This window comes from Lactuca sativa, chromosome 8 (genome assembly GCF_002870075.4).
Source record: "Lactuca sativa cultivar Salinas chromosome 8, Lsat_Salinas_v11, whole genome shotgun sequence".
NCBI classification, from domain to species: Eukaryota; Viridiplantae; Streptophyta; class Magnoliopsida; order Asterales; family Asteraceae; genus Lactuca; species Lactuca sativa.
In genome coordinates, this window is record NC_056630.2 from 329,491,989 (window position 1) to 329,564,077 (window position 72,089).

A 72,089-nucleotide genomic window follows, 5' to 3' on the forward strand; every position below is an offset into this window, starting at 1 on the left:
AGAACACACTTGTAATTAAAATTCTATTATTAATGCAATGGATGATGTTGTTGCCCACTGCCACATACCATACAATAACATACAATACAATAACATATAAATCACATATTGGGCCTTGCCCACTGCATTGGACCGAAGTCCGGAAACTAACCAGGGCCTTGCCCTCTACATTGCACCGAAGTCCGGAAACTGCATCGGACCAAGTCCGGAAACTAACCAGGGCCTTGCCCTCTGTATCGGACTGAAGCCCGGAAACTGCATCGGACTGAAGTCTTGAACTGACTGCATCGGACCGAAGTCTGGATCTGACTGGGACCTTGTCCCCTGCATCAGACCGAAGTCCGGAACTGACTGAACATAACATAGCATAACATATCAACTAGCATGAACACATATATTGTGTACTGCATCGGACCAGGGTCCGGAACACATAACACAAAAGATGATTGAATCACAAAGACATCAAGCAATCTAACTACTGCTAACTACACGGGCCGACATTGTGGCCGTAGACCCGTTCCTACTGGAAGGAAACTCACCTCGTAATGCTGGCTGCTGAGATGCTAACTCTAAAATGTTGGATTAGTGTCTAAGTCCATAACTATTTTGGTATGTACTTGACCCGATGGTGCATGGTCCTTTTGGGTTGCCTTCACCAAAGCAACTTGATACAATGAATTATGGAGAGAAAGGATTAAATATGATTTATTAATATATTATGGGAATAATATATTAAAGGAGAAATCATATTGTTTAATTAATATTAGTCAATAATTAATTGGTAATTAGTTTTGTGACTAAAAGAGATTAATTAAACTTAAGGGACTGGAATTGTAATTATAGGATAATTGCAATTTGGGCTATGGATTGTCTTAAATTAAGGAGTTGACGAATTCTATGGGGAAACCCATAAGGAAATCATCAAAGGCACTAATTAAAGGAGTCCATGGGTTGCTTAGGGCTTAAGCATCCAAATTAGGGTTTCCTTGTTAGATAACCCTAATAGCCTCACTATATATATGACCCTTATGACCCAAAAACGTGGTGAAGCTTTCTTCTAGGGTTAGAACACGTTTTGGGCAGCCTCCATCCTCTATCCTCTTCATCCTCTTGCTTATGGTGTTTGTGAACCATTAGAGGAGTGACATTTGTGCTCTAAGCTTTCTAAAGTCAATACAAGGAGGAATTGGGATTGTTATTGCTACATAACAATCAAGGTAACATCTTAAACCTATTCTCATGTTAATATGATTACTTGTATGATAGAATTAGGGTTTATAGTCTTGGATAACTTGCATGTACAATAGAGAAACCTAGATCTAAGCATTAGGGTTTGTATGAGCACATAGGATGTTCTTAGGACCAAAACCCATTAGTGGTATCAGAGCCTAGACTGGTTTCTATTGTATTGATGCATTTATGTTTGAAAAATTCGATTTTTTTGGTTTCTGGAGGCTGGACTCGCCGAGTCCATAGCTGAACTCGCCGAGCCCATGCTGACTCGACGAGTCCATGCTTAACTCGACGAATCAACTCGTCAGAAGGAGGGAAAACCGGGATTTCTTGCTGTTTTTGCTTAAGGATAGTTGCCTTATCATATTAGATCAATATAAATCCGATTTTATGATATATTTGACTATATTCTTGATCTAATTGAAGATATTTATCAATTAATAAAATATTTTTTTCCTTATGTGATAATTGATTAATTGTTTTGATTAAATTGGTAAATTGTTTTGCAAGAAATTATTAAGTAAGTCAAATATGGATAATTATGTGATTAAATGTTAATTTAGATTATTTGTTATTTGATCCTTGTGTTATGAAAAGTTTCATATTTTCCCCTTTAAGTTTTATAGTTTAAATTTGAACCCAAAAGTTTTGTTGTTTTGAAATTTAAATAGTTAAAACCCTAATGTTTTGAAAAAGGTTTCAAAACTTGCCCTCAAGTTTTGGAATTTAAATTTTGATTAATTGTTTAATTTTGATGTATATTTAAATTCTAAACCCTAATGTTTTGAAATGTTTCAAAACTTTCCCTCAAGTTTTGGAATTTAAAAGTTGATTAAAAGTTTAATTAGGAATGTTAAATTCTAAAACCCTAGTATTGTTTTGAAAAGTTCAAATCATACCCTTATGGTTTTATTAATTAATTAAGGAGTATAATTAAAAGAGGTTTAAAAAATCCATAACAGTTTAGGTTTACAACTTAATTGAATTAAAAGTATAATTGTTAAATTTAACCACCTAGTATTTTAAAAGTTGTAAAATACACCCTATACTATATATAACATTAAAGGTCTAACATTATGTATATATATATATATATATATATATATATATATATATATATATATATATATATATATATATATATATATATATATATATATATATATATATATATGGATGAGTAAAAGTCAGTCTTACCGTTAGTAGGCCTCATTCACAAAGCTGGTCTATAAGGGGTGTTTAAGGAAATTGCCTATAAAATGGCGATTGAATGGGTATCCACTCTTACCCACCGCACTCTTGACTAGTGGAGGGTCGTTAGCCGAACGGGTAGGATAGGATGAAACATTCCATTATAAGTATAATGAACTATAAAAGTAACTAAATGTTTTCATAAAATTCCCAATCTTAGTTACTTAGGCAAAAGTGAATTGATGCAATTCCATGAAATTACACTTTGTGCCCTTGCAAAGACGTTAGTGGAGCGTGTGTGGTTTACCGGCACACTAAATGGTTCTAAGCAAAGGTAGCAAAGGGTGACTCAATGTTTGTCATAGTTCGGTGGAGCATGTGTGGTTTACCAGCACATCGAATAGGTGACTATAACATGTGAGGGCACCATGTAAGTTTGCATGGTTATTCACACCCGCTTTGTGATCCTCGGCATCCCAGTCACAAACAAGAGGGGAATATCGAGATTTAAACATGCCGTTGAAGTGTTCAATGAATCTCAAAGGATCTAGGAGTTTTCATAGATTTAAAACTTAAATTTCTTTTTCGTTTTTCATGGTGGAAATTAGTGAATCGTCATTCACTTACCTTCAAATGTTCTGCAATTTGGGTTACGGCATCCCTCTCCCGAGTTGTAGAATATTGTGTTGGGTCCTAGCCTTAGTATCTCGTTTGGGTGATTTACTAAGGACTTAATCAATCAACTAACTTGAATTCGTTTTCTCCCGTTTTGTAGATGTCAAAGTTCGACAACTATGGTCTTCCCAAATCCCGTGGAACAAGCTTTCCACATGAAGATGATATTCCATGATTCGATTGAGGAACAACAAATCATGCTTCACTTCCTCCACCTCCTCCAATTATTCTCCCTAACCCACAAGTTCGAAGGCTTGAAAAGTTCAAGGTCACTCAAGCCCTTTTGGCAAGTAAACATAAAGAAGGAAAGTCGGTGTGTGCACACATCCTAGGGATGAAGTCACACATTGATAGGTTAAGAATGTCGGGATCTGTTGTCTGTGAGGAAATGGCTGTTGATTGGGTTCTTCAGTCACTTCCTAACTCATATAGTGAGTTCGTAAGAGAGTACTATATGATGAACCGCGACGTGACCCTTATAGATCTCACCTATATGCTTATTGCTGCTGAATCATCAATGGTTTGGCGTAATAGAAAAGCAAAGTTGATTGGTGAATCTGCCTTCGAGACCTCTATGGATATAGACAATGGCAACGAAAGACGTGCTATGATAGAAAAGTTTGATCATAAGAGAAAGGAAATGTCTGAAGTAGTTCCATGTCATGTTCCAAAAGAGTCAATTTGCTTTTATTGCCAAGAGAAAAAGGCATTGGAGACGAAGCTGCCCCATTTACCTAAGAGATCTAAGAGATGGGAGAGTCGAAACGTATGGCTCCAATATAGGTAAAATCCATTAACTAACTCTTTTAAGCTTCTATTCTAGATTCTCAATACATAATGTGATAAGATTATAATTGATGTTTTGTAGGATCGAAGAAAAGAAAGGAAGCTTAAGGGAAGAAGTGAGCAGAATCTAACCGTGAAGGAATGGATTTCGATCGCATTTCTAGAAGATTAGATTCTTGAGCTACTACTTAGAGTTAGAATTAGATTGCTAAGAAAGATGTATTAGCATAGTTTTTCAATGAGTTGCATTGTAAGGAAAAATTTTTCCGCAATAAAATAAATTTTGATTGTATATTATTTGTTTATCCTTGCAATGGCGTATATGAAAAATTAATGTTTGAATATTAGCAATAATGGGTTTGGTTCTTATTATGTTATTTATGGAATGTCGAGAATTTATCAAATAGGGAGAGTTTCTCATCGCCCAAGTTTCAATTGGACAGAAACTTGGAATCATGCAACTTGGTTGCACGATGAATGAGAAATTTCATATTTGGAAATTAGACTAATTCATTGACAAAGTGTCAAATGAAGGACTAGGAGATCGAATACACAAAGTTGCGTGTTGATCAAGTTCACCATAAGAGTAACAAAGATATTTGTCATCATTTACTAAAGGTTTAGTAAATATGATTATACTTACAAGATTAAGTGTAATTCTGAATTGATTGAAAAAAGTTTAAATCAATAGTAGAACGAATAAGAAGAATCAAGTAGGCAGAAAGATAAAAGTTTCTCCATTCTAAGAAGAAGGGAGAGTAGCTTTAATGCTTTATGATAGGTCTTAATGATTAAGAACCATATCTCAATTGATCCTCTAAGTGAGTCTTAGTACAATTGTATGTCTAAGAAGAGGAATCAAGAATTGAAGAAATGGTTAAATCAAGAAGTCAGTCATACTTCGTTCCAAACAAGTCTTAAAGTTAAGATTGTGACATTGAGTGAAAAGTATTAAGAAGGTTTGTAACATTCATCAAATGTGGAAAGTTGTGATGTCTTGGATAAGATAAAGACCAACTAGCACCAATTTATGAAGAGTTTTGATAAAAGCTACACTAACTCTAGAATATTTGTTTGTCAAGAAATGTTTTGACAAGAGAATCTTATATGTCAAGGAGTCAGTGGGAGTCTTAATGGTCTTGAAAGGTTTCAAGAACAAATCAAATAATTGTTATCAATCATCACTAGCACACGAGTTAAGGTTTACAACCTATCGTGTTGACATTATTTTGTTTCTATGTCGTTCCAGTTGAGTTAATTATGCATATGAGTTCTATGAGTTCTCGTTCGAATGCATAAAAGGCAAGGACCTTGATCAATGAAGAGTACATTGATAGGAAAGGGTGAGCTGCTTAACTACTTGGAAGACGTGGTGGGCAGCTGTGCTACCATAAGGCAAGAAATCGAGATTAAGAAAGTTCGATCCATATGAGTTTGAATTTGTTGTAAACTTTGGTTTTAACAAATTCACATGGATAGGAACACATACACCGTTTAAATCTAAGTGTCATAAGATTTCCTCCTTCATGAAAATGATTGTGAGGAAATGCTTTCACTATGAAAGATTTTAAGAAGATAGTGATTGTAAAATTGCATTCTCGAATTCGATTATGGTTACGGTATCCCTTTCCATGATTTGAATTGTGAGGTTTGGCAATTAGTCTTAGTTGTTTAGACATACATATGAACTATCTAAGGCAAAGGTGTATAAGTTTAAGAGGCCTTGATAAAAGATTATCAAAGCATTAAGTATTAGCAACATCGACTTAAGAAATTCAATAGGTATTGTCTTTCTGGAAGTTAATATGTTTATGAATACATGTCGAATCTAGTGGGAGCATAAGTGTTATGTTTTATAATGATCATCATGATAGTGGGAGCATAAATGTTATGATTGTATGATTATTAAGGCACGTATTGCAAGTTGGCAATATTAATTATAGAAAACAAGAGTTATACCTTGCAAAGTCGTAAGGGTTGTAAAGTTGTTTTGCTATAATTAAGGGAGAGAATATTATTCTTCATTTCAAATCTAAAGGCTTAGGTTGAGAAATGTTAATAAATTTAGTCAAAGGTACATAGTGTGTTCTTAAAATTTCGATTATGATTACGACATTCCTCTTCACAATTCGATTTTTGAGAACATAGCAAATAAAACAGTATGCATCGTGTCTCATACGCTTCAGGTATAGGATCGATTGCAAATGCTTTAATATTTGACCATTCTAAAATTTTCCAAATGTCTAGCGCATTTAGAGGGAAAAGGGACTAGAATCGGTTTTGACTAAAATAATTAAACAACTATCAAAGAACAATCCAAAGTTCGACGAGGATTGGTTGCTTGTGAGTAGTTGGAAGCATGGTATTGAATGGACCATATCGACATTATTATGAATAGATAAGATTCTATTAAGAATGAGTTGTCATATGGAAAATATGGAAATGTGTCCATATTGGGAATTGAATATTGAAAAATCTATGTCTAGATTAGAAACTTTTATGCAAAAGGATGTTCAAAGGAATATACTTTGAGTGAGAGACATCATATCTAAGGAATTGTCGTGTAACAATCTCCGATAGAGAATTTTGTAATATCATTGGCAATAGTCTTTGTGACGTTGGTGCAGTGACATTTAAAAAGGATCATTGCATAAAGTGTTAGAATCTAGCATATTCTATAAGTGGCAAGTATTTGATATTCTTACACTTATGAAAAAGGATTTGGAGTTGTGAAATGATAATGGTTGGAAATGTGTTCAATTTGATCTATTTCACAAAAGTAAGAACCATAGGTAAACATTGTGTGCATGCTAAGAAGCATGGGACAAGTGATGTAATTCAAGTAAGAAGTTGATTACCCGAAACGACAAATAATGAGTAATCGATATGGTGATAAATGAAAGGAGTTTTATTTATGCTCAAAGGGTTGAGGCCATATGGGATTAATATTATTCTTGTGTTTCACTTTGCATGTTTTGACTTCCTGAATAATTTAATTGGTTAAGAACAGTCAAATTATTCGAACGGGCCACAATCGTTCATATGTTGGAAGTAGGTATGAATGAAGACTGTCGTGAATTGGTGTGTGGATTGTCTAAAAGAGTATTAGACATAAGCAAATGTTTGCTGCAATGTTCACGAGTGCTTATGAATATGAATTTGAGCATTGGATTAAACCCACGCTCACTTGGATCACTCCATGGATTGTGTCACGAGTGATTGGTGAGACGATAACATCTTATATTCTTGAAACCAAGATGTGTGAGTTGTATCTTGCAAATCGGTTGCACATTGATAATATGTAAACGCACTAGTAACTTGGTGTTATAAAACATATTGTTGTGTGTGATTCGGTGAGTGAGTGCAAGCAAGCATTGTATCAAAGTTTATCCGTTCCTTTTATCCAAAGTAGGATAAAACCGATATCTTTGGGCCCCTCGATGATTTAGTGATGACAAACATAAATGCTCGGTCAGGCTAGGGCTAATTTGATTTGTTCAATTAGTCAGTCGTCATAAATCGGGAATCGAGATATAGTACAAAGAGAATGATTTGAAATCATATCTCATATGATATCTAGAATGGAGGAATATATGATCCCTTATCTAAAGGACACCCGTATCTGATAGGATCAGAGTTGACAGCGGCTTTGGAAAGCTATGATTGCAGATCAGGATCTGAAGTCATACGCATAATAGTTATTAGACTTATCCAAGTGGGAGACTGTTGGATTAGTGTCTAAGTCCATAACTATTTTGGTATGTACTTGACCCGATGGTGCATGGTCCTTTTGGGTTGCCTTCACCAAAGCAACTTGATAGGATGAATTATGGAGAGAAAGGATTAAATATGATTTATTAATATATTATGGGAATAATATATTAAAGGAGAAATCATATTGTTTAATTAATATTAGTCAATAATTAATTGGTAATTAGTTTTGTGACTAAAAGAGATTAATTAAACTTAAGGGACTGGAATTGTAATTATAGGATAATTGCAATTTGGGCTATGGATTGTCTTAAATTAAGGAGTTGACGAATTCTATGGGGAAACCCATAAGGAAATCATCAAAGGCCCTAATTAAAGGAGTCCATGGGTTGCTTAGGGCTTAAGCATCCAAATTAGGGTTTCCTTGTTAGATAACCCTAATAGCCTCACTATATATATGACCCTTATGACCCAAAAACGTGGTGAAGCTTTCTTCTAGGGTTAGAACATGTTTTGGGCAGCCTCCATCCTCTCTCCTCTTCATCCTCTTGCTTATGGTGTTTGTGAACCATTAGAGGAGTGACATTTGTGACTCTAAGCTTTCTAAAGTCAATACAAGGAGGAATTGGGATTGTTATTGCTACATAACAATCAAGGTAACATCTTAAACCTATTCTCATGTTAATATGATTACTTGTATGCTAGAATTAGGGTTTATAGTCTTGGATAACTTGCATGTACAATAGAGAAACCTAGATCCAAGCATTAGGGTTTGTATGAGCACATAGGATGTTCTTAGGACCAAAACCGATCATAAAAGTGGCTAACTGCTGCTTCGGAACTGTCCGGCTACAAATCCCAAAAACACTAGATTAGTTACTTGCAAATACTCTCAGGGTAAGATGACTATTTTACCCCTAGTCAAAGTCAACTCCCTGGTTAAAGTCAACTTCCAATTGACCGGACTCGCCGAGTCAGGGCGCAGACTCACCGAGTCCCTTCTTTACTAACACTGAGTTTAACTCACCGAGTCCCTTTCCCACTCACTGACTCACCCTGAACTCACAAGCCGAAGAAAAACGGGGACTCGCGACTCGACTTGTCGAGTCCGAAGAACAACTCGTCGAGTCCTATCGTGCAGATTCCATACAGTCGAATTCTGAACCATTCCAGAGCATTTAACTTGTAGATCTGAGGCCCTGGAACCATCTGAACACGTAAAGTTGCTAACTTAACGTGTAACTAAGAAGGAAGGAAGCTATTTCACTCAAACACTATTTTTCTTGGGAAAACTCATCCGACTCGCCGAGTTGTATGAACAACTCGTTGAGTCTAAGGCAATCTTCATCGGACTCGCTGAGTTGCTCATCCAACTCATCGAGTTCACGACTATCTTCATATGACTCGCCGAGTCAAGCTAGCGACTCGTCGAGTCCATTCAGTCCATTTTCCATACAACCCTGATTTGATCCATGCAACGGCTCCAAACCACAGATCCAAGCTTCTAGGGCATGCTTATCACGTAAAGTTGCAAACTTTACCTGCATGCATGACTTTAAAGGCTTCAAATGACAAAACTAAGCTTTTAATGGGGTTCTAAGCTCAAGAGGGACCTCAATCATGATCATGATTGAAACTTTACACTTATAGAATGCAATGAGGGTCCAGATCTGAAGTTTCCATAAAAAGGGAAGTCCATATCTCAAGTTTGAATCATAAGAGGCTCCAACCAAGGCATAACATAAAAAAAGGAGGTTGTAATGGAGGACTACACAAGGTCATAACTTCATTACCTGAATGAAAAATAGATGCAAGCTAACTCCTGGATCTTCCTTCTCTTCTATGGACCTTCTTTCCTTCTCAAAGCTTCCAAGTTATCACAAGCACACTCAAACTGAACAATGGGGCTAGGGTTTACAAGGGAAATGTTCTGAGAGTGATAGAGGCGAGGTTGGGGGCGTATAAGTGGGTTTAAATAGGGTGAAAACCCTTAAAATTAGGGCTTCATCTAGACAGGCGGACTCGCCGAGTCCCAGCGTATGGACTCATCGAGTAGACAGCTCAAAACGCGTGATCATCTCGTCTCTACTCGACAAGTCGGTGTACCAACGTAAATTTTCAAAACAATTTTTCATTTTTAAAACATTCATTCACTCATAAAATATTATCAAAACACACTGTATCAATTTTTATCATCACAAAACATCTCCCCAGAATCTCAAACAAAAATCTCCAACGCGTGTGTGTACGAATCATGTCGGTGCCTTCCCGCGCTCATCACTAGTACCTGAAACACATAACACAACATCTGTAAGCATAAATGTTTAGTGAGTTCCCTAAAATACCGCATACAACATATACGCCACTCGAGGCTATAATACGACCTTCCGGTCGATGTGTCTCAGCGGGACCCTCCAGTCCCGTAGCTCGTTGGACCCTCTGGTCCGGTCATAGCTCGTTGGGCCCTCCGGCTCGGTCTGTATCGTTGGATCCTTCGGTCCGGTCTATAACATCATACAACATACATATAACACATAGCACATAATCTCATACATAACACATAAGACCCTCTGGTCCACACAATATACCACTCTAGGTAACGTATACTGAGAAGACTCACCTCGATATCTCGGTAAGTATCTGACTCGGAAGAAATGTGATCTAGCCTCCGCCTAATCACATAAAGTAAATACTCCTATAAATACAACTATACTCAACCCTAAAAGTCAACAAGGTCAAAGGTCAAACTTTGACCCGACTCGTCGAGTGCACTAGGGCGACTCGGCGAGTCTACAAGTGTCCACTGACTCTCTTAGTCCCCTTCTTGGCACGTCGAATTCTTCCCCTAACTCGACGAGTTCCACCTGGCATGAATCACGGGGCCACCCTGATTCAACTCGCCGAGTCTCAAGAACAACTCGGCGAGTTCCACTTGAACTCAGTCTCCCCTGACTCTCCCTGACTCACCGAGTTATTCCCCAACTCGGCAAGTCCACTCACTGGGTGATTAATGGGCAACCTTCATACTACTCGTCGAGTCTGTTCTTCGGACTCGGCGAGTTCATGGCATGCACAAACTCTATACAACTCCTAAGGTCAGATTTGTTCCATACAATCATAGATCTGGCCTCCCCAAGCCTGATAATCACGTAAAGTTCGGACCTTGGCACTCATATAACATCTAAATGGTCCAAAATGGTGATTTAGCCCCAAAAATGACATCCCAAGCTCATGACTCCCAAAATGACTCATAAAGCTCCAAAGGTTAAGGCCTCTGGAACTCTTTGGGTCTAGATCCAGAACAAAAACTCGAGAAGGGACCAAATCCTCTACTTAATCAAACTCTAAAAGGGTTAGAAAACCCTAACATAAAGGATCAACACCAAAATTGAAGAAGGTCCGAGAATAATACCTCAATACAATCTCTATGAGCTCAAAAACCACCAAAATCGCACCTCCTTCAGCCTCCTCTTGCCTTGGTCACTTCCTTCTTGCAAAAACACCCACAAAAGGATCAAGAATGGCCTCTCCTTCCTCACAAACGCTCTAGATCTCTTAGGGTTTCTCTCTGGGGGTTGGTGGCCGCAAATGACGGCCCTGAGGGCCTTTAAATAGGTCTCATACCCTAAAAATTAGGGTTTCATTAAACAGCGTGGACTCGCCGAGTCCACTCGTGAACTCGCCGAGTCCAGCTGTGAACTTGCATACGAATCCGCGACCATACTCGGCGAGTTTGGACGCCAACTCGCCGAGTCTCCCCACAAAACCCAAAGACAAAGGAACAAAATATAATACCTAGGAATCCGGATGTTACAATTCTCCCTCACTAGAATCAGACTTCACCCTCGAAGTCTCATTCTGCAAACAACTCAGGATGGTTCTCCCGCATCTCACACTCCGGTTCCCAAGTCAACTCTGACCCTTTCCGATGCTGCCACTGGACCTGCACCAGAGGCACCTCCTTGTTCCTCAAAACCTTGACCTTCCGATCCCTGATCGCCACCGGTCTCTCAGCATAATTCAGGCTCGCATTCACCTGAATATCTTCTAATGGCACCACTGCCGACTCGTCGGCTATACACTTTCGCAGCTGCGACACGTGGAAAGTGTCATGAATCTGACCCAATTCTGCCGGTAACTCCAAACGATAGGCTACCCTGCCTACCCTTGCGATCACCCTGAAAGGAACAATGTATCGAGGTCCCAACTTGCCCCTCTTCCTAAATCAGATCACTCCTTTCCAAGGAGAGACCTTCAGGAGCACGAAGTCACCGACTTGAAACTCGAGCTCGGACCGTCGTCTGTCCGCATAACTCTTTTGACGACTCTGAGCGGTCAACAACCTCTGTCTGACCTACTGGATCTGCTCTGTCATCTGAAGCACAATCTCGTTACTACCCATCACAAACTGCCCTACCTCTCCCCAGCAAATAGAGGTCTGACACCTCCTCCCATACAACAGCTCAAAGGGCGGCATGCCAATGCTTGAATGATGGCTGTTGTTGTAAGAGAATTCCGCCAAGGGAAAATACGTGTCCCAACTCTCGCCGAAATCCAACACACATGCTCGGAGCATGTCCTCGAGCGTCTAAATCGTCCGCTCACTCTGCCCGTCAGTCTGTGGGTGGTATGAGGTACTAAAATGCAGTTTCGTACCCAATTCCTCATGAAACTTCTTTCAGAATCTGGAAGTGAAATGTACATCTCGATCTGAGACAATCGAGATCGGCACTCCATGCCGCGATACCACCTCTCTCACGTACATCTCTGCCAACTTCTCCGCGGAAGAGCTCTCACTGATGGCCAGGAAATGAGAACTCTTCGTCAACCTGTCCACAATCACCCAAATTGCATCGACACCCCTCGCGGTCCTTGGCAATTTGGTGATGAAATCCATGGTAATCTGTTCCCCTTTCCACTCGGGAATCTCTAACGGCTGCAGCTTACCATGTGGACACTGGTGCTCGGCCTTCACCCTGCGACAGGTTAAGCACCTCTCTACAAACCATGCGACATCCCTCATCATACAGGGCCACCAATAATCCTTTTTCAAGTCTAAATACATCTTAGTGGCCCCGGGATGGATCGGGAATTTCGATCGATGAGCCTCCTCCATCAAAATGGTACGCGTGCCGCCCACGGACGGTACCCAAATCCGACCCTGAAATGTCATAAGCCCCCGGCTATCGGTAACAAATTCCGATACCAGCCCGACAACTCGCTCTCTCTTCTGGCTCTCTGGCTTCACAGCCTCAGCGTGGGCCCCACGAATAGCATCAAACACCGGGGTCATCACTGTCAATCTCAAACAAACATCTCGTATTGGGGCGCCCTCCGCCCTACGGCTCAATGCATCGGCTACCACATTAGCCTTGCCCGGGTGGTACAGGATCTCGCAATCATAATCCTTGACCACGTCCAACCACCTCCTCTGGCGTATATTCAGGTTGGGCTGATCCATCAAATACTTCAAGCTCTTGTGGTCTGTGTATATCGTACACCGAACCCCATACAGATAATGTCGCCAGATCTTGAGAGCGAACACTATCGCTCCCAGCTCCAAATCATGAGTGGGATATCTCGACTCATGAGGCTTAACCTACCTCGATGCATATGCAATCACATGCCCCCTCTGCATAAGCACCGCTCCCAATCCGGATATTGATGCATCACAATATACCATGAAATCTTCCATCCCTTCCGGAAGAGCTCACACTGGGACTTCACATAATTTCTGGAGAAGTTTCTCGAACGAGGTCTACTACTCCGGACCCCAAGAAACCGCAACACCCTTCCGGGTCAACTTGGTGAGTGGCACGACGATCTTGGAGAAATCCTTAATAAATCTCCGATAATAGCCGGCCAAACCCAGAAAACTCCTGATCTTGGTGGGCGATCTCGGCACATCCCATCTCATGACCGCCTCAATCTTGGCTGGATCGACCAATATCCCATTATGGTTAACGAGGTGCCCTTAGAAACTGAACCTCTCGTAGCCAGAACTCACATTTGGAGAAATTGGCATAAAGCCTCTCCGATCTCAGAACTCCGAGGATCTCTCTCAAATGCTCCTCATGTTGCTCTCTGGATCTCGAATACACCAATATGTCATCGATGAACACGATCACTGAGCGATCCAACATTGGTCTGCACACCCTGTTCATGAGATCCATGAACACCATTGGTGCATTGGTGAGTCCAAAAGGCATCACCACGAACTCGTAATGCCCATAACCAGTCTGGAATGTTGTCTTCTGGACGTCCTCCTCCCGCACCCTCACCTGATGATACCCAGACCTCAAATCGATCTTGGAGAACCAAGATGCTCCCTGCAACTGATCAAACAAATCATCGATCCTCAGCAATAGGTAACGGTTCTTGACCGTTAGCTTATTCAGCTCACGATAATCAATGCACATCCAGAGCGAACCATCCTTCTTCTCGGCAAAAAGAATAGGCGCCCCCCATGGCGAACTGCTCGGCCTGATAAACCCCTTCCCCAGCAGCTCCTGAAGATGCGAGGATAACTCCTGCATCTCCGGAGGCGCAAGGCGATAAGGCGCCTTAGCGATAGGCGCAGCTCCCGGAACCAACTCAATGCCGAACTCTACCTGCCTCTCCGAAGGCATACCCGGCAACTCCTTTGGAAACACATCCGGAAACTCGCGCACTATTGGAACCTCATCAACCGACTTCGGTCTCTCTGAAACAACCCTCGCATCCATCATATATGCCATGAATCCACTACAGCCCTGCTGTAGACTCTGTCTCGCTCTGGCGGCCGAACAAAATGCTGACCCCGCATGTGTACCCTCGCCGTACACTGTAAGAACTCCCCCACTAGGGTCTAGAATCGTCACCAATTGATGTTTGCAGTCTATCACAGCTCCATATTGGCTCAACCAATCCATACCCACCATAACACACACGTCCCCCATCGCGATCGGAACCAGATCTATCGGGAACTCCACACTGAAGATCTCAAGGACACATCCTCGAATCACATCCGAAGCATAAACTACTCGTTCATCAGCTATGGAAACTCGCAGAGGCTGATCCAACGCCTCTCGACGGATACTAATATGCTGACTAAATGCTACGAAAACAAACGACCGAATCGCACCCGAGTCAAATAATACCAACGCAGGCACAGAACTCACAAGAAAAGTACCTACGCATATCATCATATAAGCATAAAGACTCAACTCAAATAAAAGATGAAAAGAGAATACATACCAACCACAACATCGGGCGCCGCACGGACCTCCTCTGCGGTCAACTAAAATGCTCTCCCACGAGCCTTTGGGGCCTCGGCCTTCACTGGCCGAACCTCGGTAGCCCTATCAGCAGGCACAGATCCCTGCGCTGATCCCTGAAGAAGCTGCGGGCACTCGGCCTTCCGATGGCCGGTCTGGTTGCAATGAAAGCAAACCAAAAATCCCTTGGAGCAATCCCTCGCGATATGCCCCTCCTTTCCACACTTGTAGCACACCCCAGCCCTACACGACCCCTCGTTACTCTTACCGCACTTCCCACAAGTGCGGCCCTTCGCACCCCCAGATCTCGAATCAGAGGGTCTAGCCCGCTTGGCTACCGGCTGAGACTGAGCCAGCCGCCGATCCACCCTCTGTGACTCGGCCTCCTCCCTGGCCTGAGTCTCCAACTCAATCTCCCTCTTCCAGGAATTTTCCTGAAGCTCAACAAATGTCCGGTAAGTCGAGTTCGCCATGAACTACCGAATATCTCTCCTCGGTACGCTCAGATAACAGCTCATACGAGCCTGCTCAGATGACACCTTCTCAGGGAAAAACATTGCCCTCTCATGAAACTTCCTGGTGATCACTGCCACATAATCAGTACCCTGCTTGAGGGTCAAGAACTCCTGAATCAACCGTTCCCTCTCCACCGGGGGAACATACTCCTCTCTGAACATAGCGGTGAACCTCTCCGAGGTCGCCTCGGAAATCTCAGCCAAAGTGAAGTTCGCCATCACGAACTTCCACCAATCCTTCGCTCCTAAGCGGAGCTGGTTCAAGGCGAACCGAACCCTCAAGTGCTCTGGACAAGAACACGTATAGAAACATCCCTCGATGTCATAGATCCACCTCATAGCAGCAATCGGGTCCTGCGTCCCGTCGAACTCTAGTGGCTTCGTGTTGCTGAACTCCCGAAACAACAACGAGTCACCTCCCTGAGGTCTGGCAATAGCAACAACAGCAGTAGCTGCAGCTGCAACAACCTCAGTCAGAGATGCATACCGCTCATCAAAAGTCTCAATCAACGTGGTCTTGATGTCCCCAAACATCTTAGGAATCTCAGCCCGGATGGCAGCAGCCACCTCCTCATGAATCAATCGACGGATCTCATCGCTGACACCACTGCTCTCAGGTGTGTGTCGAGTCCCAACCATGATGCCTCTGAAATACAACAAAAATTATCAGAGACTCGATCAAGCAAACACATACTCGATAACGCAACCCTTCTTGTCCTCCGTTGTCCAAAAGATTCTTACTTGGAATGCCCACTGATCCGGTGTCTTCAGTAGTACGGGCTCAATAGTACTGACCACACCGCATCAGCATTCACTCCAAGTCCTCCTCCATGGATCTTGGATTACAAGTACTCTATCCTCATGAGCTCCTAACTGCTATCTACTTGCTCTCAAAGCATCTCAACAGCATAAATCTCCTAGGCTAAGGCATCACAAATCAGGCCACTCTAGTCCTAATATGTATACCTAGCCTACTCTAGCATGCATAATGTAACATAACAAATCTCGTAACACATAATGTAAGGGTACTTTGGGGATTCACCGTTCGGGCGCTAGCTGATCGTACACACGGCTCTGCTCTGTTTGTCTCAAAACTCTTTTTACTCTTTTCAAAAATTTTACTTCATTATCAAAATTTTCCTCAAATCCTCAGTCTGAGTTCAGATACACCCGAAGATGCATCCGAATCCCTCAAACCAAGGCTCTGATACCAACTTGTAACAACGTAAATTTTCAAAACAATTTTTCATTTTTAAAACATTCATTCACTAATAAAATATTATCAAAACACATTGTATCAATTTTTATCATCACAAAACATCTCCCCAGAATCTCAAACAAAAATCTCCAACACGTGTGTGTACGAATCATGTCGGCGCCTTCCCGCGCTCATCACTAGTACCTGAAATACATAACACAACAACTGTAAGCATAAATGCTTAGTGAGTTCCCTAAAATACCGCATACAACATATACGCCACTCGAGGCTATAATACGACCTTCCGGTCGATGTGTCTCAGCGGGACCCTCCAGTCCCGTAGCTCGTTGGACCCTCTGGTCCGGTCATAGCTCGTTGGGCCCTCCGGCCCAATCTGTATCGTTGGATCCTTCGGTCCGGTCTATAACATCATACAACATACATATAACACATAGCACATAATCTCATACATAACACATAAGACCCTCTGGTCCACACAATATACCACTCTAGGTAACGTATACTGAGAAGACTCACCTCGATATCTCGGTAAGTATCTGACTCGGAAGAAATGTGATCTAGCCTCCGCCTAATCACATAAAGTAAATACTCCCATAAATACAACTGTACTCAACCCTAAAAGTCAACAAGGTTAAAGGTCAAACTTTGACCCGACTCGTCGAGTGCACTAGGGCGACTCGGCGAGTCTACACGTGTCCACTGACTCTCTTAGTCCCCCTCTTGGCACGTCGAGTTCTTCCCCTGACTTGACGAGTTCCACCTGGCATGAATCATGGGGCCACCCCGACTCAACTCGCCGAGTCTCAAGAACAACTCGGCGAGTTCCACTTGAACTCAGTCTCCCCTGACTCTCCCTGACTCACCGAGTTATTCCCCAACTCGGCAAGTCCACTCACTGGGTGATTAACGGGAAACCTTCATACTACTCGTCGAGTCTGTTCTTCAGACTCGGCGAGTTCATGGCATGCACAAACTCTATACAACTCTTGAGGTCAGATTTGTTCCATACAATCATAGATCTGGCCTCCCCAAGCCTGATAATCACGTAAAGTTCGGACCTTGGCACTCATATAACATCTAAATGGTCCAAAATGGTGATTTAGCCCCAAAAATGACATCCCAAGCTCATGACTCCCAAAATGACTCATAAAGCTCCAAAGGTTAAGGCCTCTGGAACTCTTTGGGTCTAGATCCAGAACAAAAACTCGAGAAGGGACCAAATGCTCTACTTAATCAAACTCTAAAAGGGTTAGAAAACCCTAACATAAAGGATCAACACCAAAATTGAAGAAGGTCCGAGAATAATACCTCAATACAATCTCTATGAGCTCAAAAACCACCAAAATCGCACCTCCTTCAGCCTCCTCTTGCCTTGGTCACTTCCTTCTTGCAAAAACACCCACAAAAGGATCAAGAATGGCCTCTCCTTCCTCACAAACGCTCTAGATCTCTTAGGGTTTCTCTCTGGGGGTTGGTGGTCGCAAATGACGGCCCTAAGGGCCTTTAAATAGGTCTCATACCCTGGAAATTAGGGTTTCATTAAACAGCGTGGACTCGCCGAGTCCAGCTGTGAACTTGCATACGAATCTGGGACCATACTCGACGATTTTGGACGCCAAATCGCCGAGTCTCCCCACAAAACTCAAAAATAAAGGAAAAAAATAATACCTGGGAATCCGGATGTTACAATCGGGCTACAGACTCGCCGAGTATGCTTCAAGAAAAGAAAACACTTTATCTAAATCACATACCAGAAATGGGGCGTTACAAGCGGTTCAGAAAGTTGTCGGACAGTAGCCAGAGTGTTATCAGCAACATTCAGCAGTACAGGTGAGTTTCCCTTTGTATGAATGGATCTACGGCCATAATGTCGGCCCATGTAGTTATGAGTAGGAAGACCCAGGGGGTTATCCCTAGGCATAGTGTGCTAGTATGAGATTCGGGAATAAGGTCCAATGTTAGCGGGTGGGTGCCCAAGGAATGGTTTGTATGATAGTTATACTTGTTGTCTATGTGATACATGTATGTGCCTGGTAGGGAGGTGAGTGTGGGCGAGGTCCCGTACCTTACCAATAGCAGAGTATGGACAGTGTTCCATATCTCATTAGCAGCAGAGCAGAGGGCGAGGCCCAAGTTAGGAAAGGAGTGAGTGTGGGTTGGGCCCGTATCTCACTACCAGAAGGAGTGTTGATGGGGTTCCACGACTCATCAGTAGCAGGACAAGGGCGAGGCCCAAGATAGGCGAGGCCTTAGAACTGGATTCAGTAGTATATGTTCGGTTATGTGTTGTGGCATTTTTATGTGTTAGTATATGTTAGCGGGCAGGGCCCAGAGACAGGCGGGGCCTAAGAGAAACAGATTTGTATCCGAGCGGGGCTCGAAGCCAGGCGAGGCCTGGAGCTGCGGGGCCGTTGTAGCGGGTAAGGCCCGAGGTAGTGGGTGAGGCCCGAAGTAGCGGGCATGGCCCAATATTTGCAGAATGTGGTTATGTGCTCAGTATTATGTATGGCATGTATGGATCAGTAGATATGTATGGTATGCGGTAGGTTGGGGAACTCACTAAGCTTTGTGCTTACGGTTTTTAGTTTTGGTTTCAGGTATTCAGTTTTCAGAAGAGGAGCTCGGGAGGGTTGCAGTGCACACACCACAACAAGTTAGCCTGGGATGTTTACTCTGATAATTAAGCAAGTGTTTTGGAAATGAAACTATGATTTGTCATATAAACCCTTTTTGTATGTTTGAATGACTTAACGTTATGAATTAGTAATGTTTTTAAAAGAAATTTTTGGACTCGAAATTTGGGATGTTACACATTCGTTTTTTCATGCTCATATACATCCTAACAAAATGGCAAATTTGAACGCATTTCTCGAACCATTAATAACACAATGCATACCCTTTTATTTCATGCCCACTTACCTCCAACCTATTGGGTTGAAGCATTACACATGGATGTTCACTTACTTAACATATTTCTTTCCTTTACATTGGATAATGACACACCATACCGTAAAATATGCCAAAAACAACCTTACTACACTCATTTACATGTTTTTGGTTGTTTATTTTTTGTTTACATTCCCACTTCACACAAACTAGCCCCTTGAAGCAGACCCTGCATTTTTCTTGGCTACCCGTCTCATCATCAAGGGTATCATTGTCTTAACTTAGCCACCAAAAATATTATCATTTCCTGTCATAACATATTTGACAAGATCATCCTCACACTTGGTTCCATGACACCAACTAAATGCCCTTCGTATCACTTTCTTGACACCAAAAACACCCCTTCTAACTCGTACTCCTCCAACTACCTTCAGTTGACTCCGTCTATTTCTCCCGTGTTTTCTTCTACTCACTCTGATTCTCTTATTTCTGCGTCGCAACACTCGGTTGCTCTAGTAACACCGTTGACATATTCCTTAACAGCCATTCCCACCTTGTTGCTACTGCCCACCTCCATCATGGCATCCCCTGCCTCACCCTCTTCTGCAACATCCCCGCCTTCTCCCACTATCCATACAACTTAAAACCAGCCTTATGTTTTATTCACCCATGACGTCTAGATTTCATCATGTAACCTCGAAGCAAATACAAAAGTTAAATCTCCACATAGATTCCTTTTCTTTGGTCCCTTAATCTTACATTGAATCTTTTCATGACCTGCATTGGCTCAATGCTATGCAAGAAGAGTACACACTGCTTATTTCTAATGGTATGTGGGTTCTTGTTTCACGTCTAACTAATGCTAATGTGGTTAATTGTATTTGGTTCTTCAAAAAGAAACATAATCCATATGGTTCCCTAGCTCGGTATAAGGCTAAATTAGTAGCAAATAGGAAAAGTCAATTCCCCAACATCATCTATGATCAGAAGGTCAGTCCTGTGGTCAAACTGGCCACCATTCGAACGATACTTAGCATTGAAATATCTCAATATTGACCGATACGACAACTTGATGTCAAGAATACATTTCTTCACGTGCATCTTCAAGAGACTTTATACATGCAACAACAACCTCCAGGTTTATGCTATCTTAGTTATATTAATCATGTGTGTCTGTTTCAACGATCTCTCTACACTCTCAAATAGACCCCATGGATAGGTTAAGTGGTTTGCTCACTTTATCATGCAACTTAGTGTTGGATTAGTGTCTAAGTCCATAATTATTTTGGTATGTACTTGACCCGATGGTGCATGGTCCTTTTGGGTTGCCTTCACCAAAGCAACTTGATAGGATGAATTATGGAGAAAAAGGATTAAATATGATTTATTAATATATTATGAGAATAATATATTAAAAGAGAAATCATATTGTTTAATTAATATTAGTCAAGAATTAATGAGAATTAAGTTTGTGACTAAAAGAGATTAATTACACTTAAGGGACTAGAACTGTCAATTGTATGATAGTTGAATATTGAGCTAATGGACTCCATATTAAAGGGGTGGACGAATTCTATGGGGAAACCCATAAGAAATCGTCCAAGGCCTTTAAGGAAAGAGCCCATGGGTTGCTTAGGGCTTAAGCATCCAAATTAGGGTTTCCTTGTTAGATAACCCTAATGGCCTCACTATTTAAAGGACACCATAGCCCCAAAAACGTGGTGAACTAATTGATTAGGGTTTCCACATGTTTTGGGCAGCCTCCTTCTCTTCTCCTCTTCATCCTCTTGCTTTTGGTGTTTGTGAACCATTAGAGGAGTGATATTTGTGACTCTAAGCTTTCTAAAGTCATTACAAGGAGGATTTGGGATTGTTATTGCTACATAACAATCAAGGTATGATCTAAACCCTAATTTATATGTTATATTGATTATCATATGCTAGATCTAGGGTTTATAGTCTTGGATGAATTGCATGTACAATAGAGAAACCTAGATCCAAGCATTAGGGTTTGTATGAGCACATAGGATGTTCTTATGGCTAAAACCCATCAGTGGTATCGGAGCCTAGATTGGTTTCTATTGTATTGATGCATATTTGATTGAAATCAGCACTGAAAATAAAATTTCTTGGCTTCTGAGTGTTTGACTCGCCGAGTCACTTGGTGAACTCGCCGAGTCAGCTGTACTCGACGAGTCTAGGTCCAGACTCGACGAGTCAAAGAGTCTGCCAGCTCAGATTCGCGATTTTCTTCCTGTTTTGGCTTTGGATAATTACCATAAACATGTTTTTGTTATAAAATCCGAATTTTATCAATATTTGGTGATTATCCTTACCTAAATAGAAGATAATTGTCAAAATTTAGATAATCACTTGTTTTATTAGATATAATTTGATTATTTGTAATTTAGATTTGAATTATCTTGTGAAAAAGTTTTAATTTATCCCCTTTAGGTTTTATAGTTTAAATTTGAACTTAAAAGTTTTGTTTTGAAATTTAAATAGTTGAAACCCTAATGTTTTGAAAAGGTTTCCAAACTTGCCCTCAAGTTTTGGAATTTAAATTTTGATTAAAAGTTTAATTTTGATGTATATTTAAATTCTGAACCCTAATGTTTTGAAATGTTTCAAAACTTGCCCTCAAGTTTTGGAATTTAAAAGTTGATTAACGGTTTAATTTAGGAATGTTAAATTCTAAAACCCTAGTATTGTTTTGAAAAGTTCAAATCACACCCTTATGGTTTTATTAATTATTTAAGGTGTATAATTAAAAGAGATTTAATAAATCCATAAAGTTTTGGTTTACAATTTAATTGAATTAAAGGTATAATTATTAAATTTGACCACATAATATTTTAAAAGTGTAAAATACACCCTATACTATATATAACATTAAAAGTCTAACATTATATATATATATATATATATATATATATATATATATATATATATATATATATATATATATATATATATGTATGAGTAAAAGTCAGTCTTACCGTTAGTAGTCCTCATTCACGAAGCTGGTCTATAAGGGGTGTTTAAGGAAATTGCCTATAAAATGGCGATTTAATGGGTATCCACTCTTACCCACCGCGCTCTTGACTAGTGGAGGGTCGTTAGCCTAACGGGTAGGATAGGACATAACTTTCCATTATAAGTATAATGAAGTACAAAAGTAACTAAATGTTTTTCAAATTCCCAATCTTAGTTCCGTTAGGCAAAAGTGAATTGATGTAATTCCATGAAATTACACTTTGTGCCCTTGCGAAGACGTTAATGGAGCGTGTATGGTTTACCGGCACACTAAATGGTTCTAAGCAAAGGTAGCAAAGGGTGACTCAATGTTTGTCATAGTTCGGTGGAGTGTGTGTGGTTTACCGGCACATCGAATAGGTGACTGTAACATGTGGGGGTACCATGTAGATTTGCATGGTTATTCACACCCGCTTTGTGATCCTCGGCATCCTAGTCACAAACTAGAGGGGCATATCGAGATTTAAACATGCCATTGAAAAGTTCAATGAATCTCAAAGTATCTAGGAGTTTTCATAGATTTAAAACTCAAAAGTTCTTTTTCGTTTTTCATGGTGGAAATTAGTGAATCGTCATTCACTTACCTTCAAATATTCTGCAACTAGATTACGACATCCCTTTTCTAGGTTGTAGCGTATTGTGTTGGGTCCTAGCCTTAATATCTCATTTGGGTGATTTATTAAGGACTCAATCAATCAACTAACTTGAATTTGTTTTCTCCCGTTTTGTAGATGTCGATGTCAATGTAAGTCCATTATGGGCTAGGATTTCCTTATTAGGCCTAATGGGCCAATAAGCCTCCAATTTGACTATTCTGGGCTTAGAACTCTTAAATGGGATCTAATTGGACCCACTCCCATTTATTTTAACATTTTGGGCCATATTGGGTCTAGAATGAAATAAAATACCCTAATGGACCTTATTGGGCCATAACAAATCTAATTAGCCCTAATGGACCATAAAACTCATTCTTTGATTTATTTTGGGCCGTGAACCATCTCCAAAGACCAATTGGGCCGAAAAATCATCAATGGGCCATAATATGGATTTAAGCACAAAAAAGGCCCCAAATTCTTTCTTTCCTCTACCTCTCTCAGCCCAACTACAAAACTTAGGGAAAAGAGTTGACTTTTATTTGCCACCTCACAATTATACTTGGGATATCCATGCAACTATCTCATACTTCCAAGCATCTATCACTTCTCTCTCTCTCTCTCTTTCTCTCTCTTTCTCTCTCCTATCCCCTCTCTTTTCTTCTTCGTCCGAGAACACAAAGGAAAAACACACACACCTCACAAATTCTCTCCAAACACTCTCAAAGAACACTCTTCACTTATCCTTAAAAGTTTTCGAGATTAAGAGCTTTTCAAGGAGGTTATTCCACAAAAATCATCATTCTAGGTAAGTTAATGCTTGGATCTATGGTTTAGCTTCTTGAGATTGTTATAATCCCCTTCTAACTCATGAAAGTTCATGATCATGCTTCTTAGAACCCATCTAAGCCAAATTCTTCTCAAGAAGCTTTGTAAGGTCGAGACTAGCATCAAACTTCTTCCATTTCTTCTTCAAATCAAAAACAACAAGCAAAGGTGAGTTCATACCCCTCTATTTTCGGTTTTCATATGTTTTATGGGGGAGAATACAAGTAAAATGTGTAGATCTATGTGTATGTGTATGTTATGTGTGATTTCATGTGATTATGTGATAAAGAATGGAAATCTTGAGATCTATGGATTTAAGAGGAAGATAAATATGATCTAGAACATCTTACACTAAACAAGTTAAGAAAATTACCCTCTAAGATTAAAGTATACATATTGCAAGATAAAACCCACTTTTGGGTTAAAATTGTCAAACAAACGAAAGTTGGGTTGAAAAATGGCTATTCACTGCTTTCTTAAGGACTAAAAGAGTCAAATTAGTAGAGATAAATATTTTTATGGATATCATACTCTTTTAAGGGCTAGAAGTGTAAATTGTAGCTTAATGGGCCAAATTTTGGGCTTTTCGGCGCATTAAGCCATAACTTGCGAAAATTTCAACTTCCAAGGGAGTGAAATGATAAACTTCTCAAAACATGGGGCAAAAAGGGTAAACAAAATTATTTCAGGGGTTAAAATGATGTATTTTCCAAACAAGGATAAAAAATGTAAACTTTTTGGATTTTGGGCCAAAAATTGTAAAAGTTGCAAAAGTTTGGCTTTAACCGAAAAATACTTTTCTGGAAGGGCTGAAACTGCCAAAGAATAAGTTTTGAGCTAAAAATATCACTTGAACAAGTCTTGGGTCAAAAGTGTCAAGAAAATGGTTTAAGGGCTTAAAATGTCTTTTTATATATATAAAAGGACTAAAGTTGTCAATTTTACCAAAGTAGGGCTGAAAGGGGTTCAAACCAAGATTTTGAGTCAATTATTTTATTTTAAGATATTTGAGTTAAAATAAAATACCAAACTAGGATTCATGAAAATGGAAAGATGAAAATACGTATAATTCCAACATCGTTAAAAATAACCGACCGGCCTTGTTCCGGTGCGAAAATTAACAATTACTCAATCAAACTTTCCAACAATTAAACCATACCTAAAACAAGTAAACATTAAATTCTTTGGGCTTGAAGGTTCCAAACATTCTTATTGGGCCTTAGTGACCCATTAACATGATTTTTGGGCCCAAGGGATAATTATAAATGTTATTGGGCCTTCTATGACCCAATTTCATGTTTAAGGGACCCTCAATGACTTTTAAGTGCTATTGGGCCTTAATGGCCCATTAGCATTGCTAGTAAGGTCCAAGTGAATTAAATGCGAAATGGGCCAACGTATCCTTCACATATCCAATAGCCTTAAATAATACGTAGGATTAGTAGGATTTGTAATCCTCTTCTCCCCGTTTATTAGGCCTATCGTCAATCCAAGTAAACAAATACGGGTCAATAATCAAGAGTAATCAAAGTCAATTGGGATTTAATGAGTAATAACGGGTGGCACCAACGTGTGTCGGTCGTAGTCTGTAGTTATAATCAAAGTCTCTTGGAGGGAGAGCGAGAGTTTGTGTATAGATCTATACGGGGGTGACTCCCCCACACCTCAGCTGTTCGCTACAGTTAGACTTGGCCAGTCTAGGGTGACAAAATCTTAAGATCAATTATGGCGTTCACTAGAGTGCCAAGACAAACGAACTAGTCATTATCATGCATGGTTATAACGACTCACATAAATAAACCCAATAATAATCAAGTAATCAAGGTAAATCAAAAATCATTTAAGTGATGGAATAAAAATTCGAACAGTTATATGATATTTTTTTATGGTCGGAAAACATCGGGTTTCCGGGGAAGTTCAACATTTTTCACTGGTACTTTTAATACAAAGCTTTTCAATTATACACGTTTTGAAATCATCATGCATATATTTACGGATCTTCACACTTTTATATAAACAATGGTATTTTCAGAAAAAATCCGGATTTTTTGGGTTGTTTTCTTACAAACTACACAAAACATTTTCATATCAAACCTGCTTATGAACTCACCAACATTCCATATGTTGACCGTTTTCAAAATAACTTGTATTCTCAGGTAACAGGTAAGTTGAGGAGTAGTACCAAGTATGTTAGGGTGTTGTGCTTTTGAAAACTATCAAACAATTTATGTTATGGATTTGTAATGTTAAAACAATGTACTTGATGTGAACAAAATCAGTTGTAATATATTGATGCATGGTGATGTTTATGTTATGATTCATGTATATTCATTGTTATGATATTCAATAAGTCATGCGAGCCCTCAGACGTTTCCGCCGTCTGGTTTGGGGTGTGACACATACCACTTAAAACAAAAGTTAAATCTCCACATAGATTCCTTTTCTTTGGTCCCTTAATCTTACATTGAATCTTTTCATGACCTGCATTGGCTCAATGCTATGCAAGAAGAGTCCACACTTCTTTTTTCTAATGGTATGTGGGTTCTTGTTTCACGTCTAACTAATGCTAATGTGGTTAATTGTATTTGGTTGTTCACAAAGAAACATAATCCATATGGTTCCCTAGCTCGGTATAAGGCTAAATTAGTAGCAAATAGGAAAAGTCAACTCCCCAACATCGTCTATGATCAGAAGGTCAGTCCTGTGGTCAAACTAGCCACCATTCAAATAATACTTAGCATTGAAATATCTCAATATTGACCGATATGACAACTTGATGTCAAGAATACATTTCTTCACATGAATCTTCAAGAGACTTTATACATGCAACAACAACCTCCAAGTTTATGCTATCTTAGTTATATTAATCATGTGTGTCTGTTTCAATGATCTCTCTACACTCTCAAATAGACCCCATGGCTAGGTTAAGTGGTTTGCTCACTTTATCATGCAGCTTAGGTTCACATACATTAGATGACATGAGACTCGTCCTTATTTATATATCATCAGGGTGCTCACATGAACTCTTTGTTACTATATAGTGACGATATCATCCTCACCACCTTATCAAACTGAGTTACTCCACATAACGTCTTCGTTAGTCGAAAGTTCTTTATAACTGATCTTAGCAATCTATATTTTTCTTTTGGTATCCTATATCCATGGATCGTCAGAGGATGTTTTTATCTCAACCAAAATATGCTACAAATATTCTTCAACCTGCCAATATGCTTAATTGCAAAATCATCCCGCACCCTAGATGACACTTCAGCCAAGCTTGACAACTCGGCACCTGTCTTTGATAAGTTTTTCTAAACTATTTTTGAAGTAAACCTAATTACATTTTTTTGTAAATAACACACCCATACATAATCAATCCATTTATTTCTTAACAATATCTTTCATTACCCAATCTTTATTTGTAGATTTTGATCGTGATAATATTTTTTACTTGACCCATTTTCACTTTTTTGTAAATGATCTCAACTTGGGGAAAACTTTTATTAGATGCAATAGTTATGAAGTTCTTCATCCTTCTCATGCCTTCCTCAACCACCACTCTTAATCACACTTTGATTTCTACCTAGTTTGGTTTTTCTTTTCTTTTCTTTTTTTTTTTTTTATTTTTTTTTATTTTTTTTTATTTTTGCGATTCTTGTAATTTCTTAATGAAGCATGTTAGATCACCGTTTGCAGAATCTTGCACTATTAAGTATTCACCGGCTCGTACGATTTACCCACCACATTGGACACAATTTTATTGCTTCTTAAGTTATATGCATGAACATGTAGCATATGTTTTCAATACGGTGTTTTCTTCATGTAGAAAAAATTTCTTTATTTTCCACATCATGCCTTTTCATGTCATTCATCGTTTGATGCAAGTGTTAGTTATCCAAAATTCATTCCTTTTCGATTATGCTCAAGAATTGCAACGGCTTCGTTGTTGGGCGAGGCTTCCTCGACACCGGAAGATTGTGAAGATAGATTTTTAATCTAAAGATTGAAGAATGAAACATGAAATTAGATTAGCTTTTGAGTGATATGATGAAACCGACACCTATTTATAGCAACCCAAAAGTGGTTCGATGAAACCAACATCTATTTATAGCAAGCCTATAGGGATAAGTAATATAGCCGTTTGAATTTTAGAAAACGTCAAAAATCTCGATTTTTAATGGTAACGTATAAAAACTAGTTTTAATTTTTATTTGGTAAAACCAGTCCAATATGATCGAGCTGTTTGAATAAATCCGGCCCGAATAAAAAATGGGTTATTTCTGAAGCCGGTTTTATTTGCAATCGGTCTACCATTTTGTGGGCTACACTATAATATGATTAATATAACCCGGTTGGGTTGTTGCTTGTTTGAAATGAATTTTGATGGGGTTTGGACGAAAATAGTAGTATTTTGGGACACATGGAAATGGATGAGGGGGTATTATTGTCATTGACGTAAACTTTTGCCACATGAAACATTTCCGTGTCTCTCTCCGTCTTCTCTTAAATTCAAGAGAATAACAGCAATCATCACTACCTTCGCTTCTCAGTTCTCAGTTCTCAGTTCTCCCTTTGCTTTCCTTCCTCAAAAACCTCCCAAGAATCCTAACCATTTCTTAATCTTCGTTTCGATTATCCAACTCTCTGCTCTTTACATACACCTAGATTCACACAGACATTCACACTTCAAATTCAACAGGTCGCAACTACGATAATGGCTGATTCGGGGAGCTTCGCTGTTTCCCGAAACGATACCGGCGATCGCTTGTGTAACTATCTGAATATTCATCGCCATCAAAATCAATCGTGTCAGCAGCATCAGTTACGTAGACATAATCATCACCACCAGCTTCATGAAACAGCGGTGGCGGTGGCGGACGCCGACAATCGAACTGACTCCGACGATTCTAATGCTGCATTGTCGACGCGTTCATTGATTTCCGCATCTTCTTTGTCTTTCCCTTCAATACCGCCAACTAACGTCACTAACCTGGATAGTTTTCTGGACTCCGTCACTCCAATCGTTGCCACCCAAAAATCGTCGGAGGTAGTCTTTAATTTGAAATTTGCTGTAGCTAGAAACCCTACGCTTTTATTTGTATCGTTTTGAATAAAATCTGTTGTAATCCGTGTTATCTTGTTTTCAATATCTGTATTGAAGTAAATTGTCGTTCATTCCTTTATGCTTCACGAAATTGGAAAACACTTAACTTAGTATGTAGGGTACTCTTAGTTGGAAGAGGGTTTTTGCCCTAAATTGGACTCTTTTGTTTTAAATACATCTTTTTGCCAATTGGGTTCATCAATTGTTGAAATGAGGCAATCAGCTAAGTAGTAGCTAATAGCAGCTACAATCTGTTGCATTTACAGACGAATGTAACATATTATTGCCTTGGAGATCTGTGGGAAACTTTCAGAGAACCAAGTGCGTTTGGAGCTGGAGTTCCATTGTTGTTGTTTGGTAGACACCCAATCACACAGTATTATGTTCCATTTTTGTCTGGTATTCAGCTCTACATTGATCCTCAGAATCCCCATATCAATCTCAGGTGATCAGTAGTTCCTGTTTCCTTTTTCCTTTGTTATAGTTTATGTTTGCTATTATATATATATATCCAGTTTAAATGCTTATGTTCTTTTTGTTTTACTTTTATGTTATGTCATATAAGAATGCTATTAATTTGTTGCATTGAATTGGATAAGGGACAAAACTTTATGGTGTATAATAATGTCCAAATACAGAATTATCATCACATGCCCTGTTTGGACAATATTGATATATTATTGTTTACTACTTACTTCGCACACATTCGCATTATTAGGTCATAGGATTCACATGCATATATTTGCGATGTTAGTGTCACGTCAATGTCACAGTTTCCAAAATTAGAAGTGAAGCACCATAGATGAGTTTGTGTTGGAATTGAATTGTAAGTGTGTTATACTGTTACGTCTTAACTATAATGATTTGTAGTTTTGTAACAATGAACATTGTTCACTTATTTCCTAAATAAATTAAAGTTGGTAGAGGTTACTGTTTTAATACCTAAATGAATCACACAATCTTTTTTACTAGTTCTGCTGGCAGGTGTCCAGGTGAAGAAAATGATAATAATCTGATGAGGGCCAAAAGTATGTGGAGATCATCATCATCATTATCATCATCATCATCATCATCATCATCATCGCATGGAAGACTTGTTTTTGAATATATGGAACAAGAGCAGCCACATTCTCGGAGGCCTTTAGCAGATAAGGTATGTAACTTCACGAATCATTTTTTTTTAAATTTCATGATTGTGGATGCTGATGTCATGTATATCCGAAAAACAGATTTGGAATCTTGCATCTGGATTCCCAGGGCTGATCAACTACAGGAGCTGCGATCTATCACCTTCAAGCTGGATATGTGTGGCTTGGTATCCAATCTATCGGATACCTGTGGGCCCAACATTGAAGGATCTAGACGCATCTTTTTTAACCTTTCATTCCCTGTCAACACAAACACAGCCTCAAGGTACTTTTTTTTTCTTGCTTATTTTTGTTATATAGTTAAATATATAAAATAATAATATTATGATTATGGTTTGTGTAGAGGAGGCTGATGATCGGCTTCATCTGCCAGTAATTGGGCTGGCTTCCTACAAGCTAAAAGGCTCAGTTATAAGTCCGAATGCCCCAAAGGAATGTCAACAACATAATGCTCTTTTTCAGGCTGCTACAAACTGGCTTAACAATTTGCAAGCTCTTGCTCTTCTCCCCGATTATCTGTTTTTCCTCAATCGCTACCATTCACAATGACCACATTTCAAATCTCTACCTATAATATAAAATATAAATGTATACATAACCAATATCATTTCACCTAATAACTAATAATAACCTATCCACCTTTTGGTTTATGGATTTTTTTTTATTTAGGCAAAATGCTTGGAAGGGTGTTAGTGTTGTACGTTAAGATTTTGGACAATTCTTTTCCAGTAGTCGAAATACACACACATACATACATACATACATACATAAATACGAAAAGTGCTTAGCTAGGCTTATAATATTGTATTTGTGGATCATGGATGCACGTTTTTGTTTACATCACTAGGTAGTTAATTTGATGCTTTCTTATAACATGTCTGGATCTGACTCAAATTATTGGAAGGATATACTACTAGTTTATGTAAATAACACAACGTTGGAAGAAATGTGATGCGTGATTGCTGAAGTTGAGAGTTTCTGTTAAATTAATACAACTACTACTCTGCCAAAATATGAGCTAACTGCTTTTTTGGTTACATCGTGTGGAAGTGGAACAGAACATAAAATTAAATCCAGTCCCTACATCTTAAATCTGCTTCTGTTTCTGTGTTCAGAAGCACTTATGTCAACAGATAAGACAACATCTGGATTGTTTTGTTACAAATTGTCAGGGAAAATGGTGGATAATAATATCGTCTGTATGAAGTCAGATTTCTGAGCCTTTTCTTCATGGTCTTTGCATGCTGGGATGATGTCACTGCCAATCAGGATAACCAAAACTTTTTAAATAAACATGATATGGTAGTAATGCTTTTTGTTTGAATAAATGAAAAAGAAAACATATAATAATAATAATAATAATAATAAAAAAAGTAAAACTAGCAAAAGCGTAGTACCTATCTAATGTGTCATCCTTCGAGAGCATCTTTGATGAACTTGTTTCAGCAGAAGAATGAGTTTGAGGTGGATTATAGACAAATGAGAGAAGCAAAGGATCAGTTGCTGCATTGTTAGAAGAAGAAAAAGAAGAAGAAGATGTTACAGAGGTCGACTCTGACTCCTTTTGAAGAGATAATCGTGAATGTTCTTGGAGCTTCTTCCTTAACAGAGACATGATGGAAAAAGATTCATCATCATACACCTTCCTTTTACAAAGACCTTGAAAATTCAGTCAAGGAAACACATTTAACCATGATCAATATACAACATATTTTGTAAAAAGTATTGGAGCAAAATGATAGCTTATTAGCTTTTCAAGATAAAAAGGATATTTTCAAGATGCTTTCATGTTGAATGATCAAGTGAGAAATCATGTTCCTCCCCATATTAGTAACACAAAGCGGACATACCTGTAAGATAAACAATCTTATATCAAAAACAAATTAAACCCCAAATTCTTTGCATAACACAAGAGAATATATTTTGAGGAAAGACAGATTAATCCCCTTTTCCAGCAATATTGTGTGTATAGATAGTAGTACAAGCTATTACCAATCATCCAAAAGAAACCTTATTATGAAAAATGAAAGCTAATCAGCCTAAATACAGTAACTTTATTGGTGTTTGACTAGAAAGATTAGCCTCAACGATGTTGATAATGAAATCATGACATTATAAGATGTTAGAGAATAAAATACCTAATCATCCAAACACGGTAATCTATAGGTATCTAAATCAAAAGTTAACGATGATGCTGGTATAATGAAATTCAAGTGTATATTATGAAATAGAAGAATTGTGGAATCGTTTACCCCCGACTTTATTTCAATTGGATGTTGATCTTCGAGATGAACACACAAACCTAGGGCATCGAATCCCTCCGAACAATAGGGGCATCCAATTTCTAAATCCGATTCTTCTTCCTCCTCTTCACTATCCTCCAGATCGATGTAACTATCAACTAATCGATCACATATAACAGAAAAACAACGTAAGAACGACAAACTCATAATCAGTCCGCAACGACACAAAACAATCAATTGGTATAGGTACTGACCCGGAAGAGGGAGACGGGCGGTCTTCTTCAAAACACGACAGTCGAATGAATCATCGTCTCCGATTGAATTTCGCATGATGATTATTTGACCAGCTATTAGAGAGCTTACAGATGCAAATCAGTGCGTGTATATGAAAATATATAGATTAATTCGCAGAGAGAGTCGAAAAGGGTTCTTATAAATTGACTCAATTCACAGTTTCTCGTGTTGTTTATCAGGCGCTGTGAGACCAAGTCTCTGTAGGTTTGAGGTGGGATGGAACTCGAGCGAGAGAAATGGGAATATGAAGGAACTGAAAAGGGTGATTGTGATTGTGTTGTGTAAGTTTGTAGCCGTGTGACACACGGTTCACATTCGAGGGGCTCCCGCGTAATTTCTAGATTCTTTACCAACGACCATAAGGACTTTTTAGGAATCTATTCTTGTCTAAATCAGTCCCTATTATCTTGGTATAACACACTTTGCTCCCCTAAACTTGATAGATTTTGGTTGAGGGCGTCATTGGTGTTGGAAAAGATAAAAAGAGGGTTGAAACCAAAAAAAATGGTCTCAATCAACAAGTTTGTGATGGTTGTGGCTAAATGCAGTGAAGAGAAGAATATGTTGAAGTCGGGTTCGTGACCAAAACAATGTACAAATGTAAAATGATAAGAAATAATAGCCAAATAGATAAACTAAAATGGTAATTATTATTATTTTTTTAAAAACAAATCTAGTCTATTTTTAAAATACTTTTATTTTCACCTATATCTCTATGGAGATTTGAAACCTCAACCTCAATAAGAAAATACAATACCTGATAAGCTGATATAGTTAGATTAGAAGATTTTTTATCAATAGTTATTTATTGCCGTATATCTTTTCAGTTTGTATAAATCTGTTTGGTATGTAATGAGACTTAGGAAAAAATGGTGATTCAATCATTTGTCTAAAATAGATATGTTTGTTCAAGTTAGACGTGTTTGTGAAATGTACGAGTTTTGAATAATTATATAGGAATTTCCGTGTAGTTCACATGTTGGCTAAGGACAACTGTATCATATGGTTTCTTTTGAGATATTGGAAGGAAAAACCTTACGACTGTACCCTTATATGAAATCAATGATATCCTAACATGGTATAAGATGATTAAGAGTGTAGAGCTAACCCCTGTGAGGACTTGAAGCAAATAAAGTCACCATATGAATAAGACCAAAAGTCGACTCTAAACTATAGGTAAGGGTGAAACAATCTCATATAGTTTAAACTATAAAAATTTACATATTCAAAATATAGACTATGAGAGTGATCAACATAGTATCATAACATTATTTCCAAAAGTAACCACTATATATATTACTTATGGACTTCTAAAAATACAAACTCTCCTTTTATGGTCTTCATTCTCCATACTTGTCTACATATTAAAATAATTAGGTTAGGCTTAGGATATGGTGTAAAAAGTATGTATAGAAATCTCATATAGTTTAAACTATGAGAGTGATCAACATAATATCATAACATTAGTTCCAAAAGTAACCACTATATTACCTATGGACTTCTAAAAATACAAACTCTCCTTCTATGGTCTTCATTCTCCATACTTATCTACATATCAAAATAATTAGGTTAGACTTGGATACAGTGTAAAAAGTATGTATAGAATATTATCACCAAGTCTTTTATTGTAGTGGTGTTGATTATGATGGCATGTGCGGAATTAGAAAGATCTAGTGAATCATCATGTAAAATCAAGAACACATGGAGTAAATAAATCTTTGTAAGCTCTTATTAGATCTAGAAAGAATATACAAATGGGTTTGTACAAAGTTTCTCTCTCTAGTCTAACACTCCAAATGGATTCACTTCCATAATGGGAGTCACTCACTTCCTATTTATAGGAAAGACTCAACCCATTTACACATACAAAGAGGAAAGCCTAAAACACTACATCCAAGCATGACTTTGCACCCTAACATTCTCCCCCTCAAAGTTAGGATTGTATGTCTGACTTTAATCTCCAACGAGCTAGCGCGATTAAGACCAAACTCCCCCTCGAAGTAACACCGGTCTTCAGATCCGCAAATGAATATTCGACAAACCCGAGAAGCTTCGAATACCCATCATTCTCCCCCTTTTTATAATCAAAAAATGATTATAAAACCCACTAAGGATGAGAAGCGCCCGAGGAATAATCTTCACGATACCCCCCCTTGATGTGTACCAAAAATGAATCACCAAAAATCTTGCACGGAAAAACAATCACGAAAAAGCCACAAAAAATTTCCAATTTATGAAATTTTTTGACTTTTTGGGTGAAAGTTGCAAGATTTTCCAAAATCCGGGTAGAAATTGTCACTTTCTGAAACTTGCAGGGACCCATTGTGCCAAAAAAGTCAAATATGCGAAACTCTAGCCCATTTGCGAAACTGGGCATAAAGCGTAAATTCGCCCAAACTGCAAGGACCAGAACTGAAAATTCTGCAATTTCTCAGCTTTTATTGCCCATTTTGCGAAGTTGGGTCAAAACTATCATTTCGTGAAAAGATCAGGGACCAAATGCGAAACTATTTACTTTCTTCTTCCCCAACTCACGTTCTATTGTAAAAGACTTCGCATTTTCATTCAATTTCTTCTTCGTACGTCACTGATGCGAACTAAAATTTTTTTCGCATCTTTCATCCAATATAACCAAATATGCGAAATTGATTGAGACCCAAATGCGAAACCAATTTTTATACACTCAAATGCGAACACAAATTGATTTCACCCATATGCGAACTCAGTTGAGACCATTAACCCAATCGACCAATTTACAATGCGAACACCCAAATTACGATTGGAGATGTAAACGTACATGCGAAACCAAATCATCAACATCGACTTCCATATATCCTTCGCAATATCGACTCCCAGTAAACCCAAAATCACAAAGTCGAACCCAAAATTGATATCAAACCCAAAATCGAATTTGTTATCTACCATATATCCTTCGCAAACCAATTCTCAACATCACAAACAAATCGTTGATCCAAACAATCACCGACTCTAAAAATTGTTCCAAATCGAAATTATCGATCTATCACACCAAAGACTCCAATCTAGCGACTCCAAACATGCGAACATTACTCCCCAATTCCAAAATCACAAACTCGTATGATGAACAAAATCAATATGCGAACTAAAATCTGATATGCCCCGGGAAATTGATCTCGTGACAGGTCCTGTTGTGGTGCTTCCTGCAGCCGTGAATACTAATAAGGCCTAATCTCCCTGGAGAGGAGATTAGGTTAAACTATTCTAAGGGAATTAAAATAATTGATTTTAAGCGTGTCTTTATTTCATCCAGAATCACCCTTTAAATAGGGATAGAAAATACTTTAAACATGGAAACTAAAAAACTCAATCCTAACCTTAAATAACTCCCACACCAAAAACTAAATAATTATCTTAACTTATTTTAACTATTCTAAATTCTGGATGCCTCTTTATTCTTCCTGCGATACACCTTACCATATTTAGGGTCAATACCATCCTTATCCATAACAAAATCATTATGCGAACCCAATACAAATCTTCGATTCCAAAAAAAATGAGTTTTCTGAATCGATTCTTCACTCTTGATTATTCCAACTCACTCGATCAAATCTGTTCAAAACTTTATTCGACATCATGTGTTCTTCCCAACTCACAATCGATACCAATCACAGATTCAAGAATCGACAAAAGAGTTGAATTCGATTTCAAACAATGAATTCGAAAGTTTGTCAAAAATTGAAATCATCTACAACAACTTTGAATGAAATATGACTCGTATTCAATCAGCGATCTACCAACTCAAATCGATTACAACTCAGATCGAGTTTTAATTCAATCGATTTTGACTTTTTGACATTTCATGCCGATGAAGAACACAATTGTACAACCAGATAAAGCTGGTGTACAAGTCAGATGACGAACACAAAATACGTAAAGAAGATCGATTTTAAGTGTAACATCCCGAAATATCAAGAGTAGAGTTGAAGGGCTAAAAGAGTAAGTTGTGGAAGAGTGACTCGACGAGTCCATGGATGGACTCGGCGAGTAGAGTCGCGACTGGGTCGCGTGTTAAGTAGCCGACTCGGCGAGTCAGTAAGGAGGACTCGACGAGTAGGTGCTGAGTGGAGAAAACCCTAATTTCCGGGGTTGAGCCCTATATAAAGAACATAACAGCCCACTCTCAGCCTCTTTATTCATTCCCAAGTCCAGAAACCCTTAGCCTTCGTGTGTGAGTGATTCTATCTCAATTGGAAGCTTGAAGGAAATGATTATTGAAGGAATTTTGGGAGATTGAAGGCTTGGAGCAAGGGGCTTTGATTGGATTTGTATTTCATTGCAGTTGGGGTGTCCATTGGAGGTAATATCTCGTTCTTGGTCTGATTGTATGTTGTTTCTTCCTTTTGGGGTTTGTGGGAACTTGTCTATGAATGTAATTGGAAGTCTAGAGGTTAGATCTGAGGTTGCTACCTCAGATCTGGAATGGAGAAGAATCAGAGAGCATGACAGTCCCTGTGTTAGAGTGTGTAGTGAAGCTTTGATGTCCCAAACCCTAAACCTTTGTGGAAAAGGCCTAGATCTCTTTGGATTCACGTAAAGTTTGCCACTTTACGTGATGGATGAGTTGTAGGAGGCTAGATCTATGTTTTGGATCAATTGCATGGTCTGGAATGCTTCTGTATGGATTCAGATCGGTGGTACTCGGCGAGTCACATGGGTGAACTCGACGAGTTGTTTGAAGATGAGCTGGGACTCGGCGAGTTGGAAGAACAACTCGGCGAGTCGGATGAAGATGGCCTTGGACTCGGCGAGTTGTATGAACAACTCGACGAGTAGGTTGAAGATAGCCATAGACTCGGCGAGTCTGTTCTTGGACTCGGCGAGTCTTGTCGAAGAGTTCCGATATTCTCTGGTTGAGTCGAGGATCGGTGAGTCAAGGGATGACTCGGTGAGTTGTGTGCGAGAGGACTCAGAAGTTGTGGGACTCGGCGAGTTAGGTCGCGAATTGAGTGAGCTCTGAGTATGGGAACTCGGCGAGTCATCGGGTTGACTCGGTGAGTAGGGTCAGTCAGGGGTTGACTTTGACCTTGTCTTTGACCAAGGGTTGACCAGTGGTTTCCAGGGGTATTTTAGTAATTGTTGTTTATGGTTTTGAGTTCAGTGCATTAGTAGTTGTCCAGCGGTGGAGATCGTATCAGTGATCGGAGCAGCTTGAGTTATCTGTTCTGTCGGCAGTTTCGAGGTGATTTATCCTCACTATATTGATAGGGTTTATGGCACCAAGGCCAACTATTTTATTGGATGGAAATCCGGGTAGTTGTCTATTGCTATGATATTGCGAAATATGGGCCGGAAGGCGTTATATGTTGTGGGCCGGAAGGCATTACATGTTGTGGGCCGGAAGGCATTGCTATGTGGACCGGAAGGTCATGGCCTGGAAAGGCGTATGTGTGCATTTAGTATGTTGACTGATTCGTAGGGTGATGTTATGCTAGTGACCGGCTAGGCCGGTATCTTGATTAGAGTAATGCTATGTTATGTGATCTGTTGATCGATTGCTGACTGTGAACTGTTATATGATTATGTGTTATGTGCATGATTGCTAGGTCTGGGGTGTGACCCGGTATGCGGGGTCGTTCTATGTTCTGTTATGATATGTATGCGTTATATGTTATGGGCCGGAAGACATTGCGTTATGGGCCGGAAGGCGATATGTTTCGGACCGGAAGGTCGTGGCCTGGAAGGGCGTATATGTGGTTGGTATTTTGGGGGTATCTCACTAAGCTTTCGGGCTTATAGTTGTGGTTTTATGTTTTCAGGTTCTCAGGAGTCCGTGGCAAGGCAAAGGCGTGATCGTACCGTTCCTTGCGTTGGTGTTTTATGATATGAACCTGGGAAAATACTCTGTTAAATAATGTATTGAAAACCTTTTGTAAAGATTTTATGGAATCGAGATGTTTTTGAAAAATTTAAAATTAGTTGTATTTTTCGGTCGTTACAAGTTGGTATCAGAGCCTTGGTTTGAGTGAATTGGAGGAACATTCGTGTGACTCCAGTCTCAAATCGAGGAGGGTTTTCAAAAGAGTAATTAAAAATGGTTTTCAAAAAAAAATGAATAAGGGAGGACGCGGAGGTACGATCAGCCGGAGCCAGTAAGTAACCCCCCCAAATACCATGCATGTTATTTGTTTTGAGCTTTGATAGAGCAGCATGCTAGTGATAGGCTAGGGATCTTCAGGAATTCATGATAATGTTGCCTGATTTGTGATGCCTGTAGCCTAGGGTCCCTTATGGGAGATTCTCAGTGTTCCTCTAGGGGTGAGGGTTGATCGTTGCTATGCATGTTCTCTAGGGTATTGTGGTAGTACTTCATACAAATATGGTTAGGTGTGGAAGGTAGTATGGGCCCATACTACTGAAAGCACAGGACCCATACGCGTATCAGGGAAACCATGATCTCTAGGGTTGGGCTGCGAGAGTTAGATCCCAGGATTGTAGGAAGTGTTCGAGATTTGGTATGGTGTTTTTCAGTATGTAGATGCCGAGGCATGATGAGAGTGGATCCGGGTCAGGATCGGGAGCTGGAGAAAGAGTTCCGGGTGGATCGGTGCCGTCTGAGGTTATTGGTCAGATGAGCTCGTGCGAGTTGGATGCGAGGATTCGCGAGATCCTGCATGATGAGGTTGCTGCACTGTTCCGGGCTGAGTTGCCGGAACTGTTTGGGTCAATCACGACCGCCATGGTTGAGTGTTTTGATGAGCGCTATGCGGCTCTCGCGGAGACGGCTGCCGCGGCGGCTACAGTGGCTGTAGCAACGGCAGGGGGAGGAGCTGATAGGGATTTTCAGTATTAGGACTTTGATAATGCGGAGCCCCCGCCTTCGATGGAGTTCAGGACCCGATTGTTGCTATGAGATGGTTATCGGGCGGGAAGGGGTGTTTCTTCACGTGTTCATGCCCTGCTGATCTGAGGGTGAAGTATGCTCTGAGCCTGTTGAGACTCGGGGCGAAGGATTGGTGGAGATTGACCACGGGGTCATACTCGGATGCGCAGAGGGCTGCGGTTTCATGGGATCAGTTCAGAGAGATGTTCAGCACTCGATATGTTCCGCAAGTTGCGAGAGAGAGAGAGAGATTGGCTCAGGAGTTCCTTGAGCTGAAGCAGGATTCGGAGTCGGTGACTGAGATCGCCAGGATGTTCTTTGTGAGGGCGATGTTTTTCCCTGAGTTCGCTTCGGAGCAGGCTCAGATGTCCCGATATCTGAGTATGTTCAAGGGGGGGATATCAGACAGTTCATGTCTGCGCAGAGGTGTGAGACTTTGTTGGAGTTGCAGGAGGCCGCCAGGCGGCGTGAGTTAGAGGTTGAGTTGCAGTTGCGTGAGCTGAGGCAGGCTCCGATGCAGTCGCAGCCGGCGCCGAAACGGTCCAGGACCGTTGATGTTAGAGTGGGGAATCTGAGCGGCCACACTTGTGGGAAGTGTGGGAGGGGTCATATCGGAGTTTGTTGGTCCAGTGGTGCATGCCGCAAGTGCGGAAAGGAGGAGCACTATGCGCGGGATTGTCGGCAGTCAGTGCGGATCGGGATTTGAGGATTTGTTATCATTGTTGTCAGGTTGGACATTTGAGGGTCAACTGTCCACAGCTTTCTGCAGGACCGGTGCAGGCTCCAGCACCGGCCACTTTGAGGATTCCAGGAGGAGGTCAGGATGGAGCGGAGCCCCAAGGGCTCAGGGTCGTGCTTATCAGTTTGCGGCAGAGGAGGTCAGAGCAGTGTCGGAGGCAGCTGCGGGTATGTTTCTTTCTTGATGTTTTGTTGTCTTGCGATTATGGTGGTGTATTGTTTGTGCTGGTATCTTTGTGTGGATTTCGATGCGGTATTCGTCGTTTTGCGGGTTGGGGTTTGGCATGGTTATGGATTTGTGTTTCGGGTTGGTATCCGTTGTTCCTTAAGGGTTTGGTATGATTATAGTTTGGTGTTTTGTGCTATCGTTGGTTATCGTTCGTGAAGGTTATTAGTGGAGATGCGGCATTGGGTTGAATGTCGGGTAGCATCCACGTTCGTGGAAGGGATAATTGGGGATCAGATTCTTTTGGGCGGATTGATCAGTGAGGAGATGTGTTTTGCTGAGGGTTGCTTATGCTTATGGGAAGCAGGTAGTGTGTAAGTGTTCTCTTTGTGTGGGGTTGTTCTGGAAGGTCGTTAATGGCGACCGGTGGTTGTTAGTCAGTGTTAAAAGTGGGGGAGAATTGGAGAATTCTCCGGGAGATCGATGAGTATTTGAGGGTGCTTAGCTGTTGGGATTCAGCAGTGTTCTGTCAGCCCAAAGTATAGGCTGATAGGAGTGAGTGTCGGGCATGCGGGGTGAGATACAGACCTAGAGCATTTGATTGTGGAGGCCTGGGAGCAGGCCGGGATCAAGTTTGAGTAGGTAACCGGGGTTATGTGATCAGAGTATTTATATGCTTTATGTATGTTGTAACAACTCAAATTTTCAAACAAATTTTTCATTTTTAAAATATAATTATTTCCATTTAAGACAAGGCATAAATAGTTTAAGTATTCTGTCAAATACAAATATTCAAAATCCCAAGATCATAAAACATTCTTCAGTGTGTATCGATCACGCCGGCGCCTTCCCACGGTTCTCGCTAGTACCTGAAATACATGCACAACAACTGTAAGCATAAATGCTTAGTGAGTTCCCCAATATACACTTACGCACATACGCCTTTCCAGGCCCTGACCTTCCGGTCCTCATTACAACGCCTTCCGGCCCATAATATAATTGCCTTCCGGCCCATAACATATTGCCTTCCGGCCCACATATCATACATAGCACATATAACAATTAACTTACCACATATAGCATACATATCACATAACATATCCGACCTCCCGGTCACACAGTCAAACCCTTCCGGGTACAGTATAGTGAGAAGACTCACCTCGTAAAAGCTGAACGCTAGCAAATCCCGAAATGACTCGTGCACAACCGACGAGCTACAACCTCCCTATAACATTACATATCTCATTAATACTTATACTTCTAAGTGTGACTATCCCTAAGAAGTCAGACTTAGGTCAACTCTGGTCAACGGTCAACTGTCAACTCGACCGGACTCGGCGAGTACCATGGCGACTCGGCGAGTCTAAACGTCTTCCAACTTTCTGAGATTCCTTATCTACTCGTCGAGTACCCTCCTCGACCCGACGAGTTGCTCCTGGAAGAATCGCGGGGCCACCCCGACTCCACTCGCCGAGTCTGAAGAACAACTCGGCGAGTCCCAGTAAATCTTCAAGCTACTCGCCGAGTCTGTTCATCGGGCTCGGCGAGTCCACGCCATGCAGTCGATCAAACTGCTTCCTGAGATAGGCCTCGTCCCGAAATACACATGCATGGGACCTTCTGGACCTCTAAAGGTCCTACTACAAGATTATAGTCGTTGGGTAACAAGGCACTAATTCATCTAATCACTAAATGGGTTCTATAAACCCTAATTTCATAAATACATCAATATAGCAGAGCATACACGAATTCTTACCTGGATGATGTATTCTCTGTATTCCCAATCCTCAGAATGTGACCCCTTGCTGCTCCTTTAGCCAATCCTTTCTCTTCCTTGCACAACCACTCTTCTATAACCTACAATGGCCTAAGATCCTTGCTCCAGCTGCACCCAATCGATTTAGGGTTCTTCTCAGAAGGCTAAAACGAACAATGACGGCCTATGAGTCCCTTTTATACGTCCCAAACCTGAACGGTTAGGGTTTCCGCTAAACAGCGTCGACTCGCCGAGTCCATACCTGGACTCGTCGAGTCCAGTCGCGATCCTGCGACCAAGTCTGCGATCCTACTCGGCGAGTCTAGGCTCCAACTCGCCGAGTCCCCTCTTAAACCACCCAAAAACATAATTAAACAATACCTGAGATCTCGGGCTGTTACAACTCTCCCCCACTTGGATTAGACTTCGCCCTCGAAGTCTCACTCTACAAATAATTCCGGATGCTGCTCCCGCATCTCGCGTTCCGGTTCCCAAGTCATTTCCGATCCCTTACGGTGTTGCCATTGAATCAATACCAGAGGTACCTCCTTGTTCCTCAGAACCTTGATCTTCCGATCTCTGATAGCCACTGGTCTCTCCGCGTAATTCAGGCTCGCATCCACCTGAATATCCTCCAATGGAATAACTGCCGACTCATCGGCTATGCACTTCCTCAACTGCGACACATGAAAAGTGTCATGGATCTGACCCAACTCCGCTGGCAATTCCAACCGGTAGGCTACCCGACCTATACTTGCAATCACACGAAATGGCCCAATATACCGGGGCCCCAATTTGCCCCTCTTCCTGAATCGAATCACTCCTTTCCAAGGAGAGACCTTCAGGAGAACGAAGTCGCCGACCTGAAATTCAAGCTCGAATCGGCGCCTGTCTGCATAACTCTTCTGTCGGCTCTGGGCCGTCAATAACCTTTGTCTCACTTGATGGATTTGCTCTGTCGTCTGTAGCACGATCTCCGTGCTGCCCATCACTCTTTGTCCCACCTCTCCCCAACAAATGGGAGTCCGACACCTCCTACCATACAACAGCTCGAAAGGTGGCATACCAATGCTCGAATGGTGGCTGTTGTTGTAGGAAAACTCTGCCAATGGCAAATACGCATCCCAACTACCCCCGAAGTCTAACACACACGCCCGGAGCATGTCCTCCAGCGTCTGAATCGTCCGCTCGCTCTGACCATCTGTCTGGGGATGGTATGCGGTACTAAAATGCAATTTTGTACCCAACTCCTCATGGAATTTCTTCCAGAATCTGGAAGTAAGGCGCACATCACGGTCTGACACAATCGAGATCGGCACCCCGTGTCGAGATACCACCTCTCTCACATATATCTCCGCCAACTTCTCCGCTGAAGAACTCTCACTGATGGCAAGGAAGTGTGCACTCTTCGTCAACCTATCCGCGATCACCCAAATTGCGTCAACTCCCATAGCAGTCCTCGGCAATTTGGTGATAAAATCCATAGTGATCTGTTCCCACTTCCACTCGGGGATCTCCAATGGCTGTAACTTGCCATGCGGTCTCTGGTGCTCAGCCTTAACCCTACGGCAGGTCAAGCACCTCTCAACGAACCATGCCACGTCCCTCTTCATACAGGGCCACCAATATTCCTTCCTCAAATCCAAATACATCTTTGTAGCACCGGGATGAATCGAGAATTTCGATCTATGAGCCTCTTCCATCAAAGTAGTACGAGTACCGCCCGCGAACGGTACCCAGACCCGACCCTGAAACGTCATAAGCCCTCGACAATCCTTAACAAACTATGAGATTAACCCCACAACCCGCTCTTTCTTCTGCATTTCTGGTCGTACAGCCTCAGTCTGTGCCCTACGAATATCATCCAATACAGGAGTCATCACAGTCAGTCTCAAACATACGTCTCGCAATGGAGTGCTCTCCGCCCTGCGGCTCAATGCATCGGCTACCACATTAGCCTTGCCTGGGTGGTACAGGATTTCACAATCATAATCCTTGACCACATCCAACCACCTCCTCTGACGCATATTTAGGTTGGACTGATCCATCAAATACTTCAAACTCTTATGGTCCGTGTAAATCGTACATCGAACCCCATACAAGTAGTGACGCCAAATCTTGAGAGCGAACACTACTGCCCCCAACTCTAAATCATGCGTGGGATATCTCGCCTCATGAGGCTTCAGCTGCCTCGACGCATAAGCTATCACATTACCCCTCTGCATCAACACTGCACCCAATCCCGAAATCGATGCGTCGCAATATACCACGAAATCTTCCATCCCTTCTGGGAGAGCTAATACCGGGGCTTCGCACAATCTCTGGCGAAGTGTCTCAAAGGAGGTCTGCTGCTCGGGCCCCCATGAGAATGCAACACCCTTCCGGGTCAATCTGGTGAGTGGCACTGCGATCTTGGAGAAATCCTTGATAAATCTCCGATAATACCCTGCCAACCCAAGGAAACTTCTGATCTCAGAGGGTGACTTCGGCACCTCCCAACTCATCACCGCCTCAACCTTGGCCGGATCGACCAATATCCCTTTCTGATTAACCACATGTCCTAGAAACTGGACCTCCCGCAACCAGAAGTCACATTTGGAGAACTTTGCATAAAGCTTCTCCGACCTCAATACCTCCAGGACCTCCCTCAAATGCTCCTCATGCTGCTCTCTAGATCTCGAATACACCAGAATGTCGTCGATAAATACAATCACTGACCGATCCAACATCGGCCTGCATACCCTGTTCATGAGATCCATGAACACAGCCGGGGCATTGGTGAGTCCAAAAGGCATCACTACAAACTCATAATGCCCATATCGCGTCCTAAACGCTGTCTTCTGGACGTCCTCATTCCGTACCTTCACCTGATGGTATCCCGACCTCAGATCGATCTTGGAAAACCAAGATACTCCCTGCAACTGATCGAATAAATCATCGATCCTCGGCAACGGGTAACGGTTCTTGACCGTTAGCTTGTTCAACTCCCGGTAATCAATGCACATCCGGTGTGAACCATCCTTCTTCTTGACGAACAGAATAGGTGCTCCCCATGGCGAGCTGCTCGGCCGAATGAATCCCTTTCCCAGCAACTCCTGGAGTTGCGAGGACAACTCTTGCATCTCTGGAGGTGCAAGACGATAGGGCACTTTAGCAATAGGCGCGGCCCCCGGAACCAGATCGATACCAAACTCTACTTGCCTCTCAGGAGGTACTCCCGGCAGTTCCTCGGGAAAAACATCTGAAAACTCACGCACCACAGGGACCTCCTTAACTGACTTCGGTCTCTCGGAAACCTCCCGCGTATCCATCACATACGCCACAAAACCCTTACAGCCCTGCTGTAGACACTGCCTCGCCCTAGCGGCCGAACCAAAAGGCTGATCCTGGACGGGTACCCTCACCGTACATCGAAAGAACTCCCCCTCTATGGTCTCGTATGGTCACCAACTGACGCTCACAGTCGATGACAGCGCCAAATCGGCTCAACCAGTCCATGCCCACGATAACACAGACGTCACCCATCGCAATAGGAATCAGGTCAATCGGGAATTCAACCCCGAAAATCTCTAGCACACATCCTCGAAGAACTTCCGTGGCATAAATCGATTTCTCGTCAGCTATGGAAACTCTCAAAGGTCGACTCAACGACTCACGACTAACGCCGATATGCTGACTAAAGGCTAAGGACACAAAGGACCTACTAGCACCCGAGTCACATAACACTAAGGCAGGCACAGAGTTCACAAGGAAGGTACCTACGCATATAATAACATAAGCATAACATCTCGACATTAAAATAAATACATGAATTACGACATACCTGCCACAACATCGGGCGCAGCGCGGACCTCCTCCGCAGTCAGCTGAAAGGCTCTCCCACGAGCCCTCGGGGCCTCGACCTTCACCGGTCGAGTCTCAGTAGTCCTGGCAACAGGTGCAGATCCCTGACGAAGCTGCGGACACTCGGCCTTCCGATGGCCGGTCTGGTTGCAATGGAAGCAAACCATAAACCCCTTGGGGCACTCCCTAGCAATGTGCCCCTCCTTGCCGCACTTGTAGCAAGCACCGGCTCGACACGCCCCATCGTGACCCTTGCCGCACTTTACGCAAGTGCGGTTCTTCGAACCTCCCGACCTCAAATCGGCGGACTTGATCCGCTTGGCTGCCGGCTGAGACTGAGCCGGCCGCCGGTCTGCCTGCTGAGACTCGGCCTCCTCCCTGGCCCGAGTCTCTAACTCGATCTCACGCTTCCTGGCATTAGCCTGAAGCTCAGTAAAAGTATGGTAAGTGGAGTTTGACACAAACTCCCGGATCTCCCTCCTCAGAACACCCAAGTACCGGCTCATCCGAGCCTGCTCTGTGGCCACCAGCTCGGGGCAAAACATCGCCCTCTCATGGAACTTCCGCGTGATCGCCGCCACTGAGTCAGTACCCTGCTTGAGGGTTAAGAACTCCTGAACTAATCGTTCCCGCTCCACCGGGGGAACGTACTCCTCCCTGAACATAGTAGTGAACCCCTCCCATGTCACTGCCGCAGTCTCTGCCAAAGTGAAGTTCGCCGTCACGAACTTCCACCAGTCCTTTGCTCCCAGACGGAGCTGGTTCAAAGCGAACCGTACCCTCAGGTGCTCCGGGCATGAACAAGTGTAGAAGCACCCCTCTATATCTGCGATCCACCTCATCGCAGCAATCAGATCCTGCGTCCCATCGAACTCTGGTGGCTTCGTGTTGCTGAACTCTCGGAACAGCAATGAGTCACCCCCCTGTGGCCTAGCAGCGGCCACAGCTGCGGTAGCTGCAGCGGTTGCAGCCTCAGTCAATGCGGCGTACCGCTCGTCGAACGTCTCCATCAGGGTGGTCTTGATAGACCTAAACATCTCCGGGATCTCAGCCCGAATCGCCGCCGCCACCTCCTCGTGAATCATCTGACGAATATCCTCGTCACTCAAACCGCTTGTACTCGCTCCGTGGCGTGGTCTAACCATGATGTCTCTGAAATACAACATAAAACTATCAGAGACTCCATCAAGTGTAATAGCACTCGATAACGCTGTTGAGTTTTAGCCATAAGAACTTTCCTATGTGCGCATGCAAAACCCTAATGCTTGGATCTAGGCTTTCTAATAAACATGCTTTGAATCCAAGACTTCTAATTACTAATTAGGTTAAACAAGAACATTAAAACAGATCTAGAATCATACCTTTGAGTTCCTTGTTGATCTTGAGGTCTTGGAGCTTCTAGAGTCACAAGTGTCACTCCTCTAATGGCTTACAAACACCAAAGCAAGGAGTCGAATTCCATCAGCCATGGGGTCTATTTATACTTGTAGACTCCTTAAGGATTACAGATAAGTCCCTATCAGATAATCTTCTCTTAAGGCTATCCAAATCCATTCCTAGATAACTCTAATGGACGATTTTAGCTATCCTAATCCTCTTAGAATTCGTCCATAGCTTATCCAAATGGATTTACAGTCTAAAGCTTAACTATCAAACAATTGACAGTTTATACCCCTTTATTTAATTAATCTCTTTAAGCCACCAAATTAATTCTAATTAATTCTATGACTTATATTAATCAAATAACAAATATATTATTCATTATATTATTCCCATAATATATTAATAATATTTATTCTCTCTTAATAAATCATCCTATCAAGTTGCTATGGTGAAGGCAACCCAAAAGGACCATGCACAACCGGATATAGTTACAGCCTTAGACACTATTCCAACAGTCTCCCACTTGGATAAGTCTAGTAACTATACAAGTACAATTCGGTTTGCAATCGTAGCTCTCAAAGACGCTGTCAACTCTGATCTAATCAATCTTGTCCTTTAGATAAGGGAACGTACAGTCCTCTGTTAGATATCATGCTGACAATCCTATGGAATGGTTAGTCAATCATTTAGGTTTCTCGATCTCTGATTTATTTGACATAGAACTTAATCGAACACATCAATTCAGTTCTGACCGGGCCCGGCACATAAGTCAAATCAAATCATCGAGCGGCCGAGATATCGCTTTTACCTTATTAGATAAAAGTTACAGATAAACTTCGACTTATATGCATTTACTTATTCATTTACCAACTATACACAACAATACGTTTTATAACACCAAGTTACTGATGCGTTTTCGTATTATCAATGTACAATCAATTAACAAATAATAAACCATATATCTAGGTTTTAAGACTATATGATATTATCGTCTTGCGATCACCTTTTATATCTTATTCCATAAGGTGATTCCAGCAAGCGCGGGTTTATTCCAATGCTCAAAACTAGTTCATAAGCACTCATGAACGTTGCAGCAATCCTTTGCTATGTCTAATATCATTTAGACATTCTACACACCAATTCACGACAATCTTCTTTCATATCTACTTCCAACATATGAATGATTGTGGACCATTTGAATAATTCGATTATTCCTAATAACCTCAATTATTCTGGAAGTCAAAACATGCAAAGTGAAACAATAGCTTAAACAATTAACATAAGATAGTAACATTACTCATAAATAAAACTCCTTTATTTAATCATCAAATGTTAATTACATTTATCTATTACACGTTTCTAATACTATCTAATCTATGCTAATATCATCCTTCAGCCCAATACTCCTAGCATGCTGCAAGTGCTTAACCCTACTCAGTCCCTTCGTAAGCGGATCTGCTGGGTTATCTTCTGATGATATCCTCTTCACTACAAGTTGTCCTTCTTCTACACGATGTCTAATGAAGTGATACTTTCTGTCGATATGTCTTGATCTACCATGATCCCTCGGTTCCTTGGTTAAGGCAACCGCACCTTCGTTATCACAGAAAATCTCCATTGGCTCCTTTATGGCAGGTACAACTCCAAGATCACCAATGAAGTTCTTTAGCCATATTGCCTCCTTCGACGCTTCGCTTGCTGCAATGTACTCTGATTCGCACGTTGAATCAGCTACGGTTTCCTGCTTGGAACTTTTCCATGTCACTGCTCCTCCATTTAGGGTAAAGACCCAGCCCGACTGCGAACGGTAGTTGTCCCTGTCGGTCTGAAAACTGGCGTCACTATACCCTCGCACCTTCAAGTCATCACTCCCTCCGAGGACTAAGAACCATTCCTTTGTCCTCCGAAGGTACTTAAGGATATTCTTCACCGCAATCCAATGTGCTTTGCCAGGATTCCCTTGATATCTGCTAACCATGCTCAAAGCGAAGGCTACATCAGGGCGAGTACAAGTCATAGCGTACATGATTGAGCCAACTGCGGAAGCATATGGTATTTGGCTCATTTCTGCTATCTCAGCTTCGGTACTCGGACTTTGAGTCTTACTCAATTTGGCATTACTTTGTATCGGTAGTTCTCCCTTCTTTGAGTTTTCCATACTAAAACGTTTTAGTACCTTCTCTAAGTAAGTATTCTGACTAAGTCCAATTAGTCTCTTACTTCTTTCTCTTATTATCCTTATTCCCAAAATGTAAGAGGCTTCTCCGAGGTCCTTCATAGCGAAGCACTTCCCGAGCCAGGACTTAACTTCCTGCAGAGTCGGGATGTCGTTTCCTATGAGTAATATGTCATCGACATATAGAACGAGGAAGCTTACTATACTCCCACTGGCTTTGACATATACACAAGATTCGTCTTCGCTTCGTACAAATCCAAACTCTTTGACTTTCTCATCGAAACAAAGATTCCATCTGCGAGATGCTTGCTTAAGTCCATAAATGGACTTCTCAAGCTTACACACTCTATCCGGATGCTTCGGATCCACAAACCCCTCTGGCTGAGCCATGTAAACATCCTCAGCCAACTTTCCGTTAAGGAAAGCGGTCTTGACATCCATTTGCCAAATCTCATAATCATGAAATGCGGAAATTGCTAACATCACTCTAATAGATTTAATCTTCGCAACTGGTGAGAAGGTCTCATCATAGTCAACTCCGGGAGTTTGAGTAAAGCCCTTCGCGACCAATCGCACTTTATATGTGTGTACGTTCCCATCCACGTCGGTCTTCTTCTTGAAGATCCATTTGCACCCAACGGTCTTACGTCCGGGCACGTAATCAACCAAATTCCAAACTTGGTTATCATACATGGATTGGATCTCGCTATCCATTGCCTCTTTCCACTTTACAGACTCCGGGCCTGCCATGGCTTCCTTGTAGCTATTAGGTTCATCAAGATTTACTAGCGAACCATCACTAATATACGTGTCCCCTTCGGTAGTAATATGAAAGCCATAGAACTGGGGATGAACTCTAACTCTATCGGAACGTCTAAGAGGTAAGGATTCGTCAATCGGTTCAACCGGAGTTTCCTCCTCGGGTTGAGTGCCAGCGGTAGAGGTTCCTTCATCCATCGACTCTTGAATCTCTTCAAGTTCGATTTGCCTCCCACTGTCTCCTTGGCTTATGAGTTCTCGCTCTCGGAAAACTCCTCTCCTCGCAACGAAGACAACATTGTCCTTCGGTCTATAGAAGAGATATCCAAAGGATGTCTGCGGGTAGCCGATGAAAATACATCGCTCACTTCGAGGTTCAAGCTTGTCGAGAGTATCTCGTCTTACGAAAGCCTCGCAACCCCAAACCTTGATATGTGCCAACGAGGGAGCTTTCCCTGTCCACATCTCGTGAGGTGTTTTGGCAACCTTCTTAGTAGGGACTCGGTTAAGGATATGGGCGGCAGTCTCTAAGGCATACCCCCAAAAAGAGATTGGTAGTGAAGCACGACTCATCATAGAGCGAACCATATCCAATAAGGTTCGATTACGCCTTTCTGCCACACCATTCAACTGCGGTGTCCTAGGAGGCGTCAATTGCGAAACTATTCCACACTCCTTGAGATAATCGTGGAATTCAAGACTTAGGTACTCTCCTCCTCGATCGGATCGAAGCATCTTGATTTTCCTGCCCAGTTGATTCTCCACTTCATTCTTGAACTCTTTGAACTTTTCAAAGGTGTCTGACTTTTGCTTGATTAAGTAGATATACCCATATCTACTATAGTCATCGGTAAAAGTCACATAGAAGCGGTTTCCATCCTTCGTGGTTGATCTAAATGGTCCACATACATCGGTATGTATTAGGTCCAATAGACCCTCGTCCCTTTCACAAGTACTTGTGAAGGGCGACTTAGTCATCTTTCCAAGCAAACAAGACTCGCATGTGTCATCTTCCCTAAGGTCGAATGACTCCAACACTCCATCCTTTTGGAGTTTGGCTATGCGTTTCTTGTTGACATGTCCAAGACGACAATGCCACAAGGATGCTTTATCCATACTAGTGGAAGAATCAATATTCAAAACATCATTTCCAAAGTCATCAACAATCATAACAGTTTCATATATTCCATTACATGGTATAGCTTCAAAGTAAAAGACACCATTTAGATAAGCCAAAATAGAACCATTCTCATTATTAAAAGAAAATCTAAATCCTTGTCTAAATAAACCATGAAATGAAATGATGTTTCTTGCCATTTCTGGCGAATAGCAACAATTGTTCAAATCTAAAACTAAACTATTCCTAAGCACTAAGGAATACACTCCAATCTTGGTTACAGGCGACGATCTTCTGTTCCCCATGATTAGATTGATCCTTCCTTGCTCCACATCCCTACTTCTTCTTAGTCCCTGCACATTAGAACAAATGTGATAACCACAACCGGTATCAAGAACCCAAGAAGTAGCATGATTAGAATCGTTAGATTTGATTGTATATATACCTGCGAAAGATGGCTTGATCTTTCCTTCTTTGATTGCTTGCAGGTAATCCGGGCAGCTTCTCTTCCAATGTCCTATCTTGTGGCAGTGGTGACACTCTGCCTCCTTCGGGTTAGAGCCGGGCTTGGCGGGATCAACTTTGGTCCCACTAGAAGAGGCACCATCTCGGGTTTTCACCTTGCGATAGTTCTTCGATGAAGCTTTCCTCTTCTTTCCCTTCCCTTGTCCAATAGCCAAGACAGGAGCAGCGGGCGGATTGGGAGTAGGTGCAACAGACTTGTCTTTAAAGTTGCTCTCAGCAACCCTCAAGAGACCTTGGAGCTTACTTAGGGTGACCTCTTCTTTGTTCATGTGGTAGGTCATCCTAAATTGATTGTACATCGGAGGCAAAGAGTGAAGCACCATGTCGATCGCCAAATCCTCACCGAAGTCAACATTTAACTTGCGAAGGCGGTCGACATACCTTTGCATCTTTTGCAAGTGCACGGTAAGAGATTCTCCATGACCCATCTTCGCGGAAATCATGTTAGTGAAAATCTCGTACCTCTCTTGTCTCGCGTTTTGGTGATACTTCTCCAATAAGTCTTGATGCATCTCGTACGGGTACATGTCCTCGTAGGACTTTTGGAATTCGGAGTTCATGGTGGCGATCATGATGCAATGTACCTTCGTTGCATCTCGCTCATGAGTTTCAAAGGCGGTGATTTCGGCGGGAGTAGCAATTTCGGGGTTGATTTTCTCGAGCTTCTCATCAAGGACATACTCTTTGTCCTCATAGCGAGCAATGGTGCGAATGTATCTTATCCATTCGCTAAAGTTCGTTCCATCGAAGGTGACCTTTTGGCAAAGGCTCATCAATGTGAAAGAACTAGCAGCAGCGTTGTTTGCGTTTGACATCTATAATTAGAAAAGGACAAAGATAGATTAGAATAAGAATCCCTAATTATCACCCAATAAGAAAATTAGGGCTAGGATCCAACAATAACATTTACATACTAGAAAAGGGATGCCGTAATCTAACATGCAAATAAATTGAAGGTAAGTGAATGACGATTCACTAATTCTCCATCACGAAACTTAAACTATTAGTCCTAAGTGTTTTTTGAGAATTCCTAGGTTCGGATGAGATTCATTGAAACTATTCAATGGCATGTTTAAATCTCGATATGCCCCTCTTGTTTGTGACTGGGATGCCGAGGATCACAAAGCGGGTGTGAATTACCATGCAAATTCACATGGCGCCTTCATTGTAACAATCACCTATTCAATGTGCCGGTAAACCACACACGCTCCATTGAACTATGATAAACAACGAATCACCCTTTGCCACCTTCGCTTAGAACCAATTAGTGTGCCGGTAAACCACACACGCTCCACTAACATCTTAGCAAGGTGCAAAGTGTAATTTCATGGGATTGCATCAATTCACTTTTCCTAAAGTAACTAGGATTGGGAAATTTTAAAATATGTGTAGTTACTTTGTATTTCTTATTATACTTTTAATGAGAGGATGAGGTTGCCCTATCCTACCCGTTCGGCTAACGACCCTCCACCAATCAAGCAAGCGGTAGGTGTGAGTGTACACCCATTAAGCGCCATTTTATAGGCCGCAACCTTATACCCACCTTATAGATCGGCTTCGTGAATGAGGCCTACTAACGGTAAGACTAGCATTTAGTTATACATATATATATATATATATATTATTCTAGTAATATTATATTAGTATAGGGTTGTATTTTAAAGCTTTTAAAATCTAGGGTTTGAAATTTAAGTTGTCTAAATTAAAACTTTTAATCACAAAAGTAAATTTCAAAACATGAGGGTAGGTTTTTAAACATTTAAAACATGGAGGATCAAATAACAAATAATTCCAATTAACAATTAATATCCTAATTATCTATATTTGATTTATTCAAGATTTCTTTTTAAGATAATTACCAAAATAATCAAAATAATTAATTAATTATCATATAAGGAAATTAAATATTTAATTAGTTGATAATTACCTTTAATTAGATCAAGATAATAGTTATATTTATCAGAAAAACGAATTAATGTTGATCTAATTAGTTTATGGTAAGTTAAGATAAGATAAACACAAAGAAATCCCGAATCTGGCCATTCCTGACGCCTGGACTCGCCGAGTGCATAAATGGACTCGCCGAGTCAGGCCTACTCGCCGAGTCCACTTTGAGACTCGCCGAGTCCATGACTCAGAAACCAAAAATTCGAATTTTGCAGGTTTGTTTCAGTTAATCAAGCAACAATTTACAGAAAACCAAGCTAGGCTCTGATACCACTGTTGAGTTTTAGCCATAAGAACTTTCCTATGTGCGCATGCAAAACCCTAATGCTTGGATCTAGGCTTTCTAATAAACATGCTTTGAATCCAAGACTTCTAATTACTAATTAGGTTAAACAAGAACATTAAAACAGATCTAGAATCATACCTTTGAGTTCCTTGTTGATCTTGAGGTCTTGGAGCTTCTAGAGTCACAAGTGTCACTCCTCTAATGGCTTACAAACACCAAAGCAAGGAGGATGATTTGGGAGAGAGGAGAGGGGAGGAATTTCGACCAGAGGTTCCTTACTTTAGGTTAAGTGTCGAATTCCATCAGCCATGGGGTCTATTTATACTTGTAGACTCCTTAAGGATTACAGATAAGTCCCTATCAGATAATCTTCTCTTAAGGCTATCCAAATCCATTCCTAGATAACTCTAATGGACGATTTTAGCTATCCTAATCCTCTTAGAATTCGTCCATAGCTTATCCAAATGGATTTACAGTCTAAAGCTTAACTATCAAACAATTGACAGTTTATACCCCTTTATTTAATTAATCTCTTTAAGTCACCAAATTAATTCTAATTAATTCTATGACTTATATTAATCAAATAACAAATATATTATTCATTATATTATTCCCATAATATATTAATAATATTTATTCTCTCTTAATAAATCATCCTATCAAGTTGCTATGGTGAAGGCAACCCAAAAGGACCATGCACAACCGGATATAGTTACAGCCTTAGACACTATTCCAACAAACGCAACCCTACCCCGTCCCCGATATCCAGGGATTCTTACTTGGGTCTCCCACTGACCCGGTGTCCTCGGTAGTACGGGCCCAATACTACCGACCACACCGCATCAGTGTTCATCCCAAGTCCTCCTCCCCAGACTTCGGATAGTGAGTACTCTACTTCTGTTATGCACCATCTACCCGCATACTAGCAACGCATCTCATATAGGCAAACTCCCCTAGACTAAGGCATCGCAAATCAGGCCACTCTAGTCCTATCATGAATACCTAGTCTTCTAGCATACATAACAATTCACATCATATAATATTGTAAGGTATTTTGGGGATCTTTACCGTTCGGGCGCTGACTGATCGTACACACTGCTTCTTTCTTGCTTACCACAAAACCATTTACAAAAGTTTATGCATTTATTTGAAAAGTTTCCTTGAATCCTCGGTTTGAGTTCAGTTACTCCCGAAGGTGCACCCGAATCTCTCAAACCAAGGCTCTGATACCAATTGTAACAACTCAAATTTTCAAACAAATTTTTCATTTTTAAAATATAATTATTTCCATTTAAGACAAGGCATAAATAGTTTAAGTATTCTGTCAAATACAAATATTCAAAATCCCAAGATCATAAAACATTCTTCAGTGTGTATCGATCACGCCGGCGCCTTCCCACGGTTCTCGCTAGTACCTGAAATACATGCACAACAACTGTAAGCATAAATGCTTAGTGAGTTCCCCAATATACACTTGCGCACATACGCCTTTCCAGGCCCTGACCTTCCGGTCCTCATTACAACGCCTTCCGGCCCATAATATAATTGCCTTCCGGCCCATAACATATTGCCTTCCGGCCCACATATCATACATAGCACATATAACAATTAACTTACCACATATAGCATACATATCACATAACATATCCGACCTCCCGGTCACACAGTCAAACCCTTCCGGGTACAGTATAGTGAGAAGACTCACCTCGTAAAAGCTGAACGCTAGCAAATCCCGAAATGACTCGTGCACAACCGACGAGCTACAACCTCCCTATAACATTACATATCTCATTAATACTTATATCTTCTAAGTGTGACTATCCCTAAGAAGTCAGACTTAGGTCAACTCTGGTCAACGGTCAACTGTCAACTCGACCGGACTCGGCGAGTACCATGGCGACTCGGCGAGTCTAGACGTCTTCCAACTTTCTGAGATTCCTTATCTACTCGTCGAGTACCCTCCTCGACCCGACGAGTTGCTCCTGGAAGAATCGCGGGGCCACCCCGACTCCACTCGCCGAGTCTGAAGAACAACTTGGCGAGTCCCAGTAAAACTTCAAGCTACTCGCCGAGTCTGTTCATCGGGCTCGGCGAGTCCACGCCATGCAGTCGATCAAACTGCTTCCTGAGATAGGCCTCGTCCCGAAATACACATGCATGGGACCTTCTGGACCTCTAAAGGTCCTACTACAAGATTATAGTCGTTGGGTAACAAGGCACTAATTCATCTAATCACTAAATGGGTTCTATAAACCCTAATTTCATAAATACATCAATATAGCAGAGCATACACGAATTCTTACATGGATGATGTATTCTCTGTATTCCCAATCCTCAGAATGTGACCCCTTGCTGCTCCTTTAGCCAATCCTTTCTCTTCCTTGCACAACCACTCTTCTATAACCTACAATGACCTAAGATCCTTGCTCCAGCTGCACCCAATCGATTTAGGGTTCTTCTCAGAAGGCTAAAACGAACAATGACGGCCTATGAGTCCCTTTTATACGTCCCAAACCTGAACGGTTAGGGTTTCCGCTAAACAGCGTCGACTCGCCGAGTCCATACCTGGACTCGTCGAGTCCAGTCGCGATCCTGCGACCAAGTCTGCGATCCTACTCGGCGAGTCTAGGCTCCAACTCGCCGAGTCCCCTCTTAAACCACCCAAAAACATAATTAAACAATACCTGAGATCTCGGGCTGTTACATATGTTATGTGTTGTACTGCATTATTTCTATGTGATTTATGCTGTGCATGTTTTCAGAGTTGGAACCGGAGGGTTCCTGGAGTTAGAACCGGAAGGTTCACAGAGTTTGGGTGTACGGACCCACAGAGTTATAGCCTCGAGTGGCTAATGTGTGTTATGTGAGTCGGTCCAGTCATGCTGGAGACTCTGTTGGTATTGTCGGATCATTTTGAGATTGCGGATTGTGTATGTTGCAGTGTGATTGCATTGGAAGGTCTGGCCCCGGGTAGTGATCTTGTTTAGTTGAGGTAGTGCATGGGCTTGAGAGTCCCTGCGAGGAGAGTCAGAGTAAGTGTGTGGGATGGATAGCGGATACGCTAATGGGTGGTGTAGCGTTAGACGTGCACCGTGGCATTTGTTGGAGTGACATTGTGGCCGAGTGAATTCCTTGGTAAAGGAACAGAGAGAGGTAAGAGGTGTGTAACTCCGAAAGGGAGTGCAAGTTCACGGAAGTGAAAGCGGCAGAGCAGAGTTATGATTAGAGTAATTCGAGTATGGTTACTGAGCAACGTGTTTGCGGCAGTGGAGTAGAAGCTCATCTGGTTTGGAATGTCTGCTGAGGTCGCGGAGGGAAATCCGCAAGTGTAGAGCCAAGAGGCTCGGAAGGGATGCAGAGAGAGAGAGTCTTGGACTCTCAGTGTGATTCTGATCAGGGTATGGGGTGTATATTAGTGGTTCATCCTGGGGGATGTTTGAGGATATTATCAGTGTATCAGGTTTTCCAACCTGAGGGTGTTAGAGCTGGTTCAGTCTGTGTGTGCGGTTGCAAAGGGAGAACTCGTGAGAGTTGCTCTGAGATAGAGAATGGGTCTCTCAGTCGTCCCGGAATGGATAGAGTGGGATTCGGATCGGGGATCCTATGGTTCATGGTTTTCTAACCCTTATGGGTTGAGTGATTATTGAGATTTGGGGCAGTGATGGATCTTGGGTAATTCTCGGTTGTTGAGAGTGATGATCAGGGGGTACAGTCGGTGCCCGGTTCGAGACGGTGGTTAGGACACCGTGAAGGAAGGGAAAGTGTATTCGAGCTTCGATAAGTATGCCTTGAGGGACCTGGTCCGGTTAAGGCTAGGTGGAGCGTTGTGGGAGTATCCTTGGAGTTGAGTTGCTGTAGGCTTCGAGGGCGAAGCCTAATTTAAGTGGGGAGAATTGTAACATCCCGAAATATCAAGAGTAGAGTTGAAGGGCTAAAAGAGTAAGTTGTGGAAGAGTGACTCGGCGAGTCCATGGATGGACTCGGCGAGTAGAGTCGCGACTGGGTCGCGTGTTAAGTAGCCGACTCGGCGAGTCAATAAGGAGGACTTGGCGAGTAGGTGCTGAGTGGAGAAAACCCTAATTTCCGGGGTTGAGCCCTATATAAAGAACATAACAGCCCACTCTCAGCCTCTTTATTCATTCCCAAGTCCAGAAACCCTTAGCCTTCGTGTGTGAGTGATTCTATCTCAATTGGAAGCTTGAAGGAAATGATTATTGAAGGAATTTTGGGAGATTGAAGGCTTGGAGCAAGGGGCTTTGATTGGATTTGTATTTAATTGCAGTTGGGGCGTCCATTGGAGGTAATATCTTGTTCTTGGTCTGACTGTATGTTGTTTCTTCATTTTGGGGTTTGTGGGAACTTGTCTATGGATGTAATTGGAAGTCTAGAGGTTAGATCTGAGGTTGCTACCTCAGATCTGGAATGGAGAAGAATCAGAGAGCATGAAAGTCCCTGTGTTAGAGTGTGTAGTGAAGCTTTGATGTCCCAAACCCTAAACCTTTGTGCAAAAGGCCTAGATCTCTTTGGATTCACGTAAAGTTTGCCACTTTACGTGATGGATGAGTTGTAGGAGGCTAGATCTATGTTTTGGATCAATTGCATGGTCTGGAATGCTTCTGTATGGATTCAGATCGGTGGTACTCGGCGAGTCACATGGGTGAACTCGACGAGTTGTTTGAAGATGAGCTGGGACTCGGCGAGTTGGAAGAACAACTCGGCGAGTCGGATGAAGATGGCCTTGGACTCGGCGAGTTGTATGAACAACTCGACGAGTAGGTTGAAGATAGCCATAGACTCGGCGAGTCTGTTCTTGGACTCGGCGAGTCTTGTCGAAGAGTTCCGATATTCTCTGGTTGAGTCGAGGATCGGTGAGTCAAGGGATGACTCGGTGAGTTGTGTGCGAGAGGACTCAGAAGTTGTGGGACTCGGCGAGTCTCGGGGTGACTTGGTGAGTTAGGTCGCGAATTGAGTGAGCTCTGAGTATGGGAACTCGGCGAGTCATCGGGTTGACTCGGCGAGTAGGGTCAGTCAGGGGTTGACTTTGACCTTGTATTTGACCAAGGGTTGACCAGTGGTTTCCAGGGGTATTTTAGTAATTGTTGTTTATGGTTTTGAGTTCAGTGCATTGGTGGCTGTCCAGCGGTGGAGATCGTATCAGTGATCGGAGCAGCTTGAGTTATCTGTTCTGTCGGCAGTTTCGAGGTGAGTTATCCTCACTATGTTGATAGGGTTTATGGCACCAAGGCCAACTATTTTATCGGATGGAAATCCGGGTAGTTGTCTATTGCTATGATATTGCGGAATATGGGTCGGAAGGCGTTATATGTTGTGGGCCGGAGGGCATTGCTATGTGGACTGGAAGGTCATGGCCTGGAAAGGCGTATGTGTGCATTTAGTATGTTGACTGATTTGTAGGGTGATGTTATGCTAGTGACCGGCTAGGCCGGTATCTTGATTAGAGTAATGCTATGTTATGTGATCTGTTGATCGATTGCTGACTGTGAACTGTTATATGATTATGTGTTATGTGCATGATTGCTAGGTCTGGGGTGTGACCCGGTATGCGGGGTCGTTCTATGTTCTGTTATGATATGTATGCGTTATATGTTATGGGCCGGAAGACATTGCGTTATGGGCCGGAAGGCGATATGTTTCGGACCGGAAGGTCGTGGCCTGGAAGGGCGTATATGTGGTTGGTATTTTGGGGGTATCTCACTAAGCTTTCGGGCTTACAGTTGTGGTTTTTTGTTTTCAGGTTCTCAGGAGTCCGTGGCAAGGCAAAGGCGTGATCGTACCGTTCCTCGCGTTGGTGTCTTATGATATGAACCTGGGAAAATACTCTGTTAAATAATGTATTGAAAACCTTTTGTAAAGATTTTATGGAATCAAGATGTTTTTGAAAAATTTAAAATTAGTTGTATTTTTCGATCGTTACATTAAGTTGAATCGATTCTAAATCAAGAAGGAATTAGCAAGTACTTCAAATCGATTAACAGGAATGTGAAGTTGAAGATAAGATTTCAAGAACGAGACATGAATGTCCGATGGTACAACTGGTTATGCATGAATACTTGTCTAACCAAGAACAACGATTTTTAGAATAAAATCACTTTTGATGACTTTTGATTTGGGCTCCATCAAAGATATCAGATTAAAGACAAATCAAAGAAATTGGCTTCAAATTTGGATTGATAAACAGTAGAAGTTCGAGACTTTGTTTGGGATAAAACATAGATGAATAGTAACACAATTTCATTTTGAGTCATTTTGATGAACAGTGATGCTTCGAAATTTAATAAAAAAATATTAGAATATGATTTTGATTTTGAGTTGATCTAAACAAAAAAAAAATAATTGGATCAATCAACGGGGTTGAAACGGATTTGATCCATTGAGACAAATTGATCAAAAATGAAAAACGTAAAGTACGAATCAAAATCATGGATGTTTTGGAATCCATTTGAGAATTTGAGATACCTTTTTGACGAATCGAGTTCCGTTTTCAACGAGCGAATCAAATTTGGAAGATCTTGGTTCTTTTGCCGGAATAAGAAAATCTCCAAATCGAACATTGTACCACCCACCATGCGAGATGTACAATTCATTCTTCGTGTTCTTCGTCGATCCAAGAACATCTTCGAAAGAACCACTAACACATTTGGGTTTTGACTTCAAATTCAAAGCAACCTTTGGAGATTGTTGCTTTGGAACCTAAATTTGCTTCACGGATTTTGGCTTCACAACATATGACGATTTTTGTGAGTAAACCCGCTTATTCTTCCGATTAATCTTCTTCCTCTTTTTCTTTCTCATCTTTTTGCTTCTTGAAGACTTAACTTCATAAAAAAACCCACTTTTCACAACATCAACTTTGTGAATTTGAATCAAATCTTTTGGAGTTTGATACTTGTGATTTTCTTGGATCACCGGCTTCCGATAAGGAATCATTCCTTCAAACGAATCACAAGAACACAATATATCATCGGTTTGAACTCCAATTGAGCAAAAAACTTTTTCATCATGAGAATCTACTTGAACTCCTTTTTCTTTAACATCAAGAACATCAAGAACATGATGATCATCAAGAACATCTTCAACAAACATAAGAGCTTGAAGATCACTTGGGTTTTCAACAAGAGAAATGTAACTCTTATTAAACATGTATCTTTCTTCTCCTTCCTCTCGATTCTTGCTATGAGCTATCATGAACATGGAAAGATCATACAAACATTCAATCTTCGAAAGTTTTTGAAATATCAATTTTCCATGATCATCTTTCAAACCTCGATAAGAAACCAAAGAATCCCATGAAATCAAACCTCCTTTCAACAATAATCCATAGAATTGAAATTCGTTGACCTCGTATTTCGCACCTTCAATGATTACAACCCAAGAATCATACTCCAAATGCACCATGATCACAAAAACTTGAAGATTTTTAGAGAGAGAAAGTGATTTTGAATGGGTTTTCTAGAAAGAGAAAGTAAAAATCACTTGAATTCTAGTGAAGAAAATCGAATTATGAATAGAATCAAAGATGAATTCGATTTCTAGAATCTAAAAACTCTCTAAATCAAGAAGATCCAAGATCATAAAATGAATCACTAAATCAAGAAAGCCATCAAGGATCGATTCTTGATGAAATCAAGAACACCCGCTCTGATACCAATTGTAGTGGTGTTGATTATGATGGCATGTGCGGAATTAGAAAGATCTAGTGAATCATCATGTAAAATCAAGAACACATGGAGTAAATAAATCTTTGTAAGCTCTTATTAGATCTAGAAAGAATATACAAATGGGTTTGTATAAAGTTTCTCTCTCTAGTCTAACACTCCAAATGGATTCACTTCCATAATGGGAGTCACTCACTTCCTATTTATAGGAAAGACTCAACCCATTTACACATACAAAGAGGAAAACCTAAAACACTACATCCAAGCATGACTTTGCACCCTAACATTTAGTCTTTCATTTTCGGTAGTCATAATATAACATCTTAAAAATACTAAGATTTTTTTTTTTTCATTTCTAATAAAGTAAAACAATTCATTTCATTCCATCATAGATAATTAGAGTATAAAATATATTCTTAAAACAAACATTAAATGCCATAAAACAGAAGTGCAGAATCTTCAATGGATGTGATGGAGTTTTTACCACTATGGTGTTTTTAAAAACATATTTACCATATTGGTGTAGTTTTGAAAATATTTACCAATTAGGGTTAAGTATACAAAGTTAAAATTAGAACTCAAAAATATAATACATCATGACGTCGCTGCTATCTTCCTCAAGCGAGTCCGCCTCCACCACATTGTCTTATATGATTCTCGCCGACATTGTATTCTTCGATTTTGGTGTTGACGAGTCTGCCTCTGCCACAACGAATGCCGACCGGTCCTCTCCTCCAGAGCACACGCCGACTAATTTTCTACACCATCATAACAGCCAATTTCTATATTCTTGTAATTATCGACTCTAATGCAAATCACGAAAAAGTGTGAGGATTTTTTTTAAAGACACATGCACAACCTAGGATCGAGTTTTGAAGGAAGGTGTAACATCCTGAGATTTTACAGGTATTTCCGAATCGACTATTCTATTATTATTTTCTCATTTGTAGTCCTTAAGGTTAGAAGAGTCGACCTATGAGAAGCCTAAGGGCTAAAGTTGCAAATAATAACATATAAGGCAACTACTGGGCCTTGCCCACTGCATCGGACCGAAGTCCGGAACTAACCAGGGTCATGCCATCTGCATCGAACTTCGGTCCGGAAACTGCATCGGACTGAAGTCCGGAACTAGCCAGGGCCTTGCCCTCTGCATCAGACCGTAGTTCGGAAACTGCATTGGACCGAAGTCCGGAAACTGCATTGGACCGAAGTCCAGAACTAACTGAACATAGCATAGCATAATCATAACTACTAGCATAAACACATATACTGCATACTGCATCAGACCGAAATCCGGAACACATAACACAAATACATGCTTGAGTCACGAAGACATCAAACACACTGAACTACTGTGTCGGATCGAAGTCCAGAACTACTGCTAACTAAACGGGCCGAAATTGTGGCCGTAGACCCATTCCTACTGGAAGGAAAACTCACATGTACTGCTGAACTCTGCCGATAACCCTCTGGCTGCTATCCGACAACTCTCCGAAACGCTAGCCCTCTAGCTCCCTGAGCTACCAATACCAATAATAACACTTAGCCTAAACTGTCCTCCAGAGGTCAACTAAGTCAACTCTGGTCAAAGTCCTGGTCAACGTCAACCTTCCAATTGACCCGACTCGCCGTGTTGTTCTACCAACTCGCCGAGTCCATGCTACTCTATCTCAAAACAACCCCGACTCCACTCGTCGAGTCTAACAATAACTCGATGGGTTCTCTTTCAACTAACACTTCAGGACCATCTTCAATCGACTCACCGAGTTCATCATCATCGCATGAATGTCTAGGCTTTCACTCGCCAAGTTGTATGAACAACTCAACGAGTTCATCTTCATAACTAAGAAGGTTGTCTTGGACTCGTCGAGTTCCTCATCAAACTCGTCGAGTGCTATGATCTTCATAACCATTATGGATCCAGACTGCCTGAATCCTCACTAACCCCACACACTGATCCGTCTCATAACAGAAGGGTTTGGGTTTACAACCCTACTTGTCGAGTCCATGAACTGACTCGTCGAGTCCTCATTGTGACATCGCTATTCTGTTGATTTCAGTCTATTCCAAAACTTCCAATTCATAGATCTGGACTCCTAATGCTAGCATTGCACGTGAAGTTGCTAACTTTACGTGCATGCAAGGTGTTATGAGACTAGAACACCAAATTCCAAGCTAATAAGAAGTTCAAGGTCAAGACATGGAGCGTTAACTAGATAAAGCCAAAAACTTTGAGCTTCTACAGCTCAAAAATGTCTAGATCTGATGTCCAATCAATCCTCCAAGGCTTAATGTCACACTCCAAAACCGAGAACGGCGGAATATGTTATGGGGTGGAGGACGTCATGTACAGTATCATAATAATGCATAATAGTAAGGACAAGTAACGACATCCATTGCATTAGTATAATATTTGTAATACAAACGTGTTCTGTACAGATAAACACCAAAAGTATAATCAAAATAAAAGATGAGTCTTGTATATGATCCATCTTCTCAAAAACTGCATCTGTACTTGTCTACTGATGACCTGAGAACACAAGTTATTTTGAAAACGAGTATCAACATAAAGCTGGTGAGTTCATAAGTATTTAGTGTCATTTCTTGCATAAAAAGTGTTTGAAACCAAGTAATACAATAATTGTTGTCAAGTTTTGAAAATAGTGTGAACCTTAGAAAATCCTAGATTTTCCAACAAAGATAGTATTTTACCAAGACTCGGATATTTGTAAGTTTGATTCTTTGAAAATGTAAGAGTTTTCCCAGTGAAAATGTATGTGTGAAAATGTAGTTTTTAAATTTCGTACATATAAAGAAATTGGAAGAATAGAGTTTTACCCCAGTAGTGTCACTGCCGGCTAAATGTAGTAGAGATGTAAACTCTATGTAGTATTAAATGTGTACTCACCTCGGAAAGTCTGTTTTACCTTTAATTCTTAATATGTTAGTTAAGGTTTGAATGTGAAACTCGTATGTAACCATGCTGAGTGACAGTAGTATAACAGTTGACCCTGCAGGTCATGTGTAGCGTAGTGATGTTTTGTCATCCCTGGGCCTAATCGGCTCAGACTGTAGCTAGCAGTCGGGATGTGGGAGTATCCGTCCCGTATAGATCTATACACATAGTGTTCGCTCTCCCTCTAGGAGGCCTTGTTACATGACGATCGCATAGCGAAATGTCGTATCGAGAAGTAGTGCTTCACATTCTATTTTAGTATATTCTCTCGTATAGTATGTAGTATTCTCTTCATGTAGTATATAGTTTTCTCTTTGTATAATGTATAGTATTCTCTTCGTATAGTGTATAGTGTTCTCTTCTTATAGTGTATAGCATTCTCTTCGCATAGTGTATAGTTTTCTCTTCTTATAGTGTATAGCATTCTCTTCGTATAGTGTATAGCGTTCTCTTCTTATAGCGTATAGTACGTATAGACTCGTAATTGTACTGCCCATAGTGAGTATCGAAGTAGCAATAGTAATGAGTGGAAACCTTTAACTATACCTACTATAGTTAAATAGAGATGTTAGTTGAATGCCTTTGATACACAAAGGTGTTGAGATGAAATAAAGACTTTTATATCCAACACAAATATACATGATATATAACTAAGAATTCAACGACAGTCGGACAGATAGCAGAATACCCTAAGTCCACAATCAAACAAGAACAGGAAATAAGGTGAGCTATCAGTTCTAAGTCCTTCAATCCTTACTTATATAAATATATTGGTGTAGATATGATTTGAAAACAAAAACAGTTTTGAAAGTCTTGGAAAATAGTTTTTTTTTTGAAACAATTAAGCATGAATATAAGTTTGATAAACGTTTAAAACAAATTTATTGGCATGGTAATATAGAAAATCCTTTTGATAGCAAGTTGTAAATCACATATGGGTAGTACCATAACTTGTTTGGTTCAACTTGTATTCCCCCCCCCCCATAAAGCGTATAAAAATATTTAAAAGGTTGATTAAGGGGTATGAACTCAACTGTAGTGGGTGATGCGACAGTAGGATCAGTTTAGGAGGTTGAGTGTTATTTGCGGACTTGAGCACAAACGGATCCTATTAACCATATAATGACATATATATATATATATATATATATATATATACACACACACACACACACACACACACACATATATATATATATATATATATATATATATGTAATTAGTGCTTGGAATAACTATATATTGTAGTGGGACCTCTTTAGGGACTAGTAAACACCTATTATGAAGTGTTACAACCATATAAGGTTGTATATGAGTGGTATATGACTACACAAGGGAGTGTATGGTCAAAATGTACAACAAATGCGTGTGTGCGGTTGCACACATGTGTGTGCGGCCGTACAGTGGGTGTGTACGGCCGTACACTCCTAATTTGTGCCCAAAACGTCGATTTTTGAGGTGTTCTTAAGTATTATGAATAAATGAAGGCTAAACTCTTTACTTTGCAGAGTTTTTAAGGTGTGTGCGGCCACCATATGAAGGTGTGCAGCCGCACTCCTTCAAAGGATGAAGAACACATGAAGAACACTATGAGTTTTAAGCTGAAATTTAGTTGTTTTACCAGAAACAAGCTGATTGATGGGGGTGATTCACGTTCTTGAGGCCCTTATAGTGTTCTTTGGACGAGATTTTTAGAGAGAGAAAGTCAAGAGAGAAGTAGATTGCAGCCAAAGAAAGAAAGAATGAATGAAGGGGGGTGTCCTCCCCTATATATAGAGGTGAGTGTGTGGCTGGGAACGAGTGTGCAGCCGCACACACCTGTGTGTGGCCATACACTCAAGTGTGTGGCCACACACTCCATGTTTTGTAGTGCTTGGCCCGATTTTGTTTGATATGCATTGTGTTATCCTGTTTCTCGGTTCCTACCTCATTTGTATTATGTTTAGAACGCTCCAATAGACCCCAAACGGTGTTGAAAGCTAACAAAATGAGTCTAACTTGTATTCAATTGGTCTCTTGTAGAAGAAAGAAATTTCAGGTTGTCACATCATCCCCCCCCGTTAGAGGGAATTTCGTCCCGAAATTAGAGTTCAAACAACCAAGTTGTTACACAATATCTAAGCAAAAAGATGAGGGTACTTTAGTTTCATTTGATCCTCGTGCTCTCAATTAAACTCCGGTCCTCGTTTGGTGTTCTAACGAACTTTCACAATTAGGATGTGGCTTTGTTTCGTTCGTTTAATCTCTCGGTCCATAATCTCCACAGGTTCTTCCACGAAGTTGAGATTTTTATTGATCTCAATCTTGTCGAGTGGGATTACGAGAGTCTCATCGGATAGGCACTTTTCAAGTTCGAGATGTGAAAGGTAGGATGTATATTGCTGAGCTCGCGAGGTAGATTGAGTTTGTAAGCTACGGGGCCGATTCTAGCGAGAATTTTGAAAGGCCCTATGTACCTTGGATTAAGTTTTCCACGCTTTCCATAGTGTATCGAACCTTTCCAGGGTGAGACTTTCAAAAGGACTCGGTCTCCCACCTGGAACTCCAAGGGTTTTCTTTGTTTGTCTGCGTAGCTTTTCTGTCGGTCTCTAGTGGCTTTCAATCGTTCACAAATCTGAACGATCTTCTCTGTCGTTTCTCGAATGATCTCCAGACCCGTACGAGTGCTTTCAGGAGCTCGTTCTCTAGCTACTTGAGTGTCACCCACTTCAACCCAACTCAGAGGGGACCTGCACTTTCGGCCGTAGAGGGCTTCAAATGGAGCAGCCTTGATGCTCGTGTGATAACTATTGTTGTAGGATAACTCGACTAGGGGTAAGTGGGTATCCCATGCCTTACCGAAGTCAATCACACAGGCTCATAGCATATCTTCCAAGGTTTGGATAGTTCTCTCAGTTTTTCCGTCGGTTTGCAGGTGGTAGGCTGTACTCATGTCCAACCTCGTTCCAAAGGAGTTTGGCAGCGACTGCCAAAATCTAGAAGTGAATCTGCTATCCCTATCGGAGATAATAGATATGGGAATACCATGCAACCGTACAATCTCCCTAATATATGTTCTTGTGAGCTTCTCCATCTTGTCTGTTTCTTTGATGGGCAAGAAGTGCGCGGACTTGGTCAATCGATCGACGATGACCCATATGGTGTCATGCCCACCTGTTGTCTTGGGTAACTTGGTTATGAAATCCATAGTGATCTGCTCCCACTTCCATTCAGGTATCTCCGGTTGCTGTAGTAGACCTGATGGTTTCTGGTATTCGACCTTGACCTTGGCGCAAGTAAGGCATTTACTCATGAAGGTAGCGATCTTTGCTTTCTTGTTAGGCCACCAGTATAACTTTTTAAGGTCCAGATACATCTTATCTGAACCTAGGTGAATGGAGTATCGAGTGTTGTGGGCTTGCTTCATGACTAAGTCTCTAAAGCCACCGTGGCGCGGCGTCCAGATTCGGTCCATGAGATATAAGGCTCCGTCACCCTTGGCTTCCAAGTTCTTGTCCATTCCTCGTAGGGATTCTCCCACCACATTTTTAGGTTTCAAGGCTTCGAGCTGAGCCTCCTTAATTTGCGCGGATAGATGCGAATGGATAGTCATTGTTAATGACTTGACTCTTCGACCAAAATATTCTTTTCGACTTAGGGCGTTGGCTACTACATTGGCTTTACCCGAATGATAACGAATTTCACATTCGTAGTCATTGAGTAGCTCGACCCACCTTCGCTGCCTCATATTGAGCTGCTTCTGGTTGAATATGTGTTGCAGGCTTTTGTGGTCGGTGTATATATCGTGCTCTTTGTACCGTACAGGTAGTGTCTCCAGATCTTTAGGGCAAACACAACCGCTCCTAGTTTGAGGTCGTGTGTGGTGTAGTTGACCTCATGTGTCTTCAGCTATCTTGAGGCGTAGGCGATAACCTTTCCTCGTTGCATCAGAACACAACTGAGGCCTTGATTTGATGCATCATAGTATACTACGAAATCTTCTGTCCCTTCGGAGAGGAATAGTATCGATGCGGTGCATAAGGATCGTTTCAAGGTTTGGAATGCCTTCTCTTGCTTCTCTCCCCAATCGAAGGCCACACCTTTTTGAGTCAATGTTGTAAGGGGTTTTGCGATTCGAGAGAAGTTCTATATGAATCTGCGGTAGTAGCCAGCAAGACCTAGAAATTGGTGAATTTCTGTAGGTGTCTTTGGTGCTGACCAGTTCTCGATAGCTTTAATCTTGGATGGGTCTAAGTAGATTCCTTCTTCGATAACCACGTGTCCTAAGAATTCGACTCTTCGGATCCAAAATTCGCACTTAGAGAATTTCGCATAAAGCTTCTCCGATCATAGGGTTTCCAGGACTTGTCGTAGATGACCGATATGCTCTTCCTTACTTCGAGAGTAGACGAGTATGTCATCAATGAAGATGATGATGAACCAATCTAAGTAAGGATGGCACACCCTATTCATTAAATCCATGAATATTGCGGGTGCGTTGGTCAGTCCGAATGGCATCACTACGAACTCGTAGTGTCCGTAACGAGTTTGGAAGGCTGTTTTAGGGATATCCTCCTCAAGCACTCTTAACTGATGATATCCGGATCTCAGATCAATCTTGGAGAAGTAACTTGCTCCTTGTAGTTGGTCAAATAAATCGTCTATAACGAGGAAGAGGTTAACGATTTTTGACCGTTAGCTTGTTGAGTTCTTTGTAATCGATGCACATATGGAATGATCCGTCTTTCTTCTTTACGAACAAGACCGGTGCTCCCCAGGGTGAGAAGCTTGGTCTTTTAAAGCCCTTGCTGAGCAGCTCGTTAAGTTGACTGGACAGTTCTTGCATCTCAGCAGGCTCTAGACGATAGGGCGATTTGGCTATGGGGGTAGCTCCTGGAATCAAGTTGATCCTGAACTCAACCTAACGTTGGGGGAGGTAGATCTGGTAGCTCTTCTGGAAAGACTTCGGGGAAGTCGCATACTACGGGGAAGTCTTTTAGATCTTTCACTTTCCGGCTTGTATCGACGACGTGTGCAAGGAATGCATGATATTCTTTACACATGTATTTCTGGGCTTGAATACTTGAGATGATATGAAGGCTCGTACTAGGCTTGTCTCCGTAGATAGTCAAGGTTCCATTATTCGGTAGATTTAGAAGGATGGCTTTGTCGAAGCACCAGATATTGGCATGATGGAGACTCAACCAGTCCATGCCCATGATGACATCAAAACTTTTGATAGATACTGGTATGAGGTCGATTGGGAATGAGTGATTATCTAGCGTGAGAGTGCAACCCATGTAGATCTCGTTAGAACTCTCTGTCTTTCCGTTAGCCATTTCTACGACAAAGGTTTCTTTTAACGGTTGTGGGGATTGTTTAAGTAAGTGTTTAGAGTTTTTATTTACGAAGCTTCTTTCTGCCCCACTATCGAATAGGATACAAGCATAAGAGTTATCAAGAAGGAATGTACCCGTGACTATTGTGGGGTCTGCTACTGCTTCATTATGGCCAATAGTAAGTAGTCTTCCTGTTCCTCCAGTATTCCCAGTTTTCGGACAGTTTCTTTTGAAATGCCCTACTTCGCCACAACCATAGCAGGCCTGGCTTTCTCCCGTGCTAGGGATCTGAGAAATGGGTTTGGGTTGAGACATGCAAAACCGGACGGTATGGCCCTTTCGGTCGCAGTTAGTGTAGTGCAATTCACGGCAGGGGCCGTTATGATGAAAAGGGCACTTGGTGCACTTGGACAGGTTCCCTACATATGTTTTGGCTGATACAGGGGCAGCAGGAGTAGTGTTAGCATGGACAGCTACCACTTGTTGGTTTTTTGAAGAGGTTTGGGTTTATTTGCCCTTCTTCCAGTCCCACCGTTTCCTCTTGTTGTCGGATGTCTTGATTAGTGTAGTAGCAATCGTCGTTGTCGTTGATGGAGTGGAAGGAGCTTCATTATCAATCAACCTTTGGGCCATTTCCTTGGCGCTATCAAAGGTCGTAGGGCATGATGCCAAAACGTTCCCTTGATACGGGGGTACTAAACCCCAGATGTATCGTTCAATCTTCTTGCCCTCAGTGGGGATCATGTTGTTAGAATAGTGTCTAAGGCTGCAACTATATTAGGCAAGTATTTGACCCGGTTGTGCATGGTCCTTTTGGGTTGCCTTCACCATAGCAACTTGATAGGATGATTTATTACGAGAGAGTAAATATTATTAATATATTATGAGAATAATATAATGAATAATATATTTGTTAATATAAGTCATAGAATTAATTAGAATTAATTTGGTGACTTATAGAGATTAATTAAATAAAGGGGTATAAACTGTCAATTGTTTGATAGTTAAGCTTTAGACTGTAAATCCTTATGGATATGCTAGGGACGGATTCTAGAAGCTAGGATAGCTTCAAAATCGTCCAAGGCTTATCTATGGAAAGGATATGGATAGCCTCAAGAGAAGATTATCCAATTAGGGTTTAGGTTGTAACCCTTAAGGAGTCTACAAGTATAAATAGACCCCATGGCATAAGGAAATCGGCACCTCTCCTAAAGTAAGAGAACCCTGGCCGATTTCCTCCCCTCTCCTCTCTCCTAAATCATCTTCCTTGCTATTGGTGTTTGTAAGCCATTAGAGGAGTGACATTTGTGACTCTAGAAGCTCCAAGACCTCAAGATCAACAAGGAACTCAAAGGTATGATTCTAGATCTGTTTCAATGTTGTTATTTAACCTAATTAGTCATTAGAAGTCTTGGATTCAAAGCATGTTTATTAGAAAGCCTAGATCCAAGCTTTACGGTTTTGCATGCGCACATAGGAAAGTTCTTATGGCTAAAACCCATCAGTGGTATCAGAGCCTAGCTTGGTTTCCTTTAAATTGTTGCTTGATTAACTGAAACAAACCTGCAAAATTCGTTTTTTTAGGTTTCTGAGTCATTGACTCGGCGAGTTCCAAGGTGGACTCGGCGAGTCCAGGCGTCAGGAATGGCCAGATTCGGGATTTTTTCATAATTATCTTATGGAAACTTACCTTAATCATAATAGATCAATCTAAATCCGATTTTTTGATATATATGACTATTATCTTGATCTAGTTAAAGGTATTTATCAACTAATAAAATATTTAATTTCCTTATATGATAATTAATTAATTATTTTAATTATTTTGGTAATTATCTTTCAAAGAAATCTTGAATAAAATCAAAT

General features: G+C 41.1%; 2 protein-coding genes across 2 annotated transcripts; one reads left to right on the forward strand and one right to left on the reverse strand.

Moving 5' to 3' along the window:
- Positions 1-28,315: 28,315 nt before the first annotated feature.
- LOC111880982 (uncharacterized) lies at positions 28,316-31,007 on the forward strand. The gene is made up of 5 exons (XM_023877389.3): positions 28,316-28,976; positions 29,300-29,478; positions 30,006-30,186; positions 30,263-30,446; positions 30,525-31,007. The coding sequence occupies exons 1-5, from the start codon at positions 28,644-28,646 to the stop codon at positions 30,728-30,730; spliced, it is 1,083 nt and encodes a 360-aa protein (XP_023733157.3). The 5' UTR covers positions 28,316-28,643; the 3' UTR covers positions 30,731-31,007.
- Positions 31,008-31,118: 111 nt separating this feature from the next.
- On the reverse strand, positions 31,119-33,004 carry LOC111880981 (protein DEHYDRATION-INDUCED 19 homolog 3). The gene is made up of 5 exons (XM_023877388.3): positions 32,679-33,004; positions 32,434-32,582; positions 31,954-32,031; positions 31,579-31,841; positions 31,119-31,439 (listed from the first exon to the last, which is right to left on the reverse strand). Exons 1-5 carry the CDS (start codon positions 32,752-32,754, stop codon positions 31,340-31,342), a joined length of 666 nt encoding a protein of 221 aa, XP_023733156.1. The 5' UTR covers positions 32,755-33,004; the 3' UTR covers positions 31,119-31,339.
- Between the last annotated feature and the right edge of the window lie 39,085 nt (positions 33,005-72,089).

Coding starts and splice junctions, on each gene's coding strand:
- LOC111880982 (XM_023877389.3), top strand. CDS start 28,644: ATGGCTGATTCGGGGAGCTTCGCTGTTTCCCGAAACGATACCGGCGAT. Junction 29,479..30,005: donor AATCCCCATATCAATCTCAG/GTGATCAGTAGT, acceptor CTTTTTTACTAG/TTCTGCTGGCAGGTGTCCAG. Junction 30,187..30,262: donor GGAGGCCTTTAGCAGATAAG/GTATGTAACTTC, acceptor TCCGAAAAACAG/ATTTGGAATCTTGCATCTGG.
- LOC111880981 (XM_023877388.3), bottom strand. CDS start 32,754: ATGCGAAATTCAATCGGAGACGATGATTCATTCGACTGTCGTGTTTTG. Junction 31,842..31,953: donor AACATGAAAGCATCTTGAAA/ATATCCTTTTTA, acceptor CTGAATTTTCAA/GGTCTTTGTAAAAGGAAGGT. Junction 31,440..31,578: donor AAGGATGACACATTAGATAG/GTACTACGCTTT, acceptor CCTGATTGGCAG/TGACATCATCCCAGCATGCA.